We start from the raw sequence: 55,546 nt of genomic DNA, 5'->3' as shown, positions 1-55,546 counted from the left end.
TATATTATTATTATTGTTATTATTATATTATTAGTTTTAGTGTGCTGTGCAGTAATTACGGAGGCAGCCGGGCAGGCAGCAGCTGCTCCCATCTCTCTCTCTCTCTCTCTCTCTCTCTCACACACACACACACACACACACACGCAGACTGGGATGTGTGTATGCAGGCACAGCCTGACATTTCAGCCCTGGAGCATTGGGTCTCCAGCAGCTGACACCGTGATCGTCACCGGAGGCTAACGGACGGAAGAAAACCGTCAGCCGACCGACAGGCCGCAGATGGAGCCGGGGACCTCGCGTGAAATTCCCACCGCCGCGGGGTGCCCTAAACTGGCCGCTGTACGAGAGGAGACCCCGGGGGAGGAGGCGAAAGGCGGAGAGGGAAGCACCGTGATGCTGAAGCGGAGAGGGGTGGACGGAGACTCCGCGGAGGAGGTGAAAGCGCAGCGTGAGGATGATGGAGAGGATGATACCCGGACCAACACCGGAGAGGAAGGAGAGGCTGGGAAACACGAGGAGGAGCTGGATCCAAGAATCCAGGCATGTTACTACATTCTGTGTGTTCAGGTGGAGCCTGTGCTGCTTTGGGTGCAAATCGTTCACATTTTACATAATGAACAGAATGAGAATAGAGATGGCTCCATGCAGCTCCTTCTACAGACCGGTGGCATCTCCTCTTTACTCTGTGCATCTTTGCAGCTTTTCTGCTGGAGCTCTGGTTCTCATGCAGCTCATCTGTTCCCTGTGTTTCCAGGAGGAGCTCGAGCACCTCAACCAGGCCAGCGATGAGATCAACAAGCTGGAGCTGCAGCTGGATGTGAGAAAGTTGTTTGTGTCGCAGTCCCAGTGCTTGCACAGTACAGAGAGACTGTTCCCTTGTCCTGTCATCGCAGCCTCAGCCTTTTCACAGTGCCTCGGCATGGCTCACTCAATGGGATTTGCATATTTTGTCCTGTGTGTGCTCCCCTCAGGATGCCAGGTCCAGTTACAGGAGGATTCTTACAGATTCTGCCAGGAAGCTCAACGCTCAGGGCTCCCAGCTCGGTGCGTGTATTGAGAAAGCAAGGCCCTACTATGAAGCCCGCAGACTGGCTAAAGAGGTAAGTGTCATAGCTGCACACACGTCCTCAGTGTCACATTAATGCACAGTAATGTGACAGATTACTGTTCTATTCAATTCAATAGTTTTTTTGTTTTATGCACAAATAAAAGCAAGTTTCACCAAACAATGAAATTCTTACGTTGCCCCTCGATGCTAGAAATAGATCAAATGAAATAGAAATTTGAAAGTTGAAAAGTGTCTGTATTGCATGGCAGGACTGATGTTACACACACATACATGCTACTGGGCTGTGGGTGTTTGTGTGGAAAGGGTGCTCCCGTGCGGTGGGGACAGGGGTAGTGGATCTGTTGATGGCCTGTGGAAAAACTGTTTTTCCACCTGGAGGTCCTGCTCCTCACGCTCCTGTACCTCCTGCCAGAGGGCAGAAGAGTGTGCGCTGGGGGTGGGAGCGGTCCCTGACGGTGCTGCAGGCTCCCCTGTGGATTCGGTGGTGGTAGATGTCCTGCAGAGAGGTTAACGGCGCCCTGATGATCCTCTCGGCCGTTCTCACCACTCTGCAGGCGTTTGCGGTCCACAGCGGTGCTTCTCCTGCACCACAGCGTGAAGCAGCTGGTCAGGATGCTCTCATGGTGGCAGTGTAGAATGTCCTCGGAGACATCCCAAACTTCTCCTCAGGAAGTACAGCCGGTGTCCAGGTGAGGTCATCACTGATGTGGACGCCCAGGAACTTGAAGCTGCCGACCCTCTCCACCTCAGACCCCCAGATCATCGAGGGTTGATGCAGCCTCCTCTCCCTCCTCATCTTCAGGATCAGCTCCTTGGACTTGTCCATGTTGGGGGTGAGGTTGTTGCGGTCACAACATCCCACTAGACTTGCCACTTCACTCCTGTACGCCACCTTGTCCTCCCCGGAGATCAGCCCGATGACGGTCGTCAGGATGGAGTTGTCTTTATGTTAGGCAATACAGTCATGTGTGAACAGTACTGGGCTCAGATCACATCCTTGGGGGGTGCCAGTGTTCACTGTTATTTTTGCTGACATCAGAGTCCCAATCTTGAAAGACTGTGGCCTGCCAGTGAGGAAGTCTAATCACCAGTCACAGAGGGTGGAGCGGTTTGTATTAAAAGCTAATAGGTCGAGCTGCTGTAAACTAGTGCAGTCTGAAGAGTCCTGCTTTTTTGTTCTGATTTTTCCCACTTCATGTGGGAGGCTTTAGACTCTGCTGCTGTCCAGTTGTATTGTGTTATATCGATGGATGTTTCTAAAGGTTAGTCTACCGTGATAAGTAGGAATTAGAAACACGTGTAATCATAACCTGGCATGGAGTATCACAGAGGCTTGACCGAGGCTGCACCTTGGGGACACTGGATTGGCTGGATAATTTAAATACATTAAATGGGAATGTCCTCAGCAGGGTTCATTTTGTCAGTGAAAACTATGACGGGAAATATTAACAACCTGTTTTTCACGCTGAAAACAAGACAAAGCTAAACAAAAAGTATCTTTTATGATGAAATGTATTCTATTTTTCATCAGTGAGTAAAAACTAAACAGTGTGAAAGACGGACAGACACTGACAGTGACCTCATTACTGTTTTAATGCAAAGCCTTATTCACCAGTCTGCTTGCCTCTGGAATCCTCTGCTGGCCAAAAAGCAGTAACATAAGATCATCAAGTGTTCATTCCTCAGAGTGTGTTCCTGTTGGCAGTCGACCATCTGAACCTTCCTCTGGATGTTTGCTAAAGAAATACTACTAAGTTATAGAACGTTTTAGCCTTCCCAAGCAGTATGTCAGTGAACAATTGAGTGAATTCAGCTTCTGACTGACTGGCAGCGGACAGTACAGGCAGCTGTGCTAACGCTGGGTCAGATGGGCTCTGTTCATTCTCACTGGTGTATTACTGCTCCGAGGAGGGACTTGAGGACGAATGCCTCTTCCACCAACCTGTGCAGTAGATTAGGGCCTGTAACCATGGTAACTGTTCACAACAAAGATGGCGGCAACATTTTGGGACAGTTGAAGACAGAAAAAAAATGCAACACGCAGGAGAGGAAAGTGTCTTAGGCTTCTGTTGACTAAAATAAGTCTATACACACTTTCCAAAAACTAAGACTACGCCTGAAGCATTCTGCTGCTTCACAGGTGCTACTTGTTGAACTTTCAACAAAGTTTGCAAAATATGTCGTATTCGTTGTCCAAGGTACTAATCCTAAGATCACTAGGAGGTCGTCCGTCACTCTGAGAGCATGAAAGCTTAACAGCTGACTGTGTGTGTTGTTCTGACCCTCAGTATTATTTTAGAATGTTGGGTATTGTTCAGTTTATGTCACATCTACGCTTCCTGCAGAGGCTGTGGCTCTGTTGTAACTCCTACTCATTTAAATGTGCCTTTTTGTACCCTTAATATACACTTAGTAAGTGTGCCAAGTGTGAATGGAGTTGTGGAAGTGAGCCTGGATTATTTCTCTTTGCTAGAAGTAAGGCTGGGAACACACAGACTGCTGCAGTGCCGTCTGCCAGCCCACCTGTCTGCCAGCCCCACCTGTCTTTCCACACTTTGCCGTGTGTGAGACGCACCTGAGACGTGCTGCTCACTCAGGCTGTGTGGCTGCTCTAACCTGTTAACACGGACGCCGGAAAAAAGATCCAACAGATTCCACGATCAGACGCAGCGTGTTCCCGGCCTCAGGCACCGCAGTGTTTTTGTGTTTACATCGATACTCCCTGAACACGTGGGTATATGTTGTAAAAATACCTCCCAGTTTCATTATCCTCCCAGTGCTCCTGCCACACTGACTGTGCATCTGTCCTAATGAACATCTCAGCCTCAGCTTTGCTTAAAGGAACTTGTACATCCACATGTTCACTTCTTAGTGTTTGTTTGGCCAGAATAAAACTTCCTTCCACACCAACATGAGCAGGAATCCAAAGGAAGCATGTAGATATACCTTTACTTTGGACTCTGCACCACACTGGAGGTTGTTTTGACTTGTCTTTCATTTCTTGCTGTATATTGACGTCTACACTTTTTGAAGAAGAAGAAATTGAAACTAGGGGTTTGTACTGTAACGGATGTGATCCTATGTTTTCTGCCTTTGCATCACCAATCCACCAAAGCTTGTGAAATGTGTCTGTTAAATGTTTCACATTGCTCCAGCATTAACTTCACCCTTCTCGTCCTTAAAAGCCTTTCTCCCCTTTCTGCCTGTATCGCTGATACTGGAGATGTTTTGAAGGATCCACTCCAGATTCTCAGGGTCTGAGCTTGTAATACATCTAATATCTTAGTGATTTTGGTGATGAGATAAAAGCTGCACAGCCATAGACAGATCTCATGAGTGCCAAGTGAATGTTTTGTAAAGGCGCTCTGTTTGCTCTGCTCCCCACTTGTCCTGGCAAACGATGAAAGATATTAATAACCTTTTTACAGTTGTTCTCCATGTGAGCCTTTCATCAAACCAGATCCCAAGAAACAACAGATTTCCTTCCTAATGAGATGGGTGAGATTTTATGTCGTATTGAGAAACTGGATAATTTGAATCCCCATTTTCTTGCCCATTTTCCCACTTCAACTGTTGCAGCTTGCATTTTCTGTATGCGTCATGCGCATACAAAGATTTTCCTGTGCTTTGTGCAGCCTGAGAGAAGATAGCATTGATCATTATGCTGAATAGCAACATCCTACACACACTGCCTCGCAGAGTTCCATTCTGCACCATATATACGCTGGAGTATTCTACACCTATTCTTACTTGTATTTTCCTATCAAATAAAAAGTTCATGAGCCAGTTGTATGCCCTGCCACCAATTCCCAGAGACTTTAACTTCATGAGTAGCCCTTCTCTCCAGAGCATGTCATATGCCTTGTCCACATGAAAGAAGACAGCTACCACTATTTCCTTGTTGGTCTGTGCCATTCGAAAGCCACTTTGATAGGAAACGTGTTAGTCTTTCCGTCACCATTTGTTCCAAGATTTTGCATAAGTGCAAATGCATAAAAGTTAGAGCACAAGGTCTGCAGCTAGAAGGATCTGAGTGTAAGAGCAGGCACTATTAGACAGACAGACAGACACTTTATTCATCCCCTAGGGGATATTCAGGTAATTACTGCTTATTATTGTTTGTTTCCACATTGAAGGAAGTTGGGTGGGATCCCGAACCCTCTTAACCCTATTACCACCATACACAATGTATTATCAGTCATGTGTGCCGAGGGCTTCCTCTGTAAGATTACTCTTCCAATACTGTTACAATATTGCCTCCAAAATGAGCATTTTTGTGTTCTTACTGCTCTCCTTACTATTGCCCATCTGCTGTATTACTGGATCAAAGCAACCTGAGTTCACTGTTCACTGTTTCATATATTCATACATCCATCTGGCTGTTCACTTGAACTTTCACAAATCTGTTCACACAGATCTCTTGAAAAGCATCCCAGTTAGCATTTTCAGATTTCCATGTAGGGATTTCATAATAGATCTTTGTGCCAACTTAAGCCACCAGCTGGTAGTAATGTAAAAATATGCTGTGGTGTATTATTTAACCACACTCCCATGTGCTCACCCTGCCAGTGCACTAGATACAAATGTCAAGTTGAGTCCTTTCTGTTTTGCATGCTATTATATCGTCTTCCATCTCCATTATTAATACACACTAAACAGTGATCATCTATTAATTCTTCAATAACTAATCCACCCCAGCTGTTGCTCCCCCATAATAAATGATGTGAATTGAAATCGTCACACCATCTTACACTGCCTTGCATTGATCCCCAAACACCCTCTAATACATTATGTCCGACTATAAGAATGAATTGTGCCTATAGTACCTCTGTCTGTCCTTAATTACAATTGTTTCACCATCTGTGCACCTGTCTAACCTGGTAACTCATTCCATTCTATAGAAACATTGCAACTCCTCCACCTTTTCCAGATTCTTTTCTAATTGTAGCATATCTTTTTAGAACAAAAGTTGACTATCTCTGCCATAAACAGTACAGTCATTCTTACTCCTTCATCTTATCACATCCTTCACATTTTCCTGTATCTTTGCTCCTAGTATCATTCTGTCTTTAGGCACGTGTGTCTCCTGAAACTTCTTTTGCTGCCTGTGCAGCTGATTCCTTGAGTAACCTTGATTCGCTGCACCCTCCACAGTTGCAACATTTTAGCTCTTTGCCACTGTGAACATTTGCCATTCACATGGTCTCCACCACATCTAGCACACCTTATCTTTCCCTTGCACTCAGTGGTGGGGGAATATACACCCTCACATCCTAACACATGTAACCAGTAAAGATCTTCTCCAGGAGTCTTTCTTCATCAAATGCTATCATAACTGATAGACTGTCACTTTTAATCTCATTCCTGTTTGCTTTCAAACGTTTGGCCTCACTTACTTTTGTATCATCTACTAATAAATTTACTGTGACAGCTCCCCTCACCAAGGTTCCGACGCTAGTCACTGCAACAATGCACTTTTCTGCCATTTATTTTATTCATTCTGATTGTTCTCCCTTGTTGTCCTCCATCCTTACACATAATCATTAGTGATCCATTTCTCAAAATCTCTCCAGTTTCTCTACATATGGATTCAGTCAGTTGTATTAGGCTCCAGTTGCTGAAAGAAGCCCCCTCTTGTGCAAGTTTAACAATTACCTTCACCCTTTACCTTCGCCCTACCTACTTCCATCTCTCCTAAATCGTTTCCTGATCCATCACTTCCCTCTGCCATCTCTTGTCCAGTCACAGTCTGGTGTTGCCAACTGTCTTCCACCCCCGTTGCCCTCCCCAAAGCATCTGAATTTATTCAGACAAACCTGAATGGATGCTATCCAAGGCCCCCTCCAGCCATACTACAGGGGTGGCCACCCTGAATATCTCAGCCCCAGAATATATCACACCCACAAAATCATTCCTTACAGCAGTTCAAATTTCGCATAGTACTTGAATGCATCACAAAATGCACTATACTTGACCCTTCACAAAACAAGTGGAGAATGCATATTGGCAACATCAGCAGCCTCCCCCTCAGGCATAGTCGTGCCCTCCCACAGCTTCCCGCAACAGGTAAAGACGCTCAGCAGACAAAGGAAATTTAGAAAACTCAATAACTCTGAAACTTTGCAGTGAAAATAGCAATGAAAATAACTGGAACAACAACAATGTTTGTCTGACATGACCAAGTCACCCTAAATTTAAGGACGATGGACATCTCAACTAAATAGGTCGCTAAACACAAACAGACCAGTGATAGTAATGGGTGGTAGCGCTGCCTGGTGGAAGTCATGGTTAAGATAACAGCTAGTGAAACTAAACAAAGGTACGGCTAAGAAAGACCAGGTACATATAGATCCTGATAACTAGAGAGAACAGCCTGACAGAACAATACTGCTGGCCTTTAGTCCAGAGATGGTTAGTCAGTGACTTTATGAAACACTTCTACTCCTTCTACCTGGCATGGGATCCATCCGGATAAACAGCGTCACCATCTCCTGTTGTATGTCCTGTAGGAACTGTTGAACACCTCAACTATGGAGAGAAATGAGCGTCATTATTAGTGTGTACAGATGTGTTTTATGATGATATTTAGATTCAAAAATAACAGTGGACAAATGCCATCCAGCTTGAATGAAAACACTTGATATGAGGACAAATCAGTGAGCATGATCAGAGGAGGGACACACTCTCTGCATGCCTGCCAAACAGTGCAATCAGTGAAGCTGTCAAAAGGGAAGACACATCAATCAATCAGTCATTCTTCATTTATATAGCTCCAATTCATATAACATATGACAGCAGACTGTTCTGCTCCACCTAAAGCCTGCATGGTTTCATATTTCCATGTGGTACGTTCCACATGACACTAGAAAGATAAATGTCTCAAAACTCCACACACAGATGTAACCCATGTAAGATCCAAGCAGGATCAGGATCACACTTCAGACATATAAATGGAAAAGTAAATATCTACAAGGAGCATTTCTTGTCCAAATATTGTCAGATTCATGAGTTGAAAATATAGATGTTGAGTACTTGACATATATTGACACTGGGTTGTATTTTGTAATTTTTGTAAAATTGACATTTTCTTAAAGTTGGTAGATATTTGCTTTATTTGAAGTCATAGACCACAGCATATCTGTAAAGCTGACAGAGTGGCTTGGAAACAGAAACAGAAAAATAACCAGTTTGCTATTCAGATGTATTTATTTACAAGTGGAAACCTCCACTATGTACAGTGCAGGACTGGCCAAGAAAGGAAAAGAAACGACTGATGTTGACCATACTTGAAAAAGAAAGTACATAGGAAAAGTAATAGAATGCAAAACTGAGGGACAAAGAAAAGGCCTCACGTCCTTCGTCTCTTGGGCCCTATAGCTTTCCACACTGGCTCATCTCTGCGTCAAAGGCTGACCACAACTGAAAACTCCGGCCTCCTTTATACCAGCTAGTTCCTACCAAAGGACATTCATCAATGTTCAATAATCAGTTCTCCCAATAGAGTTTAACACCTGGGCCACAAAACATCCAACCCTTAGTCATCAGTTACAAAACATGGTAGTAACACCCTTTTAGGGGAGTACTCATGTCAGAGACCATAAAACAACATTGCTCAGTCACACTCAAATAAACACCCCTCCAACTCTATCATACTTGGCGCCTCCCCCCCGTGAACAGTGGTACCCTCCAGTACGGGTTCAGCAGGTCCTGGCTAAAAACGAAGCGCAAGCATAACAGAGGAGAAACAGGTGACAACCAACTGTACTGGATACATATCATTCCAAGTGGTGGTGAAGCATGTGCAGTGTCTTAAATGTCAGTAGCCACAGCTGAGATAGGATGATTTGTCTATAATGAAACCTGATTGGTTATGTACGTTTAACGTTTAACCCTTGAAGGAGTGGGGCATGAGTGGCAGTCATGTTTAATCAGCATGTTGAGGAGTCAGCTGAAACTCTAATTAAAACTAATGGAAATTGCGTTCAGAAGATTCATTCAGAGGTCTAATTGATGGCATTAAAGCAATAATGGATTATTAACCTGAACTGTCATTTGTAGTTATAAAAATGCAAATTGGAAATGAGGAAAATGTGGTTAGTGCTACAATAGTGGTGCTCCTATGCAGATTTCATGTTTTAGCACGTGTACCACAACATGTTTGACAAGCCTGTCATGTGCAGCCTAATCTCTCAGCAGCGTCCTTATATTTTTTGTTATCCTCCTTCTTCATCTAGCCGGGCCTCCCTGCAGCTTTCTCGTGCAGAGATGTCGACCAGATCATCCCATGTGATCAAAGTAACCTTGACTTCACTTCAAATTAGCACAGCTGCATCTTCCTCTAGGCTGGAATGGATTTGTTCTTTAATCACAATATGAGAGTGGTCAGATGTAATGTTATCTTCCAGAGACCACATTCTTTTTATGTATGCAGCTTGAAAACTCACAGTCTCTGAGCAGATTCACAGCAACACAGGATCTGTATTATAGACGGGAAAAACTGTAAGAGGATCTGTTCGTTTACTCCAAACGACCTCAGTCTCCTGAGAAGATCATTGCATAATTGTTGTATTTTGCTACAAATATAATCAATATGAAGACTCCAAGTTTAAATAGCGTCCACATAGAGGAGGAAAGGTGTTCACTGCATGTGTTCTGGATAGTAAACAGGAGGAGAAGACGAGTTGACTGGAAGACCAAGAATCATTGCTTGTGTATTGTTGGGATTAACAATAAGTGAGCTCTTTTCACTCCTCTGCACTAATTGATCTCCACTAATGCTGATGGACACTAGGATCATCTTCACTGCCTAACAAAGACAACAGTGTTGCATCATCTGAAAAGTTGAGTATGAATGTATTAGGAATTAGAGTGACCCCATACAACTCTATTTGTGAGGGCCAACTTCCATTTGACTCAACTTTGCCAGTAGGAGCTCTGGCTGAATTATATTGAATGCAGATGTTAAATCTGAGCCCTGACTGTAGTTTATTCATTGGACCCAGTCAGAGCTTAAAGTAAACAGGAGGACTGGGAATCACTGAGCGGTCGAATAAATGTATTCACTTCTTGTGTTACAAAGGTCATATCTGTGTATCTGACTCTGCTTATGCGGCTTTTCCATCCATCTGTCCTCCCACTGTCTGTACCATCCATCCATCCATCGTCTAGCCAATCCCAGCCGCCATTGGGCGAGAGATGGATCTCTCTAAGGATCTGTCTGTATAAGCTGTCCACAAATATCGGACAGTTTTGAAAAGAGAATTCCAAAAACGTTACCCAAACATAAGCAAGGGAGGCAGAAAGCAATCTGCACCAGTCAACATCAGGATTCCTCATAAGCCAAATGCAAACGGTGAAGGGGTTTGAGCTGCATCAGGACTAGGAATGACCACATTTAAATAGTTTAAACCCAAATAGTGTTTTCAAATCTTGGTGTTTTTGCACATTTTTGTAAATTTTGATCTCTGAAGTCAGTGAAATGTACAGTTTGGATTGAATCTGTGGGTTGAGCCTGTTGCTGGAAGGACCAGCTCCACTCTGCTTGCAGCCTTTGAACGAACCCTAAGCCCCGTTTAATGCTGCAGCAGATTTTGTGATGGGTTAGTTGGTTGTTTTTTAGTTGCTGCTGTGTGTTTCCACAGGCCCAACAGGAGACCCAGAAGGCAGCTCTGAGATATGAGAGGGCCGTGTCCATGCACACTGCTGCCAGAGAGATGGTGTATGTAGCAGAGCAGGGCCTCCTGGCAGACAGGAACACCATGGACCCAACCTGGCAGGAGATGCTCAACCACGCCACTGTCAAGGTACACACCGAGGTGTCGTCCTCACCCTGGGAGTTTGGTGTGTTCTGTCAGGCAAAATCAGGGGAGCTTGTGTATTTTCCAGCTTGTCTGACCTTTTTAACTGAAGAGGATATTTTGGTTGTTTAGGAATTTCCTATGAAAAACAGCATATAGTCCTTGAGAACAAACGTGTCAGCATGTCAGTTTGGCTCCATTGTTATTACAAAGAAACTCTAACTAGCATATTCTGAAAATAAAAGTAAATAAAAGAAAAAATAAATGTAGAAAACAGGACTGTAAGAGAAGTGTAGCATATTAAAACTGAACAGAAGCAAACTGCATTCATCACAGGAAAAAAACTCATCATGAGTTATGATGATGATTTAATGTCTCATGATCAACAAATAAGATCAGAAGAAATAAAATATTTCCAAGAGTTAGAAAGCTCTGAGAATCTCCTGTTCTGATTCTGATTATCAGACTCATTTATCACAAAGCATTCACTTGTGCTTTTGCTCTGCCTTATTGCAATGTGAGGCACAGCTGGGAGTTGAGCTCAATGGTCTTGATGAAGGTCACTGTTTGATAAAAAGAAGAGAAAAGAAAAGTGTGTGTGCACACACTGATCTATGAATTATTCATGAAATACTTAACTTTTTACTAAGTTACTAAATCCTAAGTGCTTTCTGTGGTGTGTGCTTGCTGTACCCTGCCACGGTACTGCACTGTGCACTTGTGACTGGATTATGCCATTTTTCTTCTGTTAACACTCCCAAATCAATCAATTCAAAAAACTTTATTTGTCCACAGGGGGCAATCAAAAGGCACATAGAGCGTAGAACGTACTAAATTGTGGCTAACGCTCCAAATACTAAAATACTGACAAAGTAAGGACATAGTGCAAATGAGAATAAACATTAAATTACAGGTGAGTAGGCAAATAATTCACAGTAGAGTTCTTCCTTTGCAAGCTCTCACATGTGATTCTGCACTTACAAATCTGACCCTTTGCGCTCTGAAATGCTGCTCTTTATGTAGTTCTGTCGGTATTGCAGTTCCATGATGCTATGAACCAAGTAGACACTGCATGCAGACTTATACCTAACAGGATCTTAAAACAGTTGATTTAGCCAAATTACATATTTAATCTTTTCCCTCTAATGGTGAATATCCATGTTGACAATTTTGGCATTGTGCATGCAGGATCACTCTCGTGGCCTACTGGGATACTTGAATCGAATGGAGCTATTGTTAATGGGGTTCGGTAAAGGTAATGTGTGATGTTTTGAAATCATGCAGTGTTCCTGCTCTCAGTCACATGTCCGGTGTTGATCAGGTGAACGAGGCGGAGGAGGAGCGCCTCCGCAGTGAGAGGGAACACCAGCGAGTTACTCAGCTCTGCCAGGATGCTGAGGCTCGAGTCCAGACGCTCCAGAAAGCCCTGAAGAAGGTCATCCTCAAATCCAAACCTTACTTTGAACTCAAGGCTCAGTTCAACCACATCCTAGAGGTGTGTACCTGCAGTGATTCTTTTACAATATAACAAATACACACTAAATACAGTACCAGTCAAACGTTTGGACACACCCTAATGGTTTTTCTTTATTTTTATTATTTTCTATATTGTAGATTAATATTGAAGACCACAAAACTATGAAGGAACACAAATGGAATTATGTCTTAAACTGTGTTAACAAACCAGAATATGTTTTGTTTCAGATTCTTCAGAGCAGACACCTTTTACTTGCACAGCTGATGTTGAGGTGTGTCTGCTACTTGAACTCTGAAGCATTTATGTGACTCTAATCTGAGGTGCTGCTGATTTGCTGAAAGCTTAAATGAACTTATCCTCTGCAGCAGAAGTAACTCTTGGTCCTCCTTTCCTGGGGGGTCCTCATGAGAGCCAGTGTCATCAGAGAATTTGATGGTTTTCACGACTGCACTTGAGGAAACATTCAAAGTTCTTGACATTTTCTGGATCAACTGACCTTCAGTCTTAAAGTAATGATGGACTGTCGTCTCTCTTTACTTACTGAGTGGTTCTTACCATAATATGGATTAGAAGAGTAGTGGAATAAGACTGTTCACTGTATAGAACTGTGCACCAACCCTACCTCTGCACAACACAACTGATGGTCTCAAACACATTAAGAAGGTAAGAAACTCCACAAATTAACTCCTGACAAGGCGCATGTGTTAACTGAGAACCATCCAGAATGCAGAGAGTGTGGAAAGCTGCCAGCAAAGCAAAAGGTGTCTACTGTGAAGAACCTGAAATATCAAACATGTTCTGGTTTGTTTAACACTTTTTTGTTTACTTCTTAAGTCCATATGTGTTCCTTCATAGTTTTGATGTCTTCAATAAAACTTTTGACTGCTACTGTATACATGCTGATGATTTTACTTTTCTGGGGCACAGGCTCTGCCTGACATTCCACATGATTTAGCAGCTTTTACTCTGATGTGTTTTACCTGTGGCAACTTTAGCTGCTCTATTAACACAGAGTCTGCAAAATGTGTGCATTGTAATGGAGGCGATTTCTCCTACACACATTTGTGGCTTTGAGGCATTATAAACTGCTAGTCCTACCATTCAGTGACTTTCATTTGAATTTTGAAAGTATTTCACTTAGCCTGCAGCTTTGCAGCTGCTCTGAGTTGCACTACGTTTCCAATAAGATTTTATGAGAGCACAGATCTTGGAAATCTTGTTAATGTTAATGTAATGTAAATGTCTTGCGTATACTATCTTATACTGGGGCCTGTGTCTCTCCAAATCAGTTTTTAAATGAATAGAATCACCATCTCTATAATCCTCAGTGTGTTTGTCTGATTGTTTAAACCATGAATGTGGATCATGATCATTGGTTTGAATTATTCTCTGTAATGAGAAGTAAAATGAAGTGTGAAGTTATTTATGCAGACGTTGCAATAAGAAATGCGACGCCTGCCCATCCCACCTTTACGCCTGCATAAATATTTTTATACTATCAAATTAAAACTATCATATCTCCGGTTTTACATGGTCTATCAACGTCAAACAAACAAATCAAACAAATCTGCACTTTTGAGTGAAGTCAACAGCAGTGCTCCAGGTGACCTGGGTTGTTGTTACGGCGCTTTGAAAATGTCACGTGATCTGATCATGCCGGCCCTCTAAGGGTTAAGTTTGGCCAAACTTTCTCTGCCATTCTTGTGCGACTAGTTAGCAAGCTTTAGTCAGGTGCAATGGGTGCACTTACAGGTAAGTAGGTCTGGAGAAATTTGAATGTGTTACTGTGAGTATTGCTAACTTGCTGTTCATTGTTTTCCAGGAACATAAAGCGAAAGTAGTACAGCTGGAGGAGCAGGTGGCAAAAGTAAAAACACGTTACTCTGTTGCCCTGCGGAACCTGGAGCAGATTAGCGAGCAGATCCATGCACAGAGGGGGCGAATGGGGGCCAGCAGGGGGCGTCCTGCAGTCTGTGGAGGTCGGAGCTCCCCTGTAGGTGCTGAGGCTGAGGTCAGAGCCTCCACTGGGATTCCCGTAAGCAGCTACATGGGAGTCGATGGGATAGAGAGTGACTGGGCGGACGGTGAGAAAACCAGACTGTGGGTAGAGAGGCACAGAGAGAGCGGCTGGGGCCAGAGGGAGCGGCTGGAGGTGGAGCAGGCCGGCTCGGACTGCATGTCAGTCATCAGCCTGCAGACCATCGCCTCCGACCTGGAAAAGTGTGACTCTGTAGAGCACCTGGGTGACCTGAGCGACGCCGGGAGCGTGCCAGGTGAGGAATGGGACAGTGACAGGAGGCCTAATGAGAGGCTGGTCTGTAGCGAGGTGGCGACTGACGGACCCCAGGACGAGAGGGCCCTGCAAGAGAGGGGAGCGGTCGGTAAAGAGAAGCAGGAGAGCTTCATCAAGCAGCACCATAGAAGTGTTAGTTTGTGATAGTCAGTGGATAGACAGTGATGAGTGATGAAGAGTGAGGGTCATGGTGAGCAGAAGATGAGAGGGGGGAGAGAAAGTGGTAGATGAGCTGGCAGGAATTAGAGTGATCGACACTGACGCTGCAGTTACAGTAGGAATACAGGGAGGGTTGGCAGGTACACTAATAAATCTATCTCTATGTGAAAGCAATAAACAGAGCGCTGACCTCCCCTCACTCATCACACACTCCACACGCTGAAATGTCAACCAAAGCGCATGAAACCAACAGGCTGAGGAAGACGGAAGCCTGGAGAGTACAAACAGGCAATTTAGAAACAATGCAAGCACATACCACTGCTGAATTCATCAACCAGTTTTAATGTTCTCACACAGTCATTCTCTGTGTTGACATAGTATTGACTTGTGTGTTTGCTTTAGAGATGGCAAATGGGCTTCTTGTTTAAAGGCTAATTCCACTTTATATAGCTTTGGCTAAGGCTTTCCTCAGTGAACAAAAGTACCTGCTGAGATCTGGGAACACAAAAACAGTCAGACAGGTTGAAGATAAGCAGTTTATTCACATTACAAAAACACCTTTGGCAGGCAAACTGTGAGTGAGTTCAGCTGGACTGTTACCAAGTGCAGTAAAACTGCGTCCACAGCTGTGGTACATGTAGCACTGTAGCCAGCAAGTCTCTCTGTAATCAGAATTTTCAGACCTCCAAACTTGATGCGATTTGGTGTTTTGAATTAATAGAATATGCCAATTGCATGAAGTATGGGTTTTGCTTTGGAACATCTTTTTGTTGCGCTGGAGTTTGTATGCCTGCATGCTGCTCCTCACCCTTTCTGTTTTATGTAGGAGAGACCGGGGTGTGTTGCCACACTTTTTATGCCCATGTGACATGCTCATCAAGAAAACATCTTACAACAGTCATCAATACTTGAGAGGGAAGCTGAAGATCTTGTGTTAAAAGAAACTCAAAGACACACTGTGACAACCAACCCCAGCATGGAGCCAGTTGTCCCTGTAGTTATCAAAGGGGTTTAGTGAAAAATATGATTTTAAAAAACTTCTGTAAAGTTTTTCAAGCTTGGCACTCCATCAGTTTTTGAATGAATAGAATCACCATCTCTATAATCCTCAGTGTGTTTGCCTGATTGTTTAAACCATGAATGTGAATCATTATTATTGGTTTGAATTATTCTCTGTAATGAGAAGTAAAATGAAGGAATGCACAGTGTTTTATGAAAGTCATAGTTTCTCTCTAATGGAGACGAGCGGTCCCACCTGACCTCCTGCCAAAGGTTTTATGCTAAATAGCACACGTTTTTGGTTGCAACTGATAAGTAGAATAAAATTAAAGCAGTGACCTTCCTCTTTTGAATACATGTTTGATTATGAAATACTTCATCACCTACAAACTTTTATTACAAGAACAACAGCTGCATGAATAATTACTCTGACCATGAAAAACACAAAATGTACTGTTTTGTCTGTCTTACACAGAATAGCCAGATAGAAATGAGCATGAAGTCACGCTTAATGTTTGAGGTCAACATGATGAAACAGCGCCCTCTAGTTTGGCTGTAGTTAGCGCTGTGACAGTCAACCCATGACACAACCAGCCCCGCTCTCCCCTACTGTACGTTTGGTTTGGGTTTTTTTTTTTCAGCTTGGCTGATTTTCCGCTTGTGTTTCTTGATCTGTCTGACTTCTTTTTCATGATGTTCCTAAATCTCAGCAGTCAGCGTGATGAGTAGTGACTTCCCAAACTATAAAAATAACACCCAAGTTCTAACCAGTTGTAATGATCCTTTAATGTGGGCAGTATGGCACATCTAAGGAAAAATCATTAAGCACATGCATTTATGTATGCATGTGCTTAATACATACTATACAAGCATTTGTATTTACAATAATGTGGCCAAATATTACGTTCCATTGCCTTATAAAGCTACTATAGCCATATGGTCTCAGTTGTATTTATTGATATATAAACATGTATTGATCAGATGATCAACCAGGTGCAGTTTGGTGAAGGTGCTGCAGAGTTACTGTCAGTAGGAGTCATCACATAACAAACTTTACTTGTTTGGCCTTAAAATATATACGACTTCTTTGTCAGATTTGCAAGATCTGCATGAAAAATCTGATCCACTAGGACTTCCAGTTTCATGATGGTCTGGTGTGCACGTGAATGTGCACGTGCGAAGCCTGGAGATGAGACTGAAAAAGCTGAGCTTAAAAACCATGGGTGATAGCATTTGGTCCATGAACAGGAGAGGTACAACTAAGGGGGATACTCAAGTTTGTAGAGGAGGATTTAACCCAAAATGTGCCCAATTAAAGTTGCATTAGAAACTTAAACACTTTACTTTAAAAACCTTTTAGCAGAGACTGCATATAGAAACAGTATGAAGAGCAATAAGATCCATTAGCAAACCATTAGAAAACCACAAAAATGTGAAGTATACACAAACCACTATACACAGTCCACATGCATGCTCCTTCAAAATAAATGAAACCCAAAATGCTTCAAAGAAAAAGTTGACACTCTTGGCTGGACTTCAGAAACTGGAGATGAAATGTGACTGAAATGGCTGGTTACTCCTTATAGAGCTTCCACATGCAGATCACTCGTTAAGGGGACAGGATGCCCCCCCTGTATACAGCAGTCTTTATCATACAGACAACATTTGTTGTTTGCTTAGAAATAATAAAACCAGGAGCCAGGAGTGTCAGTCCAACACTGAGACGAGACAAGCTCCTCTTTACCTGCAGTATCTGATAGAAACCCAAATGAAACATGCCTTCAAAAAGGCTCTTCTTTGTAAGTGACTTTAACCAGCTTCATTTCCCCAGTGCGGGGGTCCTGGGAGCAAAGTGTTCAACCGGGACTGTCCCCCACCGCCTAGTTCAGCAAATACAGCTATCAGCTGTCGTCACGTGACCTAAATATAGCTCACCCTGGGTAAATACATCACATGCTATACACTTACTGTTCATTCTGTATATCAAGCAAAACTAATTGAAGTGATCCTTCTCAAAAATATTTATGCTCTGTGTTTCTGAAAAACTCAGCTGATATCTCATTATTAGTTAGAAACTTTTTGGAACATTCATTTCCTCTAGTTTACTGCCATGAGACTAGAGGCCATGTTCTTGGTGTTGTGCAGACAGCCATATCCCAAGTGATGCCTAGGGAAATAGTTGGTGATTCATTTAAAGTGCCTATGAATACTGATTGGGTTCAGTTCGCCAAAAATGATCCAACTATTAATCAATCTAAGAGGTGAATACCACATATTTACAGTTACACTGAAATAGAATGTAAAAGGATTTAAAGGTGAAAGCAGTATTAGTCAACAGACTGGAGAGAGCTATTGGTCTGTAATTATTGATGTTTTTGTACAATGTTGTATATCATTGATGTTTATGGTAGATTCAGGCTGTATGACTTATGTTTGACACTGATGGTGTATGTTTTGTCCTCAGCTTAGTCCCATGTTCATACAGAGGTCAGTGTTTCTACCAAGGTTGGTATCAGCTTCATGTCTGAAATAGTTCAAGCACATAACACCCCCTAAAACCACAAGTCGTTTTTGTGTTTTTCTTCGTGTGTGAGATGCAACATACAACAATCTTTGAGCTTTGGGCACAGCTGTTTCCAGTCTTTATGCTAAGCTAGGCTAACCACTTCAGCTCTGTGCATAACATACAGACATGAGACTGATATCCATGAGAACATCACTCTAAACAAAATAAGAAAGTGTATTTTGAACTAATGTAATATCACCAGTACAGAGGAGGATGATACTGACTGCTATCTAATGTCTGACTTTCAATAAAAGCCCAACATCAGTGTGTGTACTGTGTCAAGCTCTGCTGTGATTTTAGTTGAAAAGTGGGTTTCCACAACTTTTCTTGTCCTTGGTACAATATATTTAATGACTTGAGTCTAACCACTGGTTTCACTGGTTTCAACCTTGTATGAATGGTTTGTTCAGAATGAACATTCAGTAACAGATCAGAGCATCTATTTATGTACCTTATTTAACATGCACATGTCATCTTGTGGAATCCCATCATTGAAAAGTTACAGTTGTGAACGTTAACAGTTTTCATTGCCAACAAGTTATTCTTTAAAGTTTGAAATGCTAGTTTGCGAGAAAAAGTCCAGAAAATGCTAGTGGGTGCACCTTGGGTTCACATCTATTTAGTAAAATCACTTTTGACTTCATTTTTATTACATTTCAACATCAGATCATAGTTTACTAGGCAATGATGCCTTTTCACAGCTCTGTAGAGATTCAGTCGTCAGCCAATCATCTGTTGTGCACAGTTTCACTTTCACAGATATTCACCTTGGACAGTATTCCGACACGCCATGGAGGCTTTGCTGCTCTGTATTTAATGAATATAAATCAAAAATGACACGGAGATGGATTTAAGTGAGTGATATATTCCTGTTTCTTGATGACAGAAAATCAGAGGACAAAGTCACTTTCTTGGATTGAGCCCCTTGGCTGCCATGTTGACTGCCCTTTTCTCATGGATACCATTTAAACCTCCTTGTCATGTATTTCATGTGTTTCAAGAGTAAAACTATAAATGTCTGAAATTGTCTTTTTTACAGTATATTTAATTCCTTGTGTCTAGAAAACATGAACGGTTTGTTCAGAGTGAATGTGCAGTTTCAAGAGTAACAGACATATAATCCTGCTGAGCATCAGATCATGTACCATTTAGCAGGCAAATGTTAGTCTATCATGGAAGGTATTCATAGAATGAATGTCTGAGAATGTGCACTGTTATCCCATATTTAAACAATACTGTGTTTTCCCCGTCTCAGTGACAAAAAACCTTCACTAAGGCACATGTGTAAAACTGGTGAATTTACACTATAGGTTGGTTGAATGTTGGAGTTTCCCCAGTGGCCACTGCTCTTTCAAAACGAATAGACGTGAACGTCAGCTATGTACCTTAGACTGAGGGTAGCTGCAGCCCTTTAAGGATGTCACTGCTAGAGGGTAGCTCTTAAGCTTTTAACCCACACCCAACCACTACGTGGGCCCCACCTCGGTCTCCCCTTGTATCATCTACCATTCCTATTCTAGAGGAACAGTGTATAACAAATATACCATTTTTTGGGCAGCTGTGGCTCAGAGGTAGAGTGGGTCGTCCATCAATCAGAAGGTCCGTGGTTTGATCCCCGGCTCCTGTAAGTCAGCATATTGAAGTGTCCTTGGGCAAGACACTGAACCCCAACCTGCTCCTGAAGCCTCAGTGTGTGACTGAACTTAGATTCCTCCTGTATGACTGATGGGTGAATGAGGATGTGATGTAAAAGTGCTTTGAGTCGAAATGACTAGAAAGGAGATATACAGGCCATTTTGAATACGTTTTGCCTGCTAAGACTATCACTGTTGGGATAAGGGTGAAGTAGGGTTTGGTCCATGGCCCCGCTGGGCTTATCCAGTACCCACAAGTTCAGACACACACCCACTTCACGTGCTCAAAGCCTACTGTTGGGAGGGGTGGAGATCATTCGCACTGAAACAGTCCACTGAGAGAGAGAGAGATGCATCTGTGAACGCGGATGTGTGTTGTAGTTCTGCCCAGGAACACCCCCGCTGACAGGACACAATGGTTTTTCCAATCCAAATTAAGCCTTCTGACCTGAACTCTTGTTTGCAGTAAGTGAAAGAACTGTTTGTCATTGTGACATGGATTCTCCAAATCACAACACAGGAAACAATGAATACTTTATTACATTTCAGTGGATCAGGGCTCTGCAGATAATAGAGTTCCACATGCCCATGTTTCCTTTTCCAATGCCCAGTCCAAGACTTTACATAGAAGTGAAACAAGGTCATCCAGGATTTTCTAGCGAACTTTCCATCACTTCCAGGACATTTATGTATTTTAAGTTTATTGATATGATTAGAAATCTCCCCCTCTAAAGTAGCATTTAAAAGAGATATTCTGTTCTTCTGTAACTTTAGGAAAGCTTAACTTTTGGCACTAATTAATTGAGTAGTGTGATGTATTCTGTCTATTTTCCCAACAGCAAGAACATATCCGTCCTTTCTCTTATATTTTGTTCTCTGCCTCAAATGGGATGTGATTCCTTATCATAGATACAACACCTCCTCCATTTTTATTGTATTTTCCCAAAGACTTTATTTTTTGTTTTTTTATTTATTCATTCATCCGAGCTCCGCCGATGGGGTAAATTCTCTGATAACAACCGCAAAACATCCATCCTCAAGTCAATTAAGGAGAAAAAAGACGAATCTCTCGGCTTAAAGAGCAAATTTGGATCAGACAGCGGATAGATCTCACAATAACATCCAGACAGAAGGCCTGGCGGGTAACCCTGTCACTGACCAAATTAAATCTGGTAAATTGATGAAACCTTTTTAAAAACTTAATGTTATTTCTTCTTTTTCATGTTGCGTGTCTTATAATGGGATTGAACATTGGGCAGTAGAGGGGGTTGTAGACTGTAAACTCAAGTAAATCAAAATCAGTCAATCTTTATCTTAATCTATATAGCGTCAATTCATAACAGTGTTATCTCCAGACTCTTTCCATAAAGAGCAGGTCTAGACCAAACTCTTTAATTAAGAGAGAGACCCAACGATTCAGGAATTCAAAATTAAGGATTCAAGAAATGACAAAAATGAATCCGATTTATACTATTACCAAACTGTGACGTGTACAAGTAAAAACGTTGCATTCTAACCCTTACTAAAGTTATCTGTGTAAGGTTCAGCCACTGCTTTTTCCACTGCAGGCCAGTTTTTCATTTCCATAGTGAGCAATTTCAACAATCACACACACACACAGGTTAAAGTGATCACACCGGCATCGCAGAGGGGAGAACGGCTGTACCAGTCTGACCGTGGGTTGCATCATGGGATACAAGCTCCCTCTTGATGTCAGAGAAGTGAAAGAACAGAGACAGTGCACAGCAGAGACACGTCACCAACACTTCATTCATTCCTTATCCCCAGCGGTCTCAGAGCAACATGTTTTTCCACCCCTCTCCCATCATTAGAAAATGAAAGAAATTCACACGATCCAGATCCCCTGCAGAAACATGGAGGGATTTGGGGAAGGGAACTGAACTAGTCTCGGGCCCCTCCTCCTGTTTTCCAAATGAAAATAATCCTAACCTGTTTAGAATGGTCTCGCGTGCCCGCTTTAACAATCTTGAAATTTGGCGTTGATTTTTCCTCCTCCTGAAAATGTGCCTAATTATACGGCATTTTACTGGAATGTTATAGACAGCCTTCGGGAATCTGGCCAACAGAGCAATCTCAGAGGCCACACACAAAGATATGATACAGCTGGAATTGATTGGTGAAAATGTGCAAAATCATGTTTCCATCACTGTAAACTAGGAGAATGACACTGTCCTGTCAGCCTTTCATGGTATACTACAATCAAACATGTTGGTTATGTCCAATGCTAGCCTTGAACTCCTTGTGCAGGTGGTACAGAATCCTAGAGGCAGAGTGAGATGCAAAGCGGAAAAAGCTGGAGCATGCAAGCATGTAAAAAAGAACCCTCAACATTTGTATGTTGTACACAATAGAGTCAACCAGCTCTGCTTAGCCATCAGCTTAGCCCTCTGACCTGGTTATGCCGAACGGAACTAGCTGAGCCCACAATGCAGACAAGGACAGTGATACGTAGGTTAGGAGACAGGTAAGTTTATTCACAACGATGAACCAAAACAGGGCTGGGGAAGAGACCGAAGAAAGCAGGAGTAACCTCCCTGACTCCGCTCCGGCGACAGACAGGGGGAGACAAACACACATGAGGGAGAGAGACAGGGGGAACAGGGAAAAGACACCAGGATCCTAACAGACCTATCCTAATTACAATGACGATGAAGCTGTAAAATATGGCAGCAAGATTAAATTTTGGCGGTTTCAACAGTGAAGCGGCTGTGAAATTTACATCAACAAATTTTTAAAAATACTCAAAATTGTGGGTTGTACAGAAGCAACAACGAACAAGCCTCCTCTCCATTTGAGACCGGCTTTCCCAAATCTTCTGACAAGCCTATTGTTTATGCTTCTATCACAAAAACCACAACTACAGTATAAAAAATCTCAAGGGTTTTCTAGGAATCCAACATGCGTTTAGTTTTTGTTACAAAGGCTATGACAACCCCATTACTCACTGGTACGATGGCCATTGCGGCGTCTGCTGGGAGCCAGACTGTACCCAACAAAAGCTGAAACCCGTCATCTAGCAAAACTGGTGGCCAAGAGGTATGCCGTCACTTGCAATCTCAATAAAAAAATTCCTGAAATGTAGTTGAATGTACTACGTTCCTATGAGTAAAAATAACAATCCACACGTGTCTGTCGTTAAAATGTTACATCTACGGGGAGAAATGACTTCCCAAATCTGATGCTGAACAGCTCATCTGTGCTGCATTCAACCTCTCTCTGCAACCACAGAGCACACTGAGAATTTGGTTTTCTACGATTTTGAAACATTTGTTACAACAGATGGCTCTCCAGGGGACCTCTTCACTGGAGAGCTATTTTCATAGCCCATAATTCAAAAGGCTTTGACAGCTGCTTGATTATCAACAACATGATAAAGTTGGGTTTAAAACCCTCTCTCATCATGAACGGAAGCAAAGTCATCTGTTTCCAAGACCCTGATTATGGCATCAAATACATAGACTCCCTGTCTTTCCTTGCCATGTGTCATGGCCCCTTGCGAAGCGTTAGGTTTCATTCATCAAATCAAGGGTTAGTTCAGCTCAGAGGAGCGATTAGACATAGAGTCCTACCCCCTATCATGTGATTACGGTGTCTTACTATTTCTGAATAAACGGAGAGTCTTTGTGGGTTTTATTCTTCGCAAAGAGGAGCAAATAGTAACAGAATGATCATGCAGTCTGTTACAATTTTACACACTGCACGTGCATGGAGCGGCAAATGATTCACAAACAGTAATCTTCCTTTACACGGTTATGCTGTGAGCAACAGTGTAAAGTGCGGCTTTAAGTTTCTGGGATGCTTTTATCACAGATGTCCGTCTAGTTACCATTTTCAGCTCCCTTCTAGGAGCTGCACACAGCCAGCAAGAAAAAATGACACACATTGAGTATCCGCATGGTTGTATTGAGAGAGCACGAATGGAGGAGAATGACAGATTCTCATCCCAGGGTGAAAGAGTTCCTCAAGGATTTCAGTCCTCCTGAACCTCTTTACCCCCCCGGCACTTGAACAGACAGGGCAATTCCATTTTTGATGAGTACATATACACCTTTCTGAAAGGTCAGCAGGAAGCTTTGGGGTACCCGCCCAAGGCAACGATCAGGAGAGCAGGGAAAGTACATCAGAGACTACCGGGTCAATCAAGGCATTTTGTTAGATACCAACAAAATCGTGGCTAACCCTGCAAAAAGACAATGCTCCAAACTATGCCTCAACAGCTCCTGGGGAAAGCTCACAGAAGTAATCTGACTCAGACCAGCCTCATCATCAGACCCCGCAGAATTTTTCATCCTCATGGTAGATTGCATTAAATCTCTAAAGCAAACACCAGACTCTCAAAAAACAGTCAGGAGGTTTTATTTTACCCCTGCTGACAGCCGCCATACCTAATCTGAGAGAGGTTATAGGAGGACTTATTGGAAGACGATAAAACTCCAAAATGTCTCTGAGGAATGAGCAAAAAATGTTTCGGCAGGGGACAATTAGGATGCTTGCTCATGTGGGAATTCTTGAATCCTTAATTTTGAATTCCTGAATCGTTGGGTTTCTCTCTAATTAAAGACTGCATGGACTAGACCTGCTCTTTATGTAAAGTGTCTTGAGATAACGCTGTTGTGAATTGGCGCTATATAAATAAAGATTGATTGATTGATTGACATATTAAACGGACTCTGCATTGCAATCCTTCCAACCCTGTGGCTCGGCCCCAACCTGTCCCTAAATTTGAGCAGGAATCTCCTGCTCAAGTTTAAGGACAGGTGATATTGATGAGATATCAAAAAAAATTCCCCTGTGGGATTGCAAAAATGCAGACTATGTCTTGATGAAATTAGCTATGAGCGACGGATGATGGGCGATGCTTATTTCTAAATCCTCAGTAAATTAAAAAGTAAATCAACCACATTTGTGATCCATAGTTTGTCACCCTGACAGAACAACCTTCTGGTTTGTTGGTTTCTGCAGAGCAGACCTGTGGACTCTCTATCCGGTCGTTGTCACTTTCTCTTACAGCTCCAGAAATCCATTTTTCATTTAGATAGATAGATAGATAGATAGATAGATAGATAGATAGATAGATAGAGGTGGAGTCTCATAGACCCTCAGACAAGACAATTCACGAGACCAGGGCCACAATGGCTAAAGGGTGGCCAGCTGTAGAGGATCCGAGGGTCTGATCATATTTAAGCCTTGCAGTTGTATGCCTCTGCCAACCAGTCAACTTTCAGTTTACATCCATGTCTGTCTAGTCCCAAGATTAGTGTCAGCGAGTCAGTATCCAAACAAATGTCAAATAGGACATTTATGACATTACTGAATGATAGCATTGAATAACGGACAGAAAATGATCTTTTGGATATAAAATGTTACCACTTTACCATTTTATCCTACTAGTTTAGATGAAATGTTATCATAATTAGTGTATGAAAATGGGATGGATTGACAGTGTCACAATCTGCTGTGCCAGTCTGCTGCTGCTGGTAATTTTCCACTCTCTGACCTATTTACCTGGCCACGCCTTCCAATCAGTGGCAATCACCCTCATCTGGTTCCTCAGCTGCACTCGCTTGCAATCACCTGCCTATTTAAGGTTCAGCAGTAGACTCCCTCAGTGCCAGATTGTCTTAACTTCATGCCTGACCTTCCAGCACTCCTTATCTCTGCCCTGGTAACTACCTCTGCCTTCTGTTCCTGACCACGAGCTTTGCCTGTGTTCTGTCTGCCTGCTTGACTACCTGACCTCCCGCCTGTCACCGATTCTCCGCCTGTTTGCTCCATTTGGATTCTTCTGCTTCGCTGTCTGCCTGCCTGTTGCCGATCCCAGTTCTGGATTCGACTACAAGACTAGCCTGTCCCTCTCTGGTTCTGTTGCCTCCCATTTACCCAGCCAGCAAATAGTCATCTGCTCTTTCATCAACTGTGCTGCTATTGGGTCCTGCGAACATCCCGTTACAGACAAGTGAATGGACGAACAAATGCACAAACCAAAAATGTCAAAAATGCCAAAAATGTAATAACTGTTAACATAACACGGAGGCATTAAAAATTCGAGAGATGGGCTGCATCAGAAAATATTAAAATCAGATAAGCAACCAATACAATGACTTTAAAATAGGCGCTCTGTGTGCTGTTGGTGTGGATGATTCTGAACAAGTCATAGGCAGCCAACACCAAGAGCTTTTTAGGAAAACCAAACGAGAGCATTGCAGTAGTCATTACTTTGTCTGTGTAAGTCTGAGAGAGAAATGGTCTGACCAGATCAATGTTTCTAACTTGATAAAAAGACACTTTGGTTGCATTTCTAATGAGGGCTTCAAAACTGAGGCCAGAATCCGAGATAACTCCACAGTTGCTTAATCTGGTCCTTTGGATGATTTATTTGTAGGCTACCTGGCTGCAAAGGCTCCTCTATTGATTGCGCATTCAATTACATTTATGACTAATGATTTCAAGCAATATTAGTAAAGCTCCTAAGTGAATATGTTCAGTAGGTGTGAAGTGGCCCCCTTTTAATAACTGACTCATGGAAAACAATGAATTAGCCAGTGATGTTTATGAAGCCTCTGCCCATAAATATGGTGGTCTGCTCTAAATCCCATGAATACGGTAGGACCTAAAAACCAAATAGTGGCACCTTCTCTCATCTTAATTGACTATGACATGCAAAATTCTTAAAGTGCCCCTTAACCAGCTCATATGTGACTTGCATGATTTGAATAGGTAGTAAAATATACTGAAAACTAAGAATTATGTCAAAACACATGTAGGTCAGATGATTAGATGATGAGTTTCTACACTGCCCGCACGTCTGTGCTGCTTTCTCCACTGCTTCCTTAATGATCTCTAATTACAGTTGTTGTTCTCGTTGTTGTCGTTCTGAATCTATCCACAATTAATATCAATTAGAGCTATTAGCAAAAGTAGCAAAGCAATACCACATTCTGATTCCAATGTCAGACAAAGATGGTTAATATGTCTTACTATTCTTGACCATTTACACATGGACTGCGCAATACTTGTGTGAGAAATGTCTTTTTTTCTCTCCATAGGTCCAGGTTTCCCATTCTACTATAAAACCCAAAGTTGGGGATGCCTTGTGCCTTATGCCCCCCGGGGGATAGGGGCATATGGTTACAGATGATAGCTGTGTTGTGCTTTAGACATCATAGGATAGACAGTCTCCTGTTTGAGAAATGTGCTGAAGGTGACCTGGAGTGAACGTGAATGGTCATAGATCCTCCTTTGGATTTCAGCCAATAGACTTCTACTACTACTACTACTACTACTACTACTTGGGCTTGCAGTAATTTTAGCACGCCTAGCGATTGTTAAAGACTGCTTACGGGAAGCTGCCGTCAGAGTTGAGGCAGCATCAGGCAGTGTTCACAATGTCTCTGTTCTCTCCCACAGGGCATCAATAAATATTGCTGTGTAAGATATCACGGTCCCAGTCAGCTTTTCTTCACAGTCAGAGCGAACCACTTTCAGAGGTATCCATCACAACACTAACTCCTAAACACTGTACTGCAGTCAATTCATGCATAGGAATATGCACGGCTCTCTGGACATGTCACCAGTTCATCACAGGACTAGCACAGTGTGTGGTGTGTACGCTGCCTCTCACCTGGTGCATGCTGGGATATGCTCCAGCTCCCACCACCTTTGACAGGATGAGTAGTACAGCAAGTGGATGGATGGATAAATGATATAGTGAATAAATGATATGGTCATATTATATACGAGACATGCACAAATCAAAGGTTTATCTCTATGAGAAGTAATACGCTGAATAAACTAATTACCACATAATGACAACCACTTTTTGTATTTTCAAATAGAGTATGGTTTCAGGGTTGTGACAGAAGAAGTTGGCCTCTGGTTTCCAGATTAAGGTCAAAGCTCAATATTCTACAGTATGTTGTCCAATATCATGTAGTTTCGCAGGAGGAGAGGCAACATAGAGAGTGTGGAAATGGCAATCCTGCAGTGCAGTGCATACCCATTTCTTTTTGCCTGCTACCAGCTTGCTTGCCATGGGAGACCAGACAGAAAAGGAACCCCAATCAGCCATCTTCAACCCAGCAGAGAAACATGTCTGAACTACATGTAAACAACACAGTCCACACTCAGACTGACAGCATAAAACATTACATTCAGAAAACAGCCTTAGGCCTGCTAGTTGTTCCTGCGCTTGTATTCACTGCACGTCAGCATTGAATAAGGTGTGGACCTGCCTTACTCTACCAGCCGGAACCACCATCACAAAGCCTGCATTCCTCCTCTGTGCTAACACGCACATCACACTTGTTGTTTTGACTCATTATTTAACAGTTACTACTGGTGCATTGTGTACGGATACACTGAAAACAGTTCACACACTTTCATGAGGAATATTAAAACTTTGCTAATAACTTGATCAGGACTGTCTGATCCTGCCAGTCCTCCCCCGGTGTCTTCAGCAGTCTGTGTGCGGTTATTCTGTGGCAGCTTGGCATCATCTGCATGTGATTAAATGAAGGTAAAACACAGTGGACATCTGCACGTAATGGCACTGCGCTCTGCTCTGCTCTTCTTAACTCAGAGACTGCAGATTATTCAACACATGGAGCATATTGCCAGAGGTACCAGAGGTAAGGGTTGAGGTGTAGATCGATTAGCAAATCGAGAGCTTCGCCTTCTGGCTCAGCGCCCACTTCACCACAATGGACTAGTACAGCACCTGCATTACTGCATCCATCTTGCGCTCCATTCCATGAATATCCAAAACAGGATCTGTGACAAGGGACAGACTTGGCAGAGTCCAACACACACTGAGAACGTGCTTGACTTTGTGCAAAGAATGCGGACACAGCTCTCACTTTGGTTATACAGGGTCCGGATGGCTTGCCCCATACCCCCCAGCAACCCCCACAGGATTTGCTGAGGGACACAGTTATAGGCCTTCTCCATGTCCACAAAGCACAGGTAGACTGGATGGGCAAACTCCCATGACCCCTCCAACAACCCCGTAAGGGTAAAGGGTAAAGAGCTGGTCCACTGTCCCACGACCAGGACGGAATCTGCATTGTTCCTCTTGAATCTGAGGATCGACAATCAGGCAGAGCCTCCTTTCCAGCACCCTGGAGTAGACTTTCCCGGGGAGGCTGAGCAGTGTGATAATTGGAGCACACACTCAGATACCCTTTTTTGAAAATGGGGACCACCACCGCAGTCTGCCAATCCACAGGTACAGTCCACGACCTCCATGCGACATTGAGGCGTGTCAACCGTGACATCCCAACAATGTCCAGAGCCTTCAGCATCTCAGTGCGAATCTCACCCACCCCTGGTGCCTTTGCCAGGGATATGGGTTAGGCTTCCCCCGAGTCTTTACACTCTGCCTCCTCCACAGAGGACGTGATGATCAGGTTCAGGAGTTCCTCCTCTTTCCACTATCTTTTCTGTAATACAAATTGTTTGAGTGTTAAGTGTAATGCTGTCCTCTCCCATGTCAACCTGTTTTAGTGAAGTGTCAGACAAGAGAATATTCACTAAAAAATTGCCTTTACTGAAGATAAAAATTCATTAAAGCCTTCACTAAACAGCACAAAGTTGAAAGCCCCCAAAGAGGCCAGCCCTTAACAGACACACACGGCCACCCTAAAACCCTTCTACACACAACGCTGCAAGTGAATTAGGACAAACAAGCATACACTCTGGAGGAGTAACACTGCACAAAGAACCAGACACATAGTAATCAGTAACACATTATTGTAAGTCAGTATCCAAATGTGTAGCAATAAATAAGGACAAAATTAATGGGAAGAGGAGTTGTACATAAAAATCAAATCAAAATCAATAGCATCACTGCTACACCTTGAGAAAACAGGAGAAATAAATGTGACTCCTTTATCGATTTTCAAATTTAACAAGCACAAACAACATCAACAGTCAGTAATAGAAAAATATCCCACCCTAAAACAACAACAAATGCTGCAGTATATAAAAAGTGATTTACATGTACAGGCCTAGATAATCCCAGGCTACGACAGGGAATAATTAACTAAAAGTACAAGTCGTACCTAGAATGTGAGCCTTGTCCGGTGAAGGAACAGTCTCCCTGCATCACTGACAACTGTGTGAGTGATAAAAAATAATGGAGCTGGGAACCACAGTCGCTTAGACGTTAGTGTTCTAGAGTTAAGTGTCCTGCTGTTAATTTCATTACAATGATAATCAGTATCTTTTCAGGATGGAGAGCACAAAACTTGGACAGAGTCCTTACTGATACTTTTACTGTTGAGGTAAAGAAAGTCAGTTCAGATCCTGTGGGGGAGTTACGAGCTCCAGATCCAAAACCCCCCACTGTGAGAGGTGACGGTAGGGCTGTGCTGGTGGACCCAAATACAAACACAGAGACAGAGGCAGGAGGTGTAGTTTTAGGCAGTTTATTGTGGTACAGGGTCAGGGAGTTCCTAAGAGGAGAAGCCTGGCCAGCGGAGAGAAAGGAGAGGGGGGGTTGAGGTTGGTGAGTTACAGGATCCGGGCAGACTGGGAACACAGGCTGAGCAGGAGGTCTGGAGACAGTACCAGGACTTGGATTTTATATATGGACAGGGAATAAGGGATTAGTGGAAGCAAACATATAGGTAGGTTAGGTCAACAAGACAAAAGGCTGGAACGTGAATGTTTGAAAACAGGGTCAGCGACCTGACAGCATGACGGAGTCTGAACTGGTCTTTTAAATGCAGGGCTAATGAGTGGCTGCTGGTAGCTGGCTCCACTCCTGTAATCATAGAGCTATGGAAGAGAGGTGGATGGCAGGACATGTAAGCAGTTCTAGAGCCAGAGGGTGTCTGTCAGGTAATATACCAATATACACTTTTTTCCTCTTTATTCCCCTTTTTTATAAAGATGTTATCAACATTAATTAACACAGTAATAAGTATTAACTAACTGATTGAGATATCAAATTGTTAACAAAGATATCAATTAACATGTGTGTCATGAGGTTCACAGCTAAGGGACCTCATTAAGGAAAAAGTGTTGATTTTTAGAATTGTCTATTGAAGGGTCAGCCTATGTCTTACAGTACTGGTGAAGGTCCATCAATGGACACACTCCATGGCTTTCAAGCAGAGGTTTGCTTGTTTCTTTATCATGATCATGATCACTTTTAACCTAATCTATCATTTATTGTGCCAGTCATACTGTACACGCATTATTTAGCCACAACTGGTCATTAATGAATGCTCTTTGTGAGCCCTATACATTTGAAACAATCGCACAACTATTAAACATTTCAAACTGGAAGTCAGTTAATCATCTCTGCTCACCTCTGCTCTTGAAATGTCATTGACAGGATGAGACACATCATACGTTATGTGCAGGGCCGCTGTTCTCCAGAGCATCGTCAAACTGGCAGGATGTAGCACCAACAGATATGGAGCTTTTTTCTGAAGATTGCTCGAGGGCTCATGGTCAGCTGGAGTGACAGTGGTTACTTTTTCAACCTTAGCTGGAATTGCCCCACCCAAGTTTAGATTTAAATCATGATCACTAATATGACACAATTAGCCAATACTTTTAAGAATAAATTGATTAATTTCTGAAATGCTGAGTGCACACAGTCAATCACAGAATATGATATGTGTGTCTACAGAGGAATTTGAAGTTTTTTACATTTGATGTTCAAAAGAAGTTAGTGCTTCATTGTGTGTACGCTGTAAACTAAGTTGATCCACTCATTTAAAGTTGGTATGTCTGTCTTAAGCTATTTACTGGAAACCAACAAAAGTTCTGATTTGTGAGTAAGTAGTAGTAAGTAGATAAGGTTTATTTTTCTGTTATTTGGTTTAGAGATTGCCTTCTCCGGTTTGAGAGAATTGAAATAATTTAATTAATGGTGATGCATTATTTTCATGGATGTAGACAGGGAACTACATGGTGTGATGTATTTTACCTGTAGTGGTTTGGCAGAATGATATAATGTGAATGATGTATCAAATTTTGCGTGGTTGAGTTGTCTCACAGTTGAGAGCAGGGGTGAATACGTCGATCGCGAAAGCAGTGGGGGTAGATCGTGTGACATTAAAAAAATAGATTTTAGTCCATCATCTGTCATCCCTAATTGGGACGAAGTGGTTTAGAAAATGAAGGAACGTATGTAATGAATCACGTTTGCGACATACAGGACGGCCACTCTGTGATCTCTTCTCTGCTACGGGTCCCAGGCAGGGACATGAGCGGTCAAACGCGCTAGCTGCTGCAAAACTCCAGCTTTGGCCTTCAAAATTATATCTACTAAAGAAGGGATATTCTGGGATGGGGAATAGGATAGGAAGGGATATTTGACTCCATTCAGTGCAAGTCATCGGGGTAAGGTAGTGACCATAAATGTGTTGAATGTTCCAATTACTCTTGTCACCTATGTGCATTACTGCAGTCAGTTTTTATAATGTGTAATACCAGGGGTTACATTAGCTGCAGTTCTGCAGTGTACGCCAACATATATTGTGTATATATAAAGTATACTCAGTATATATAGAAATGAATATATGTTTAGCATTTTTAATGTAGGCAGATCATTTTGACCTGGTCATTTTAAAAGTAGCTCGCAAGCCGAAAAAGTGTGGGCACCCCTGGTTGAGAGGGACATGAAACAAAAAGAGACAAAAGAAGCTGTCCCCGTGCCCTCACTTTTACCCTCGACCCGAAGGTATATTTACTTGAGAAATTTAGGTTAATGCTAAGAGAAGACTGTAAACTAGCAACCGAGACCATAAACTCATTAGGAAAATGTTTATTGAACTAATAAATCAGGTGAGACGTCGGCTCATTTTGTCATAGACTTCCGTCTAATCAGACTTCCAGCTGGAAGTTACATCCACTTCTTTTATGAAGTCTGTGGTTAAGATCAAAAGGTGGACCCAAAAGCAGAACACAGATTATTGATGTTTACTGGAGAGTCAGCAGGGAGGTAAGCATGAAGCAGACAGGCTGACTGGGATCCTGGAGCACAAGGGAAAAACAGCTAATCAGCTAGGAATCACCACGAGGGACTAATTACAAAAACCTATAGAGACCTGAAACGCGTGTCCACCAGAGGAACTGAGACAAAGCTCTGATGGCAAGAGAGAGAAGAGCCAGGGCTGATGTAGCGGCGTGTTGACAGGCTGATGGATAGTACTGAGGTGGCGTGGGGAGGGTGACAAGCAGTACAGGCAGGTATGCGAAGAGAGCAGGAGCCAGGACAGGAACACACACACATACACACACAGGAGACAAACTGGGGCCATGGAAAACACAAAAGGAGTGGAGACCATAGAGACAGAGACACGGGAGCGTCTGAGACAGGGAGCTAGTTATCCAGGATTTATTGGGATATGTAAATACTAATCTAAACTTAATCTAAACATGGTTTGACGTGATTCTCCTTTCACAAAGAGAATAAAGGTTTATATAATAAAATGATAGAGTAAAGAAATTGGAAATGACATAAAAACTGTTACGGCTAAGCTGTTGTGGCTATTTCTTCTTCAACTAACTAACTGGTAGAGAAGTACCCCCTGTGAGCTCAACTGCTTTTCTTTCTGACTTATGATGTTCACATGGATATTAAACTCAAGTTTGTGTGTGACGTATGCAGCTGGGAATCAGGACGATTCGATTAGCTTAGCATGAAAACTGCTATTCTTCAGCTGCAACTCAACTTCTCGTAGACGAGATAGTTCTCTGTGTCACAATAACCTTACCTTACTGACTCTACAGCTATAGTACAAGCTCTTTCAACTTCCTATATGTGTTCAGCCCCTGACAAACTCATGCTTCACGTGGCTGGGATTGCTGCAATTTACCAGCACAGCCACCATATCAGGGAAGAGGTTAATGGGTGGAAAATAGAGAGATAACAAACAATTATCTTCTTCTGAGCCTCAATTATTCAGCAGCAATATAGATACACCCAGAGAGCCCGGGGGGTGGGGTGGAGGGGGTGGAGAGATGAGCTGGAGAGCTGAAAAGTGAGAGGGGAAAGAAAATGTGATAATTGATTGTGATGGTGTACGAGTCGGAAAAAGATAGAGTGGGTGCGAGTTGAGACAGGAATAATTGGCCACGGACTGTAAGCTTAGGGCTGCAGTGGCTGAAGGTGACACATGATGAAAGAGGGAGCAGTCAGTCACACAGAAACTGATGGGGAATGTAGAAGGAGACTCGTGACAGCTCTGAAGATGGAGAGCAGCCAGGACGCCCTTTGTCATGCTCAGCTCCTCAGTCATTTCCCACTTCAACGAGATGGAAGCATTTATATGAACAATAATGAAGCTGATCCATTTATAATCCATTTCTAATTGCAGTATGAAAATGGAAAACAGGGCCAGCCTAGTGAAAGATTGCTGTGAAAAGAGAAGCAGGCAGCAGCTGTAGTAGAAGCAGCTCTTTGCTGTGTATCTACAACTTTGGAAGAGAGTGGAAAGGTGCCAGCATTTGTGTGTGCTAATTCTAAACTTTAACAACTTCTAAAACTTCAAAATCCATCTAACCATCCATCTATCCATCCATCCATCCATCCCTGCAACCCTGTGGAAGAAACTCATTTTAGCCACTTGTATTCGCAATCAAATTCATTCAGTCATTACCCAGAGCTCATGACAATAGATGAGGATCGGAATGTAGATAAACCAGTAAGAATCCCTCTTCACCACAATGGTCCAGTACAGCGCCTGCATTACTGCTGACCCCGTACCAATCCATCTCCTGCTCCATGTTACCTTCACTCCTGAACAACACTGAAATATTTGAATGCCTTCACTTACCAACTCACTCCCAACCAGGAGGAAGGAATACATCATTTTCTGATAGAGAACCATGGCCTCGGGCTTAGAGACTTCACACTCAGCTGCAAGCTGTCCCAGCGCATGTATAACCAAAGTGAGAGCTGCTTCCCGTGGGTGTTGGATGTTGCCATGGCTGCCCCTTGTCACTGATGCTGTCTGTAGACATGCTCTCTGTCATACTCACTTAACCATTTTTCAACATCTCAAATTTTAAGCTTCAATATTTTTGCTGTTGTCGGCCTATAAACCAAATGCTTACAGTGCATGCACTTTAACTGTCTTCAGTGCTTCCACAGTAAAAAAATTTTACGCTTAAAATGATAATTGTGATTTGTTATTCTTTGAGACTTCATCTGCTTTGAGTGATTACACTCCAACTGACATTGCTACTCTATTCACACAAACTTTTTCAGTGTTTCACTTTTCAGCAGAACACGTGTAATTGTTCATTAGACAATTTGATTTTCTTTTTGATTTACTATCTATCTCTAACACTTGCACCGTTGTTCACCTACATACATAATGACTCAAACCTGTTCTCACAGTCCCTGACTGAGCAGCTGATCTACATCACCATCGCAGTAACAGTAGTGGGACCTTGGTCACGTTGGCTACCTCACTAAGTGCCTGCTGCCATAGCTTGTGTTGCCTCCCCTGCTGAGGCCAGACTCTTACCTGCTCTCAGTCACAGTTGGCATTTGGCAGCATTTAGCTGTCAGAAACCACATTGTATCACACACCTGCTGCGGGTCAGATGTTGTCAGTAATCAGGTCTGCCATATGCACACCAAGGGATGTCATAGCAGTAAAATAAAGTCTTTTCACCTAACTTGAAGACATCTTTCCTTTCCTCTCTGTCCCAGTCTTGTGTTGAAGTCTGTTCCCCTGTGAACAGTGTTTCCTTCTTGTTATAGCAGTGCAGTACCCTTCACTGCTCAGCTACCAACACAATTAAATGTGCCAGCACCCTGCAATTACCGCTTATGGCAGCAGAGGATGCTGTTGCTGCTGCGCTGCAAGGATCCCACAGTTTTGCTGACACAGCAGCATTTACCCTCACCCAACTGACACTTCAGGCAAAGCTGTCAAACAAAGACATTTAAAAAAACTTCAAAAGATCACAAAATTTCAGCAACAAGCACATGTAAGTTCCAAGAAAAACGTACTTCGCTAGTTTGCATGGAGGGTGTGTTAACCTCACAGTGAGAAGGTTCCAGTTCAAATCAAGGTTCGAATCTGGGGTCTTTCTGTCTTTCAGTTTGCATGTTCTCCGGGTACTCCGGCTTCCTCTCACAGTCCAAAGACATGCAAGTTAGCTTAATTGGTAACTCTAGATTGTCCATAGGTGTGAGTGTGAGCTTGAGCGGTTGTCTGTCTCTATGTGTCAGCCCTGTGATTGGCTGGCAACCAGTCTAGGGTGACCCCGCCTCTCGCCCAAAGTCAGCTGGGATTGGCTCCAGCTCGCCCATGACCCTGACGGATAAGCGGTAAAGATAATGGATGGATGGTTCGATGGATGAATAGTTTGCATGGTGGTATTATGCTGGGTTGGAACACTCGCATATAAATTAAAGCACAAAAGAAATTTGGTGATTGATACAATAGCAATGTCAACTGATCAACAACTATAGTAAATTCCAGATTGCACTTTAGAATTTTGGCATGGATGATCATGGTACTCAGAGGATGAAACCCAGACAGTTTTGGTGACCAAAAGGCCTGGTGCCAGAATTAGGCCAGAATTTGAGTGTCACATGCTGGAGCTACAGCGTATGCTTCTGCCCAGCACGTCTGTGCTGCATCTCTTGATATAGGCAGATTGCTGTATACAATTGGTGAGCAAAAGTTTTGTTCTTATCTTTATACAAGCATGATGGTACCATATCATCACTCACTGTGATGATAAGACGTCACTCTACACTGTTCCATTCCCAATTGCATGTGTATGAAGGAGGGAGTTTATCCAAATCTATTGTGTGAGTGTGGAAGGCAGAATTACACATCCCATCTTCCCACGCACGATAAAACAGGAGATGAGCACAAGACGGAGGCTGTAATGCTGTGAAGCGTCTGGAGACATGAGCTCACACAGGTCTGCCAATCTGCGCTGAGAATCCCAGGCCTTCACTAACTGGCTTAAGCAGGTTAGAAATGGATACATATCTTCTCCAGATGGTATAAACCTGTAGTCATGTTTTGTACTGGTACTAAGCAGAAAAAAACAAGAAAAAACTCTCTTAGTATTACCAACAAAATGTTTAATTCATAGCCAATACAATTCATGCTTGCCCACTTCAGCACACTTGGTCTCTGCTCCTACTGCCTTACTTGGTGTGGTATGACCAATAGCTTATGGTAACAAACTACAGAGAGATACTGTTGTCTACATTGTTATTGAGTCTGCTCACTGACTTTATGACTTTCCTCTAATAGTGCTACTGTTTGCCAATCTTTTGTATTTCTGTAGTTCAGCAAAAGTTCCATTGACCTGCTTTGAAAATTGATATGGTATAAACATTGTATCAGTCTATGCTCCCGGCTCAAACATGCTTGCTATATATCACTTTTGTGGTTAGGTAAACAGGCCAGGTTCAACCTGCTACGGGGCCCCCGTTGAACCTCGGCTGTTTTGAAGCCAAAGGGTGGTCACACCAAATATTGATTTGATTTAGATTTGGATTCTGTTCGTTCACTTTGCATTTCGTAAAATTGATAAAATAACCAATTAAATGTAATATTTTTGAAAGCATTCTTACTTTACAGAATTTCTTCACACCTATCTATAACTTTTGCACAGTACTGTATAAACCCAAAATGTCATTCAGCACTCACACCACAAAGAGAAGTAAACACTTTTTGTGTCTCAATGCCCCCCTAATTTCAATGCCAGATTGAAGCATAGGGCTGAAACATCACCAGCTCATACATTACTTATCAGAGATACTAACAGGATATATCTGCTCATATAAAGTCTGCCCATCCCTGTGCATATGTCTACAAATTTCTATGTGAGTGTGTAGTCTCACTACTTGAGCACTACTCTAACACTCTAACACTACTCTAACACTTGAGCAGCGCAAACTGACAGGAAGACACACTGACTCACTGGAGTGAAAAATTTGCTCTTATCTTGGGGCTGTGTGAATATTGCCTTACTACCTAATTGTGCAGAATTGGAATAGAGGAACTGGAGTAATATAATGCTGCTGAGCTCTGAGATCAGCCAGAGGCTGAGATGCCACACAAACACACACAGACCTCACATGGTCAGTGCATGTGCTGCTAGCCAACTTACATTTACTGCATGTCCTGCCATTGGCAGTTAGGGGCCAATAAACACATTGCACAGTGTTAATTCAAACATTTAATGCAAGGCAAGCATTTGCTTTACATCCTGTCTGAACACATCTTTATAGTATAAGTACCATTTGTAGCAAACAACTTGCCTACAGTCGAGTCAAGTTGAGTGTTCCACATCACTTTCCTTCAGGCATGATGCAATGATGTTTGTGTGACTGCTCTGCTTACATTATTTTCTATTTAAAAACCAAGCACAATCTGGGCAGAATCTAAACAATAACATTATTATCTATTAAGATCTACTATAAACTATAGTAACCACAATGGTGCCAAACTGTCCAAAGGTAGGTGACATGAGTGTATTAAATAAATTATGCTTTTTAACATAAAACTTCTTATGTATTCTGTATGGAACCTGTGTCAAATGGACCTATACGTCTGACTTAAAGTAAGGTATCCCCAGACATCCTTCTTCCCATCATATGGCCTGTCAGTGGGGATCAAACTGGATGTGCCAGCAATACTTGCACAGAGGTGCCCAGGTGCAACTACTCTGGTGCCCAAGCCACTTTTAAGTAGAGGAGCAGCAGCTGTACTTTGCACTCCTGCTACATACCTGAACTCCTTGTTTTGTTTGTAGGGGTGGGCCCAGATGCTCTGAGAGGGAAACTCATTTTGGCCTCTGAATTCTGATCTCGTGACAATAGGTGAGAGCTGGGATGTTGATCCACTCACAAATCAAGACCTTTGCCCTCTGAGTGAGTCCATGCCACCAATGCATGCACAACAATCCAGCGTGTCCATCCAACTTAAATCTGCCAGGCAGGCCACAGTAGGTCTCAAACACCTGGGGCCAAAACAGTAAACTCCATCCTAAAACAGTATGTACTCAAAAACCTCCCAATCTATGTATGCAATGAAATATTCTGATATATAAAACCAGTTGTTGCACACCTGTCTGCTCATTATATTCCAACTTGTGCTGGACTGTGTGCATCTGAGGCTGTCGCCTGTTGTCTTGTTTGTTTTCATTTCAGTTATGTATTGGATTACCGCATTTTGAGTTACATGTGCTATATATTGTCAAATTTTGCACATGATTATTTATATTACAGCATGTTTAGTTTGCTTGTATTGTGTCTTTTAGTGTGCAGTTTGTTTTGCTCTTCAAGCAGAAGGCCCAGCATGCCTGGTCACAAAGGGATTGCAAGGTTGGACAGCACTCTCCAACAGAGAAAAGAGGACTATGACATTAGACACAATGAGGATAGTTGAGTACCAAAGGAGGTGGTTTTCGATAGACATGCCTAACTCATGGATAAGGCTAGTGCTACTGGAGGACACTCGAAGCAGGACAGCAGTCCAAATCTGCCTGGACGTTCTGAAGACCACCCTCCATTCTTTTCAGCAGTCCATCCATTGTCTATATCGCTTATCCGTCAGGGTCGTGGGGGAGCTGGAGCCAATCCCAGCTGACTTCGGGCGAGAGGCGGGGTACACCCTGAACTGGTCGCCAGCCAATCACAGGGCCAACACATATAGAGACAGACTCACTCTCCCACTCACACCTACGGGCAATTTAGAGTCACCAATTAACCTAATTTGAATGTCTTTGGATTGTGGGAGGAAGCCGGATTACCCAGAGAGAACCCACGCTAGCATTGGGAGAACATGCAAACTCCACACAGAAAGATTCCAGGTTCAAACCGGGATTTGAACCTGGAACCTTCTTGCTGTGAGGCAACAGTGCTAACCACCGTGCTACCCTCTACTTAAACATGTACAATACAAACAATTATGAAATAAAGGTGTTTTTCAGTCTTTTACCGCCTGTCAGAAACCAGTACATATTGTTAACAAATGGTATTTGGTTGATGTCTGTGGATACATATACTTTCTGGGTGATGGACGCCGGTAAAATTATCTCATGGAAACCCTCAACCTTTTGGCAAGCAGGTGACTTGAGGCTGCTGTTTAATTGGTTCCTTCAGATTTTACCTAAGGGTGCAGTTATGTGCGACCCAAACATTCCCACTTTTATTGGCAGCGGATTAATAAAGTTTGTATGTTTTTTTTAATCTAATGTGGTTGGACAATTCTTGTGGGTGTCAATCATGTTCACACCCACCGCCTCTGTCGACTGTGTCAATCATCCTTTCCTACCGATAGCTGAGCAAGATGGTGTGTTCAAGTGAAACCATAGAAAGTAAACAAAACTTGGTTATTTCCTGACAAAAACACCCTTTCTCAAGGCATTCTTACACCTGGGGCTTCTGCTGCACCTGTTATGAGAATTAGAGCTGGCTAGCTGGACATAGCCTACGTAATGCCTTTTACTGCTTTCCCTGCTTACTGCGGCAAAATTGTGTGTACAAAGACTGGTGTAAGAGACTAAAAACCGAAGAAATCAACTGTGGGAGCAATTATTAGAAAATGGAAGACATACAAGACCACTGATAATCTCCCTCGATCTGGGGCTGCACGCAAGATCTCACCCCGTGGGGTCAAAATGATCACAAGAACAGTGAGCAAAACTCCCAGAACCACACGGGGGGACCTAGTGAATGACCTGCAGAGAGCTGGGACCAAAGTAACAAAGGCTACCACCATCAGTAACACACTACGCCGCCAGGGACTCAAATCCTGCAGTGCCAAACGTGTCCCCCTGCTTAAGCCAGTACATGTCCAGGCCCGTCTGAAGTTTGCTAAAGAGCATTTGGATGATCCAGAAGAGGATTGGGAGAATGTCATATGGTCAGATGAAACCAAAATAGAACTTTTTGGTAAAAACTCAACTTGTCGTGTTTGGAGGAGAAAGAATGCTGAGTTGCATCCAAAGAACACCATACCTACTGTGAAGCATGGGGGTGGAAACATCATGCTTTGGGGCTGTTTTTCTGCAAAGGGACCAGGATGACTGGTCCGTGTAAAGGAAAGAATGAATGGGGCCATGTATCGTGAGATTTTGAGTGAAAACCTCCTTCCATCAGCAAGGGCATTGAAGATGAAACGTGGCTGGGTCTTTCAGCATGACAATGATCCCAAACACAGCGCCCGGGCAACGAAGGAGTGGCTTTGTAAGAAGCATTTCAAGGTCCTGGAGTGGCCTAGCCAGTCTCCAGATCTCAGCATACAATCTGGGTTCCAAGAGGGAGCTATTGACCCTGACTTGCTGTGTGCGCTGTGTCAGGAAGGAGTGATACCACCTCAGGATGTAAGGATTCACGTTCATCTCTTTCAGTTTTCCCAAAAGCAGGTGCGGCTGCATTGTGTTGAACGATGAGCTAAAGTCAATGAACAACACACGTGCATAAGCTTTGGGGTCATCGAGGTGTTTACTGACCAGATGTGTGATGCTGTTGATAGCATCATCAGTGCCATCAACAGCATCACACATCTGGTCAACGTGAGCCGTGAATATATACACTGATTGATTGATTGAAATTTATAGGCTACATTTTCCTTCGTATTAGCTCTGTGACTGTGTGGACATGAGGTGTGTCAAGGAATGTTTTGAGACAGTGAATGTTTTGCAACATATGTTTTACGGCAGTTGTGTTACGTCAGCGTGTGGGGTTAAGTTTGGGGTTTGTTCGGTAGACACCATGGTTAAGGGAATGTCGTGTTGTCATGCCCTCCAGCTCTGGTTGGCTGGCAGCTTTCCTCCTCCCTCCTTTCCCTTCCTTTCTGTGTGTATGTGTGTGTGTGTGTGCGTTACAGGTGCGTGGCAGTTGATGATTACCTGAATGAACTCACCTGCGGCGGGGAGTGGTCAACTAATCTACTCTTCACTCCTGCTCCATAAAACCCAGTCAGACCACTACACGATGCCGGACCGTAGAACTAATTTCCGTTAGTCTACCCAGCCACATTCTCCATCTATCTTGTTGCCACGAACCGTATTAATGTTTGTTTCCTTGTCCAGTTTGCCCGCTCTGATTCCAGTCCTGTCTGTCCAATTTCCTTGGATTTTGGTTTGGCGATCACCACGCAGCAATCACCACCGGTTTACACCAGCTACGAAAGCCACGCTATGCCATTGGCGGACGCCATGCCACCTACCATCAGCCACGCCACAATCCACCTGCAGTCCTCTACCCCTCTCCTACCCCCCGGTTGCCAGTTAAGTAGCCTCCCTTCTTGGCTTGCTCCTGTGAATCTCCGCTAAGCAGCCCGTAGTGTTGCAGAGTATGCCGTGGAGTCAACACAACTGATGGTCTCAAACACATTAAGAAGGCAAGAAATTCCACAAATTAACTCTTGGCACACATGTTAATTGAAAACCATCCATGTGACCTCATGGAGCTGATCGAGAGAATGCCAAAAGTGTGCAAAGCTATCATCAAAGCAAAAGGTGGCCACTCTAAAGAATCTGAAATATCAAACATATTCTGGTTTGTTTGTTTACTACATAATTCCATATACGTTCCTTCATAGTTTTGATGTCTTCAATATGAATCTATAATGCAGAAAATAATAAGAACCAAGGAAAACCATCGAATGTAAAGGTGTGCCCAAACCTTTTACTGCTATCTCTATCTACTGTATATCTATATATGAGAGAGAAAGATATAGATATATTTGTGCTCTCAATTTTAATATGTTGATTCTATAATTCATTTGAAATATTTGATTTGAAAATTAATGCAATTAACACAATTGTTGGAACCTGTAGGTGCATTGGAATGGGCAGAGCCCTGTCACAGAAATGGTCAGGGTTTTGTGGACATATTCTAACCACAAAAGCTGCCGCTACCAGGACAGGGGATGCTGAGATGCCATGAAGCACAGGGCAGTCTCCATCTCGTGGTTCATCCTCTCTGACTGCACATTGGACTGGATGACAGATGACAGACTGACCCTGGCCCCCACCAGCTTGCAGAATTCTCTTCAGATGATGGAGGTGAACAGGGGACTCAATGTCAGCAGGGAGGCCATGCAGGCGAAAGACATGCAGTAACATCAGTTCAGCTGTCTCCTTGGCCGAGGGAAGCTTGGGCAGGGGCATGAAGTAAGTCATCTTACTGAACCAGTCTACCACCGTCAGGATGGTGGCAAACCGGTGACGAAGTCCAGGGAGATGAGGGACCAGGGGTGATGGGGAACTGGCAAGGGGTGCAGGAGTCCAGCTGGAGCTTGGTGGAATGCTTTTGTTTAATGCAGATACGGCAGGCTTTCACATTCTCTTGGGTGTCCTGAGCCTGGGTTGCCCTCCAGGATATCTGCTGTACCACCTCCTTGGCCCACTGGATCCTGGGGTGGCAGGTGAGTTGAGAACTGTGGGTCCACTGGAGGACGTTGGTGGTGGGACGATTCTGGACGAGGTGATTCTGAGGACAGGAGCTAAGCCCCAGTTGGTCTTCCATTGTGGCCTTGACCCTCTCCTCAATCTCACGGGTAAGTGATGCAATGAGGTTAGAGGAGGGAAGGATGGTTCAGGGCCTGAGGTGGAATCTTCCTCTCCCAGGAACTGGTGGGGCAGGGCATCAGGCTTCACATTGTGGGACCCAGGCCAGCAAGAGAGAGTGAAGTTGAACCTAGTGAGGAACAGGGACCACCTGGCTTGTTGGAAGTTGAACCTCTTGGCTGTCTGAATGTATTCAAGATTCTTATGATCAACTTGGTCCCTTGCAGCCAGTGACGCCACTCTAGTGCAAGTTTGATGGCCAGGAGCTTCCGGTTGCTGATGTCATAGCTCTTCTCGGCTGGGGTCAATCTACTGGAAACAAAGGCACATGGGTGAAGCTTCTGGTCCTCGGCCGAGTGCGGGGAAAACACAGCTTCCACCCTCACATTGGAGGTGTCCATTTCCACCACACACTGTCTCTGTGGGGAGGTCTGTGCCACAAGTGGGGCACAAGTGACGAAGACAGAGTTCCGCCTGGACATGGTGAACCATCAATCAATCTTTATTTATATAGCGCCAATTCATAACAGCGTTATCTCAAGACGCTTTACATAAAGAGCAGGTCTAGACTAAACTCTTTAATTAAGAGAAAGACCCAACGATTCAAGAATTCAAAATTAAGAATTCAAGAATCCTCACATGAGCAAGCATCAGATATTATATTGAGCAACAGTGGCAGGAAGAACTCCCTTTTAACAGGAAGAAACCTCGAACAGACCCAGAGAGAGACAGACAACACAAACAGCAACCAGTGCATCATAGGAGTCCCCCGGCAGTCTGAGCCTATAGCAGCATAACTAGGGGCTGCTCCAAAGCCTGAGCCAGCCCTAAACTATAAGCTTTATCAAAAAGGAAGGTTTTTAGTCTATTCTTAAATGTAGAGAGGGTGTCTGCCCCCCAAACCCAAACTGGAAGGAGATTCCACAGGAGAGGAGCCTGATAGCTGAAAGCTCTGCCTCCTGCACTACTTTTGAAGACTTTTGGAACCACCAGTAGGCCTGCATTCTGGGAGCGCAGTGCTCTAGTGGGGTAGTATGGTACTATGAGTTCTTTAAGATATGATGGAGCCTGACCATTAAGAACCTTGTAGGTGAGGAGAAGGATTTTAAACTCTATTCTAGATTTTACTGGAAGCCAATGAAGAGAAGCCAGTACAGGAGAAATATGGTCTCTTCTCTTAGTTCTCGTCAGTACACGAGCAGCAGCATTCTGGACCAGCTGGAGAGTCTTTAAGGACTTATTGGGGCAGCTTGATAAAAGAGAGTTGTAATAGTCCAACCTAGAAGTGACAAATGCATGGACTATTTTTTCTACATCATTCATAGACAGGATGGACCTGATTTTAGCAATATTACATAGATGGAAAAAGGCAGTCCTGGAAATATGTTTTATGTGGGAGTTAAAGGACAAATCATTTGTGTTTCTATTAAACCTGATTGTCTTCAAACTAATCGTGTTCTGTGTCTGCATTGTGGGTTCTGCCAGTCCGTTCCGCTTAATTCAATTTTCAATTCAATTCAATTCAATTTTATTTGTATAGCCCAATATCATATATATATATATATCACATTTGGGATTAATAAACTCAGCCAAATTTCTAGATAAGAGTGCTGCTCCTTCCAAAGTGGGCCCAGAAAGGCTGCCAATTATCTATGAAGCCCACATTGTTTGCTGGGCAGCACCTCGACAGCCAGCGGTTGACTGATGACATGCAGCTGTACATGTCATTACTGGCCAGATTGAGCAGGGGACCAGAGAAAACTACGGAGTCCGAGAAATATGAAAAAAAAAAGAGTCTAACCCGTTTAACCCTGTAACACCATGAGTTTTTGAGACCTCTACATCATCAGTGTGATATTTGTTTTCCTGAAAAACCTGATGTATACAATCAGACGCATGCAGTGCACGGATAATCCACCAAGGATCAGTAATTCATGCACTAGAGGGCCTTCAATTGAGACATCCAAAATGGCTGATGTCAATCAATCAAACAAGTGGTTTTTCAAGGATATTTTTGCCAATTTCGAAAAAGTTAAGGTAAGAAAAACTTTCAAGTGTTACTGAAACTTCAATAAGAATATTTAATGGATTGATGCAATGTAAAACTACCTAATATTTCATAACTTAATTTATAGTAAAACCATGTTGAAAATGTGTGCATCAAAATCGATACAGCAGGTATATAAGGTAATTTATTTGCAAATCATCATTTTATTGCATTTCATGCATTATGCATTCAATAAAGCAACATACAATCTTTTTCTTATTTAAATAAACTAATTAAAGGTTTAACTGACATAATTAGGTATATTTAGAGTAGAAATTGAGATATTTATATATTTTATTATATTTGAGATAATTGAGATATATTGTATTTTTTATATATGCAACCTGCTGTATCATGATGATTGATAACTAGTTGAATGTCACCATGGTTCCGTTGCTAATAATTCTTTTGTTCATTGATTTCTACTTAAACTGAACAATTCAGAGAAGAAATACACAATATTTAGTTTTTTGGTGTGTATTTTTAGATGGCAAAAAATTGAGTGTTGAAGATATGTTGAAGATGATTATGGATGGGAATTCAAGTGACATGGAGCAGTTAGAGGACGGTGATGAGGAGGAGGAGGAGGAGGAATGGACTCCTGCTGCAATGTGTTCTGAGGGAAACTCAGATAGTAGTGATGAGGAGGACTTGCAAGATGAAAGTGTGGACCAAAGTGAAAAGGAAAGAGTATCAGTGGAAGAAGAAAAAGTTTGAACCTCCAGATGATGAATTTGATGAATGTCTTGAGGAAGACTGAGAAGACAGGCTTGACTGGACAACATACATTTCAAAGATTTTGGGACTGACAAATAAACCTGTACAGAAAGAAGGAAAGTCAGTCAACACAACTGCTAAAGAAATTGAGCAAATTCCGGGTTTGTATATGCACATGGGGTTAGTACAGATGCTCAATGAATGAGCCTATTGGGAGATGGAGACAAAGCACTCCGCAGTTTGTGATGTGATATCTCGAGATCGATTTCTGAAATTGCTGACACTGATTCACTTTCAGGACAACCTTAATGTGTCTGATAAAAACTCCATGGTTACAAAAACTACGCAAACAATTTCTTTGCATACCTCCTGAAGAATGTCAGACTGTTGACGAAATCATGGTGCCTTTCGAGGGAAAATTCAAGATTCAAGATTTTATTTGTGATGTGCACACTAAAAACACGGTGGTAACACTGAGCAATCAAATTCTTACTTTGCTAGTTTTCCTCCACATAGACAAAAACAATTCTAAATATAAAAAATCACATCCACATGCCAGCAAAACCTCGCAAGTGGGGTTTTAAGATGTGGGGATGTGTAGGACAAAGTGGTTTTCTTTATGACTTTGACATTTGCCAAGGGACAGAAAATCCAGACCAAGTGAAATCTGATGTTGGTGCTACTGGAGATGTTGTCCTGAAAATAATCTCAATCCTTCCAGCAGGAAAAAAATCACAAGGTTTTTGCAGACAACTACTTTACATCAGTTCCATTGGTGGAGCACTTGAAAGAAAGAGGAATCTACTACATAGGCACAGTCACAGCCCCCAACCTCTGCTCCAAGTTCTTGGACTTTTTTCAAGAAAAAGTGAATTCCATCCACCAGCATCTCCTGGCACCTGCCTCCACCACTCCTCTCACTACCCAGCTACAGGACATCACCCCCCCACCATTGCATGCCTCCCCCAGTGCCACTTCTCCTTCATGCCTGTGGATGCTTCCCTGGTCTGTGAGCTGGCAACCAAAGCCAAAGTCACCACCTGCTCCCTGGACCCCATGCCCACAGTGTTAGTGAAGGCCTGCCTTCCTACCCTCTGCCCTATCATAACAGACATTATTAACACCTCACTAAAATTCAGGACTGTACCTACCGTTCTTAAAACCACCTCAGTCACACCTATCCTGAAGAAGCCTGGTCTGGACCCTGATGACCTGAGCATCTACCAGCTGATCTCCAACCTTTCTTTCCTCAGTAAGATCTTGGAGAGAGCAGTTGCCAAACAACTGCAACAACACATGTCCGACCATGAGTTCAATGAACCCCTTCAGTCTGGCTTCAGGGCCCATCACAGTACAGAGACTGCCTTAGTCAAGATCATCAATGATCTCCTCATCGCTGCTGACTCCAGCTTCAGCATCCTTGTTTTGTTGGACATTTCTGCTGCGTCCGGCTCCCATACCATCCTCCTCGACCGCCTTGCCACCCACCTAGGCCTCACCGACACAGCCCTTTCCTGGCTCCAGTCCTACCTATCCAACCGGAAACAGTTTATTACCATTGATGGATCCACTTCCTACCCTGCCCCAGTTAACCATAGGATGCCGCAAGGCTCCTTCCTTGGTCCCCTCCTCTTCTTCTCCTCCATGTGGACGGCTGCTCCATCTCCCAGTCCTCTGAAGCACGCAACCTGGGCGTCATCCTGGACTCCACCCTATCCTACGAGTCATACATCAAATCCGTCACTAAATCTGCCTTCTACCACCTCAAAAACATCTCCAGACTCCGTCCCTCTCTCTCTGATTCTGTGGCTGAGATCTTAATCCATGCCTTCATCACATTCACCACATCTGGATTATTGTAACGGAGTCCTGTTCGGGGTCCCCAACAAAGCCCTGGACAGGCTCCAGTATGTGCAGAATTCAGCTGCCAGGGTTCTTACCAAGCCTTGGCAGCATATCACCCCCATCCTCATGCACCTACATTGGTTTCCATTTAAGTTCCGCATCACCTATAAACTCCTTTTGCTGGCCTACAAATCACTCCAACCTTGCCCCACAATACTTAACGGACCTCCTCCACCAGCATACCCCTTCACGGAACCTGAGGTCTTCTGGCTCAGGTCTCCTCTCCATCCCCCACACTAGAAGGCAGACTTTTAGGGATAGAGCATTCAGTGTGGCTGCCCCCACCCTCTGGAATGCTGTCCCGATGGATAGCCGCCATGCTCCATCCTTGGACTCTTTCAAGTCGGCTCTCAAAAGACACTTGTTCACCCAGGCCTTTGGCAGCTAATCTGTTGTTTTATTTTGTTTTGTTTTGTCTGTAAAGCGTCCTTGGGTCTTTTGAAAGGCGCTATATAAATTCGAGCTATTATTATTTTTATTATTATTATAACTATTATTATTATAACATTCCAAATGAACAGGATAAAAGACTGCAACATGATGGATGAGAAAGATTTGAAGAAAAAGGGAAGAGGGTCTCTGGATTTCAGAGTAAACCAGGACAACACCATCATTGTGAGATGGTATGACAACAAAGCTGTGAACCTGCTTTCTTCTTTTGTCGGCATCAAACCACTGGGCAATGTGAAGCATTACGATCGAAAACCCAAAACCCACATAATGGTTCCCAGACCAGCCATTGTTGAAACATAAAACAAGCTCATGGGAGGAGTCAACCTTCTTGATATGCTATCTGCACTTTACAAGTTCAGCTTCAGATCACGAAGATGGTATATGCACATTTGGTCGAACGTTGTCACAGTGGCAGTAATCATTGCATGGAACCTCTACAGAAGAGACCAGAAGAAATTGAAGCCCAGGCAGAAACTCATGTCCCTGCAAAGGCTTTAAGCTGCTGTTGGCACCTCTCTCACAAGTGCAGGAAAGGTCAAAATCAAATGTGGCAGACCATTATCCTCTCCAGAAGCAGGAGGAACACTTCCCCCCCTGCAAAAGGCCAACCTCTAGTGTGCCCCCTGATGTGAGAAAGGATGGCATTGATCATTTTCTAGCATGGGAAACCCAACAGATGCAAGCACTGCACAGGCAATCACTTCACCCATGTCTACTGTGAGAAATGTAAGGGCCTGAACAAGGACAGAAACTGTTTTCAGGTCTACCACAGTGCAAAATAAAAAGGTTGTGAACCAAAATATTAACCAAACTAAGTGAAAAGTTCCTCTTCCACCATGCCGGTTCCACTGGTGGGTTTGTCATTGATAGCTTCATTTCAGCAGATACAGAATGTGTATGACGTAGTTGTGCAATATGTTTTTTTTTAGATTTCCTTACTGACAAAGTCATTTAGGAATGACCAAAAAGATGTCCGTGATAGCCCATTAACTTCAGATGAATTCCTTTTTGCCATTCATCACCTAAAGCTCAATAAATCTGCAGGGATTGCTTTGGCTGAGCATTTGGCCCCCTTCCTCCTTGGTGTTTTTACAGAAAGCATTGACAACTGGCGTCCAATTTGCCTTCAGCACAATGATTACAAAATCGTAGCTCAGATTTTTGCCAAAAGGTTAGGAGCTCTGCTGGACCACAGTATTGATCAAACCCAACTTGGTGTTATGAGGCACAGACATGTATCTAATAACATCAGGCCTGTGCTAGACCTCATTGACTATGCTGAGCTTTGCAAGAATGACAGCTTTACTCTGTTTTTAGATTTCTGAAAAGCATTTGAAACTGTTGAACACAACTTTATATTTTAAACCTTAAAATAATTTGGCTTTGGTCCCTACTTCTGTGCAGCTATAAAAACCATGCATAAGAATACAGAGTTTAAATCACAGAGTCAGACAGGGCTGCCCTATCTCACCATACTTGTTTTTTGGTCTGTGCTCAGGTACTCTCTGATTTCATTAAACTCAGCCCCCTTAAAGGTGGGAGAGGAGATCATTATTAATCCACTGGCCAATGACACTACTTTATTTTTAAGATGCCTCTCATGTGTCTGTCGCCATTGATACAATTATGACACTGTGACAAGTGTGAGCTGCTCCCTCTCAAAGATTGTAGCCTTTATTCTAAACATTGTTGTGATTCAGTCACCTATCTTGGATTTGTTGTTAACAAAAAGAAAGACACTAGATGGTCTTTGAGCGTCATACCAATCATAGAAAAGGTACAGAGTAAATTAAATTCATGGATTCAAAGAGATCTTTCCCCTAGAGGAAGAATTTTTCTGACTATAGCTTTTTTTCTTTACTTATTCAGCCTAATCTTTACATGTGAACAAACAGATTTCTGTGGCCATTGACAAAATAATTTACAATATGGTGTGGAGAGCATATTATGTTAGAAAATCAGTCTTAATGAACTCCTATGAACATGGTGGCTTACATTTTCTTGACTTTTCCACACTTAACAATACTTTCCAGATACTCAGAAACCCAATTTCAATCTGGAACTTCATTTCCAACTGCTTGTTCTCAAAACTTGGAGGCCTTAAATTAGTTTCACTCTTCAGCTATAATTACAAAAAAATTATTTATTATTTTGGTCTTGTCCCCACACCTCTCTGTTCTGGCAAGATATCAGTTCATTTATTTTCCAACACATTCTTTCAGATTTTCCCCTTTCCTATGAAGATGTATGATTTGGTTTCTTTAATTAACCATCTACCAAAACAAATCAATTCTTTATCATTAATCTGGTCATTTTGCACACGTTCATAAACCAAAATTTTCCAACCTTAAACCAAACGTATAATGTTGTGATAATATTTGTCAATAAAAAATATATGAAAACATAATAAAACTAAATAAATAAATAAACAAACAAAGCCTTAGTTTTCTCTTGGTTTCATCTTTGGTTTTGAAGCCAGAAGTGATTGGTTTCTGATTGGTTTGTCCCAATGCAGCCCCCCCCCTCCCCAAATCAGGAGACAAGTCGACTAATTTTCTCATTGACTTCCATCCAATCAGACTTCTGTTTGGAGTCAGTGGAGTCGCCCCCTGCTGGCCATTAGAGAGGATGCAGCTTTAAGGCTCTTCAGCATCGGCTCCACTGTTCAGACCCAGAGGAAGACACTTCTTTATACAGACTGATACCGACCAATCAGAGGACACTTCTTTATACAGACTGATACCGACCAATCAGAGGACACAGACACTTCTTTATACAGACTGATACCAACCAATCAGAGGACACGACACTTCTTTATACAGACTGATACCGACCAATCAGAGGACACGACACTTCTTTGTACAGATTGTGATACCGACCAATCAGAGGACACGACACAGACTGATACCAACCAATCAGAGGACACGACACTTCTTTTTACAGTCACTGCATTAAACACACAGCTTTTGTAGTGCTCCAGTGATTAACATTAAAAGCCCGCCAATGGTTGAAGAAACTTTAAACTTACTGGTTTTACTAAACGGAGGAATTGGCTCACTACCCAATGACAACGTTGTATAAAGCAACGTTTTATAGCACGTAAAGCAACGTCTTAATGCTATCCAGTGGAGCGCCTTAATAAGCGACGGGTTTTAAAATGACGGGTGTAAAAAGCGGGTTACTGGTCAGCTGTAATCCATGACATTTCAAATATAACCTTCCCGGTTCCGGTTCTGTCACAGTCAATTCCTACAGGACATGAACGCAGCATCTCAGGCTGTTACGTCACTAGCGTGGCAGAGGGAGGGAGCCACGAGCCGCCGTCACCGAGTGTGTCCAGTGTGTGTGTCCAGTGTGTGTGAGACAGCGTGAGTACGCGGTGCCTTTGGAAACAGCTCTCCAGCTCATAGGATTTAATTCGGCTCACGGAACGGGCGTCTGTGAGCTCCGCCGAGCCCCCCCGGACTAACTGTGAACAGGAGACTTTCCCGCTCAGCGCTGCGGAGCCTGGAGCTGCGGTCCGAGCCCGGAGCGGGACCCGCGAGCACAGCTGGACTGAGTGCGGGTGAGCATGGCAGTAACACGGCGGGGTGAACGTATGACAGGCTGAACTTTGGCTGTGTGTCGTACTTTGAGTGCAGCGGTGTGAGACCACAGGAGCTTCTCCAGCACACATCTGAGAATGACTGATTCCACACAGGGAGTTTGAATTAGATGTGGCTGCACTGTTTGCTAATGACAGGCTGCCATATTTGCACACTTCCATAAAGCTGGTGTGGACACTGTAGTCTACTGCAACATTACAACATTACACATTCGCTAGCACGGCAGCCCCTGTCTGGTCGCAATAGCTCGTGGGCACAATTCTGCGCTTGTGCGTGCGCTCCCAACACCCGCGCACGCGCTGTCACGCACGGCAGCCTGTACCTGAGTGTGTGTGTGTGTGTGTGTGTGTCCACCACAGTACAGTAGGTGGAGGCGCCTGGTGCTGCTCTCCCCAGTGATGCAAAGGGCTCCATTTATCTCCCTCTGCCATCACAAGCAGGCAGACAGGCTGCAGGTCTGCAGCCAGCGGCTCCCAGCCAGCAGCCCTGTGGGTGAACTGAAGCAGTGACTGCCAACATATCATCTGGTCAAAGTGGCAGATTACAATGTGGCAGTTATAAACAAGCAGTAAACTGAAGTGTGACCTCCAGGGTAAACCAGGTGCCTTTAGAGACCGATAATGCCACCTGAAGTGATGAATCAGTGCCTGGGATGTACTCAGTCCCAGTCTCGTCCCAGTGTGTTTAGGAGTGGCTTTTTTATATAGATTTGAAGAAATCTGATTATGATCCTCAGCATGTTGAAGTAAGAAATAAACCCCAGATCCATTTGTTATATATTAAACTGTTTCCAGCTCAAAAACTCTTCCAGGAACTCAGGAACCGTTTTAGGAACTGAGGAACCGTACCTGCATTTTCAGACTTACTGTCAATTCAGTCATTAATGGTCCTCAGTAAATAATAAGAGTTCATGTGTTTTTTTGTTTTGTTTTTGTAAAGTGTTTTTGAGTAAAATAGACATATACATTTATAACATCAGTAATTCATTTTTGTAAAGCTTTTAAATGTATGCAGTAATGTGACACACTTGAGTTTATGTGATTTCTTTGATAGAACTTTATGTTTGCAACCAGATATCACTTAATGACTTATTACACAGAATAAAGATTGAATCAGTTCAATCAGGTTTGGAGTCTACAGTCGCTCAGTAGTAGACAACACTGAGCGGCACAATAACTGGGATTTTAGTGAGCATGAAAATAGTAAACAGAAGTGACAAACTGTAGGTCAAACTCTTGGTGAAGAAAGTTTAATCTTTTACAGACGGGCTGTGTGGAGTCCATGGGACTGACCTGACTGTGGGCGGTCAGCTAGAGCAGCTGCACTTTGAGCCATGTCTCTCCTTCTGTGTCCATAAGAACTGCAGCCTGCATGTAATAATAATAACAATGATAATAATAATGAACTTAAGTCACACATACTGCTTAAAGAACTGTACAAACAAATTACAAAAGTATAAAAAAAGAAATTCATCAATCAGGTATTAAAACAAAAAAACATAAAATGTACCATTTAATAAGAGCAATAAAACAATAAAGTAATGATAATATAAAGGTATGATTATTTAAGAGCATGATCATAAAAATAATTCCTGAATTGCTTCTCAAAACGATTCAACAATGAACTACGGTACTAAAGAATGTGCTACTGTACCATTTTTAGTAGAACGGTATCACCATACCATACATAGGGGATAATGTACTGCTCATTATTGCACAGCGAACCCCTGACATGGAGTGGAGGGGTCTTGAATCACCCTGAAGCTGATTTTATGGAATTGTGGCCATAACATGCTGCAGCAAATGCTTGGTCTTGTCAGAAGCTGTTTCTCAGGCAGTGATTGCCTCTCACTGTGCTACTGCTCATATGTTTTGACTAACTGGCAGTGTGGATGGAAACACTAGGTAGTCAAACTTTGTTGTCAGAAATCACTAGTAGATATTCTATGAAAAGGTTTTGCAGGTTGTTTTTCTTTTTATTATGCTAATGAGCTTGCCACCATTATTACATTCGAACACTATGGGCTGATTAGTCAGCTATTGACCTTTTCCTGCACCAAACTATCATTATATTGGCCTTTAAAAAGCCACTATCAGTTCAACCCACTAGCTGGCAGATGGGCCTGAAACACTACAGTCCATCTGACCCTGTGGGTCCCCCTTCAGACATAATGGGAACAACTGTCCTCAGTGGGATAAACTATAAATGATTGATTTGTGGTTGTTCTCAGAAGACTGGCATGCAACATTCCTTTTCACCTCATGCAGAATCCCTTTTGCGCTTCCTGATTTTGATTAAATGAAAAAGAAAAAAAAACACTTGCCTCCAGCTACAGTTAGAACATTAACTCCCAAACCCCTTACCCTCCTACCATGAGGGTGATGCTGGACAGCTACCTGCACACAGACCCTGAGGCAGCAAGAGAGAAATGCTCTCTGTGGACCTTTTCTGTAAACAAAACATCTACAGTTTTTTGAATTCAGTGTCTCTCACCGAACCACATTCAGTGTATCATTGACCTCTAAAAATTGTGTTAAATCCATTTCCTTGCTAGTTTTTCAATTTTGCATTCTTTACATCTATGTTTGCTTTCTACCAGTCTGTCCTCCCTGCCTTTGTTGGCACACTGCGCCATGTCTTGGTGTGTGAAGGGGACCTTATTGACTTATTCAGAACATCAGAAAATAGGCAAGAATTCTATTGAAATATATTGTAAATCATTCCCATGCATACTGTTAAGAGTAATTGCAGTCCACGGTTCTTCCGCCAACACCACTGAGGTCTCCTCCGTGCCGTGTGCAGGCAGACAGGAGGTGTGGAGCTCTGGGGCAGGGAGGAGGATGCTGTCGCTGCCGTGATGCTGTGCTGAGCAGCGTTTCTCTGTGTATCCTCATTTGTCTATTTAATCTGTTCGTGTTGTGATACACATTCTGATGGGAACTATCTTCAGTGTAAAGAAGAACAAGGAGTCGTGGAAGTGATGGTGTGGCCCCCACTGAGCCCTGATCTCACCATCATCAAGTCTGTCTGGGATTACATGAAGAGAAGGATTTGAGGCAGCCGACATCCACAGATCTGTGGTTAATTAGCCAAGATGTTTGATGTTTGGAACAACCTACCTGTCGTGTTCCTTCAAAACTGTGTACAAGTGTACCTGAAGAACTGATGCTGTTTTGAAGGCAAAAGATGGTCACACCACATATTGATTTTGTTATGTATTTTGTATAAATTGATAGCTTTCTTACTTTACAGCATTTCTTCACACCTGCCTACTAAGTACTATA

At 43.0% G+C, this 55,546-nt stretch overlaps 1 protein-coding gene across 1 annotated transcript; it reads left to right on the top strand.

Moving 5' to 3' along the window:
- The first annotated feature begins 279 nt into the window (after nucleotides 1-279).
- Nucleotides 280-14,780, top strand: sh3bp5lb (SH3-binding domain protein 5-like, b). The gene is made up of 6 exons (XM_070847046.1): nucleotides 280-540; nucleotides 755-817; nucleotides 972-1,100; nucleotides 10,711-10,872; nucleotides 12,188-12,361; nucleotides 14,166-14,780. The coding sequence occupies exons 1-6, from the start codon at nucleotides 280-282 to the stop codon at nucleotides 14,778-14,780; spliced, it is 1,404 nt and encodes a 467-aa protein (XP_070703147.1).
- The last annotated feature ends 40,766 nt before the right edge of the window (nucleotides 14,781-55,546 follow it).

This window comes from Pempheris klunzingeri, chromosome 16 (genome assembly GCF_042242105.1).
Source record: "Pempheris klunzingeri isolate RE-2024b chromosome 16, fPemKlu1.hap1, whole genome shotgun sequence".
In the NCBI taxonomy this organism is placed as follows: domain Eukaryota; kingdom Metazoa; phylum Chordata; class Actinopteri; order Acropomatiformes; family Pempheridae; genus Pempheris; species Pempheris klunzingeri.
This window is presented reverse-complemented; position numbering and strand designations above follow the sequence as displayed.

What these genes read in the sequence shown, in the direction of transcription:
- sh3bp5lb (XM_070847046.1), top strand. Translation starts at nt 280, where the DNA reads ATGGAGCCGGGGACCTCGCGTGAAATTCCCACCGCCGCGGGGTGCCCT. An exon ending in AGCTGGAGCTGCAGCTGGAT is followed by an intron (nt 818 to 971) that starts GTGAGAAAGTTG and finishes TGCTCCCCTCAG; the next exon opens with GATGCCAGGTCCAGTTACAG. An exon ending in AGTTCAACCACATCCTAGAG is followed by an intron (nt 12,362 to 14,165) that starts GTGTGTACCTGC and finishes ATTGTTTTCCAG; the next exon opens with GAACATAAAGCGAAAGTAGT.